Source organism: Paramisgurnus dabryanus, chromosome 5 (genome assembly GCF_030506205.2).
Source record: "Paramisgurnus dabryanus chromosome 5, PD_genome_1.1, whole genome shotgun sequence".
NCBI classification, from domain to species: Eukaryota; Metazoa; Chordata; class Actinopteri; order Cypriniformes; family Cobitidae; genus Paramisgurnus; species Paramisgurnus dabryanus.
Window position 1 is genome coordinate 15,003,001 of NC_133341.1, and position 60,238 is coordinate 15,063,238.

Here is a 60,238-nt window from a genome sequence, read left to right on the forward strand (position 1 = left end):
ATAAATCATTTCAAAGTTTTAAAATACTGCTTTCTACACTCAAACATACAATTAATGGCAGGAAGTCAGTGTCATCCTTAAATAACAACTGATTATTCACAATGACACTACTGACTATTGCTTTCTTGTAATGTTTTTATATTTGACAAGTTATCATACCACAGTACATGCCTGTTTTCAATGGTTGTGCTTTGTTACTATATTTTATTGTTGTTGTTTTTTATTCACAGTTCAGAAAGATTATAATTTTTTTGTTTGTGTCAGTGTGCGATTGTTTGTGTGTTTATGTGTTGGGATCTCAGCTGGTGTGCCTGCAGAAGGGGAAGTTTGGGTAGATGGTGGTGCCGTGGGGTTGGGGGTGGGTGGACCAGTTCGTCCATCTGGCATCAACCAGCTACGCAGGCACAAGAGCAATTATGGAAGTGGACTAAACTCTAATCCGCAGGCATACACACACACACACACACACACACACACACACACACACACACACACACACACACACACACACACACACACACACACACACACACTCCAGAACACATTTGTACAGAAATACACATCCAACATCGCAAAAAACATTCAATCTGAGTGGAGAGTTTGATGAAATAAACGATAATGTTGTCATGCAAAATGGAAACACGGGTGGAGGAATGAATGTTTAGATTGGGTTAAAGAAGGGGGAGTGAGGTAAAAGATAGATAGATAGAGAGAGAGAGAGAGAGAGAGAGAGAGAGAGAGAGAGAGAGAGTCTTGGGACGGAGGGAGGTAGAGGGGCAGTGGGCCGCATCATTGCAGGCACACTCCATCAGTTAATCCAGATTAGGCAGTCTAAAAAGGAGCGGCTTAATCTGCAGGCCAGCCAGTAATACACAGAACGCTGTCAGCACCAATCAGTCACACAATTCTAATCCCCAAAGAAACACACGCTGGACACACACACACACACACAATAAACAATGTGAGCTAAGCAAATATATTAATTTACAGTCTGACAATCAAACAACAAATTATTCACAAATTTTTCATTCCCCTTCCCCTTTTTGGAACAACACACTTTGTGTTGTTTTAACAAATCTTGTGTTGTCCCTTCTATTTATTTGAACTCAAAATCAACACGAAATGACACATAATGTGTTAAAATGACACATAATGTGTTAAAATAACACATTGTTTTGTGTTATCCTATTTAACACATTATGTGTTAAAATAAACACATCTTTTCTTAGAGTGTACTGACTACTGCAACTTCTTAAGAAACTGGCCTAGCGCAAAGAGCTGGAATATTCAAAAGAATAAGTAAAAGTGAGTATATTGTTTTTTTTTTTTTGATGATGTGTAAATGTATTCCCCCCCCTTTTTTTTGTTTCAACAAACCCTGGGGTATTTTGTTGTAAAAAAAACAAAACAAACATAATGATACAGTATAAATGTTATTCAGTAAAATGATAAAGACAACCGGTGATGTGATAATAAAGACAACTGGTGGAGACAGAGACAGACTTTGGGTCACAAATTTAAAAAGGTTTTAATGTCAGTGGGGTTAAAAAAGGCCCCAATAACCGATCGACAGCTTGTTTGGCCCCCTAGTGGAGCATATATATATATATATATATATATATATATATATATATATATATATATATATATATATATATATATATATATATATATATATATATATATTAAAGCGTGTAGGTTTTCTGAGCAAAACTTCAGGGGACATAAAAAATGGCCAGTGCAGGAAATGGTCACTGATGTTTGCATCAATTTATTAACTTTTCTATTCCTAGGCATCTCTTGTTAACAAATGGTCCAAAGTACCATGGTTTACTTGTATTGATTGTGATGAAGTTTAACTTAACTTAACTTTTGCAGAGAAATATGGCTTCTTTCTTGTAAATTTAAGGGAATAGCTCACATGTTTCTTTCTACAAATGCAAAAGCCTGCGCTCAGTATTGGTGTAGCCTACGTATGCTGCAGTGCACATCATCACCCACAATAAGCTGAAGCTAGCACACTATTATCATAATATAGAACCTTACTTGTGCATTGTTCAGTCTTACTTGTATGCCATAAGTAGTTAGGGCAATAAGTAGTTTTTATACCTTACAAAAAAATGCATGTGCAACCCGAGACAAAACAATGCCACTGATATATTAATATTTCAATGCAACCTGTTTTCAGTTAAGCTCAACCAATCATTTTAGTCTTTTATAGGGATAGCCTAGTTCACCCAAAAAAGAAAATTCTGTCATCGTTTACCCTATTCACTTCCATAGGAAGAAATAAGAATACTATGGAAGTAAATGGGGTCCATGAATGGTTTGATTACAAACATTTCTAAAAATATCTTACTTTGTGTTTATCAGAACAAAGACATTTATACAGGTTTGTAACAACATGAGGCTGAGTAAATGATGACAGAATTTTCAATTTTGGGTGAACTATCCCTTTAAGTCCTGTCAGCCCCGAAATAAACATGAACACAAAATTATAAAACTATAATAATGTTTGATAGACTTGTTTTGCTTTCTGAAAATGTCTGTGTACCTCTTAGATTAGAATCTTCTAGGATCTTTCTGAGATACTCGGGCCCGCATCCCAATCTGACAATCCCTGACTCCTGAGCCTGAGACCACACTTCGGGCTTTCAGAGCCGCCGAGCGCCCCCTGTAGGAGGCCTTATTGCACTTCATTGGAAATCAATTATGAGTAGAAACAGCCTTCGACTGTTTAGCGAGTTACTTCACCCAAACCGGAAAAATAAGAGAATAGGAAAAAAAAGAAAAACAGCATTTCCCAACTTCTGGCGGAAAACTGCACGTGATAATTCACTGAAGAAGTTTATTGATTTCGATTGATTTTCGTCGACATGTGATGACGACACCATAAATTGAAGGCTCTGATTTGTCAAGAGTCACGTAAGCAAAAGATGATTGGTTGCGTTTACTCACAAGCCCTCCCACCACCGGATGTTTACGGATTTCATTCGTGTGTCCAGAGTGAAATCTATCTGAATATATTCTTTACTTCTCTTGGGTGTAATATGTTGCCGAATAAAACAGTATTGTGTCCATTTGTGGAAGACAGTTTCAGTCGTTTTCCTTCGCAGAGTAACATATATGGACTGTGCCAAGCAGGCGACCAGGAGTTGCTGGCAGCGACTTTGAAGGGTAAAGTGGTGTGCTTCAGATACCAGGATCTGCAGAAGAAGATCAGACCTGTGGCCAAAGAAATTCAATTCACATACATACCAGGTTAAACCCCGAATGTTTGCTTTTGAAACGTATTTGTGTTTTTGCATGCTTGCATCTGCAAAATTGTCTTTATCTGTTAATGCAGTTGATGCCGAAATTGTCTCCATTGATGCGTTCAACAAATCAGCACCTAAAAGAGGACTAGTCGTAGGCATAACCTTCATCAAGGTGTGTATATCTACAACTTCTTAACAAATAAAATCACACCCACATGTCACTGGGTATTTAAATACATCATATTGTTTATTGTCTCTCTCTTAATATCTAAAATCTAAAAATAAATTCTCTCTCCTTACAGGACTCGGGCGATAAAGCAACTCCATTTCTTAACATTTACTGTGATTATGAACCTGGCTCAGAGTTTAACCTGGAGTCTATAGCACGTGTGTTTGTCAAGTGAAAATCCTTACTTCTTAAGAGTTTATAGGCTGAACATGAATTATGCTGCTTAAATTACTGCTTAAAGGAAAACACCACCATTTTTCAATATTGTACTATGTTCTTACCTCAACTTGGACGAATTAATACATACCTATCTTTTTTCAATGCGTGCACTAAATCTTTGTAAAGCGCATCATGAATTTGTTAGCATTTATCTTAGCCCCATTTATTCCTTAGGATCCAAGCAGGGATGAATTTAGAAGCCAAACACTTCTATGTTTTCCCTATTTAAAGACTGTTACATGAGTAGTTACACGAGTAAGTATGGTGGCACAAAATAAAATGTAACAATGTGATATAAAATCCAGCACTTTGACTTTCTCTCCAAACATTTCCTCCTTCATAATCTTTATTTCTTCTTCTTTCTGCTGCAAATGAGCGCACATGCAATTTGTATGGTAAGCTTCTTGCGGGCTACCATTTTTAATAATAATCCCAGTCTCACGTGAGAACTCCGGTTATGCACGCGTGACCTCGCATTGTTTCCTTTGCGTCACTTCTCGCGTGCATTTGGTTGTGAGAAGTAGTTTGCGGACCTGGACAAATTTGTCGGTGATTCTTCCTACGGTAAAGTCATGCAGTGTGAAAACCCCTGTCGCCAATCCATCATGCAGTCTGAAACAGCAGCAACTGAACGCTACCCCAGATAGTCACACAGTGTGAAAATCTAATAAATCTAATAAATATCTGTGACTCGACTAGTTTGAAAATCATGCAGTCTGAACTCGGCATAAGTGCTCTTCCGCCATACAATATAGTTCTCATTTTTATCCTCTTAAAAAATTGCCACGTTTTATTTTTTGCCACCATACTTACTCTTGTAGCTACTCATGTAAGAGTCTTTAAATAGGGAAAACATGAAAGTGTTTGGTGGCTTCTAAATTCATCCCTGTTTGGATCCTAAGGAATGAATGGGGCTAGGCTAAATGCTGATTCACGATACGCTGTACGCATGATTAAGTGCACGCATTAAAAAAAGATATGTATGTATCAATTTGTCTAAGTTTAGGTAAGATCATAGTAAAATATTGAAAAATTGTGGTGTTTTCCTCTAAAAAGAAAAAAATTGAACTGCATTTGGTATAAATGTCTGGGTTGAATATGGTTTTATTCTTTTATTTTTATAGAAAGCTGTTTAAATCTAGAACTAAAATTCACACCGTTCCAGCTTTATCACACAGAGTGAGTGTATATTTGTGTTTAACATTTTGTTAAAATTAAGATATTAGTAAGGATTATGTGCACACACAAAATATATATATATATATATATAATTTCATATAGAACAGTGGACATAATTCACGAAATCATGCAGTTAAATATGTTATTTGTCGTGGTAGTTGTTTTTTATTGATGTTCACACTGATTTGCAGGGTGCATTGTGGAGATGGACCCAGTGAGACTGTTTTTCTTCTCAGTGGACACGATCAGTGTATACATCTTTATAAAGAGGTCAGTCAAAATTTTATTCTTACAGTTGCCTTTGGTTCTTAGGATTTTTGTCGTCTTATTATGTCTTTCATTTTCTATCTCTGATTAGTAGAATGCCTCTTTGCACCAATTTGAGGAACAACCAGTAGAAAAACTCTTTCCTGAACTGCAAGAGCTACCAAGCAAGTAAGTATGTTAGTTTTTTATGCAATAGGTCGGACGGACGTGTGTTAAATATTGTACTTTATGTGCGTTGCAGTGTGTTATGGTTGGATGTGTTGAGTATTGATGAAAATCGTCGCCTCACTGCGTTTGGATGTCAGAATGGTTCTGTGGGACTTTCTCTTGTCAACCAAAAGGGACCTGGTGAGGAACACACTTATACTATTTTGCTCTTCTTGTTCACAAACCCAATATTCCCCATTGATTGTTGTAATGCATTTTTGTGTGAATCAGAGATTCTCCAGAACTGGCGTATACAGCATGACAGTCCCATATCCACGGTGTTACTGTTCCCTTTACCGCAACAGCACCCGAACACTGATACAAACGGTATTTACACCTCAGTGAATATTGCCCTTGTATCTTTAGTATATTGAATATTAGAGCACATGTCTAGAGTCAACAGTTTAAAAGCTTATATAACACAGTGAAGTTTATGTTCACAATTGCACACTGTCTTTCTTCTTTTCAGCAGGTAGCCAAAAGGTAACATTTAATCTCCTGGTAACCAGTGCAATAGAGATGGCTGTTGTTTACAGGTTAGAGTGCATCTCTTGTTCTGCACCACGTCTATAATTTTCAGTGCTTACTTGTGTCAATCTAAATTTTGTGTATATGTGTGTGTGTATGATCAGGGATGTGGAGCAGTATGGACTGAGCAGACAGCGGTGTTTAGCAGAAAGTGATCAGTGTGATGCAGTTGTCTGTGCCCTCGTTGTTGATCTAGACTTTGATGGGGAAAATGAATTGTTGCTGGGAACATACGGACAGGTAGAGTTTTGTATCAAAATACTAAAACATTTAAACAAAAGTTTGTCAGAATGAAATAACTTATTACATACATTTGGATACAAGTATGTACAAATAAGTGTTTGATTTGTGACCTGTAGGACCTGCTCTGCTATAAATTTTACCCATCAATGGGAGCTCCTGAAGATAAGTTACAGTTGCTGTGGAGGCGAAGTTTTAAAAGTCCCCTCCTGTCATTGATTTATCTGGACCTGACAGGTGATGGACTGAAAGAACTCGCTGTTCTTACCTTGAAAGGACTGCATATACTACAGGTGACTATTGATTAAGCAGATTTTTTCCGCAAGTCCTAGAATTTATTAAAATGATTGTTTGTAGATAATTTAACTGTTTGTGTTATTTTGTTATCATTTTTACCTACAGCACAGTCTGAGCTCAACAGCTGATCTTGTTCTTCATCGATTGGCAAGTTTAGTATCAAGACTGCCTGTTACAGACCAACCAGTCAAAAACCAAGAGACTGAACAGGAAACAGTTTCGATTAGTAATGAACAGAGTGCTTCAGGCACCTAATACAAATTTTTACATGATACATATTTATTTTTGTCTGGAAGATGTTTATGGAGATTAAGAGCTGACGTATTGAAGAGCGTGTCCTTCTTTTAAATAACCAGCAGCCTTCAGGTTTTGTAATAGACTGGCAAAATCATGATTTTGTTTGTTAGGGTTAGTTGGAAATGTTTGTTACCTGCAAACAAGAGAAAGATTGTAAGTGCACACTAAACTAGTTTCATTTTAAGCTTGTTATGGTGTGTACATATCTGATTCCCAGTAGAGGGCGCCCTCTCTCAACAACCATATTACAGTAAACTACCATTTACAGTTTTACTTTCAGTGCCTTTAAAAAATGTGGTTTGTAGTGTCAGATTTGAAATTATCACAAGCAACACATCATCAATATTTTATCAAGGGGACATTTCACAAGACTTGTAAGATGTCAAATAAATATTTGGCATCCCCAGAGAGTACGTATATGAAGTTCTAGCTCAAAATACCTTCTATATAATTTATTATAGCATGTTAAAATTGCCACTTTGTAGGTGTGAGCAAAAATATGCTGTTTTGGTTGTGTCCTTTTTAAATGCAAATGAGCTGATCTCTGCACTAAATGGCAGTGTCGTGGTTGGATAGTGCAGATTAAGGGGTGGTATTATCCCCTTCTGACATCACAAGGGGAGCCATATTTCAATGCCCTATTTTCACATGCTGGCAGCGAAGGGTTTACCAAAACTAAGTTACTGGGTTGATCTTTTTCTAAAACAGAACAGCTCCCTTTGCAAAAATTACTGATGAAGTAATTAACACATAAAAACTGCATCATATCACACTGCAAAATAAAATAAATGTATATTTGGAGTGGATCACAAATGATGTTACGTTTTGCAAGTAAGGGTTAAAGTTTATTTCTTGCCATTTTAAGACAAGCATATATTTACTGTGTTTGTATGTGTCACTTTAGAAGTGGTGACATGGGTGCTAGAGGTTTTTGGAAGACTGCATACTTAAAGGTGGCATGCTCCAATAGAATCTGGACCTTCTTTTAATAGACCCACCCACACATACACAACCCAGGCAACGATGTCGGTTAGTAGATATTGCCCTTACTGCTGATTGGCTACAAGTGGTTTTGGTAGTCAGCCCGACTCTCTTTTCCAAAGTGTTTTAAAAAAATCATGCACCCCACCTTTAAGAAAGGCTTCATTATAAATGAACCAAAACAATGGAATCAGGTAGCATCTGTATTTTAAACCCAGGTATTATTTAAGAAATCATGTATTTCATACTTAAACTGTACACCTATGTAACTTTGTCTGTGGTGATGTCAAAGTCTAACAGTTCAGTGTCATGTACATCTAAAAAAAATTTGTTAACACTTTCTAAGGTTGCAATTCATAACTTATCTTTTAAGCATTTTTGATTCCCCAAACAACTTTTCAGTCAAAGGTTCTAAAAAGAGCCATACTATCTTTTTGCAGTCTAAAACATTTTACAAAACAAAAGATTATGTTGAATGTTAACGGTTGTTTATGGTACCATACAGCCAAAAACAGGTCTTCTTATAAGCGGCAGTGTGTAGCACCTGTATTTTACGGAGAGTTTTGAAATGTAATTTTTTTTATTTAAAGGGGTCATGTTATGAGATTATTTAAAGATGTAAAATAAGTATTTGGTGTCCCCAGAGTGCGTATGCGAAGTATTAGCTCAAAATACCACACAGATAATTAATTACAGCATGTTAAAATTGCCACTTTGTAGGTCTGAGCAAAAATGTGCAGTTTTTGGGCGTGTCCTTTTAAATGCAAATGAGCTGATGAAATGCAAACACTGATCGCAATGACGGTGGTTTGTCGTAATAGAAACGCAATTGTGCTGTCAATTATTTTCTCTCTCTGCACTAAATGGCAGTGCGGTGGTTGGATGATGCAGATTAAGGGTCAGTATTATTGTAATTGGCCTTGTTACCTACCCTCACAAAACAGGTGAAATCTGAACTACCTATTTTTTTTTTACACATGCTTGCAAAGCATGGCTTACATAAACAAAAAGTTACTAGGTTGTTTTTTTCACATTCTCTAGGTTGATAGAAGCACTGGGGACCCAATTCTAGCACTTAAACATGGAAAAAGTCAGATTTTTACAATACGACCCTACAGATGGCAGCTTTAAATAATCTGGTTAGTTTTCTGGCACACACCAAAATATGACTTGCACATCCTTGCTCCCGTTTATGCATGAACTGTATACACAGAACAGCCAAAAACTGCATTGATGATATTGCAAATCGCAGTAGCACAGTAACAAATGTACTGTATTTCACACAAATCTACCAAGCTCAGTTTGATCTTTGTACTCGAAAACTGATTTTCCAAATATCATTGAAAACACACATACTAAGCTACTTAGCACTCGTAAATGGTTGTGTTAAAACACATTTTGTGTCTCGTTAACAACAACACATTTATTACTGGAACAACACTTTGTGTGGTTTTGACACTTCTTGAACCATTTTAACACAAAATCAACACCGTGTGTTAAAATAACACATAATGTGTTAAATAGCATAACACAAAACGCTGAAATGAACACATCCGTTCTTAAGAGTATCTGACATGTTACTGTTGCACCAAAGGGCAGGCTGTTTCTGCGAAGCAGTGAACAAACGAGTGCACAGAAGATGTTCACAATGATGTCTTTAATACGTTTTCCACAAATGTACAGTTACGCAAGACCGGACAACCGACAATAAAATAAAAAAACGTATTAATAGCAATAAAAAAATACTAAATTAAAAATTAAACAATGGTACAAAATGTTGAGTACGTTGTTATTCTAGAAACAGAAATATTAACATTTTCTCCATCCAGGGTCTGGAATTAAGACATGCTTGGGGTGCTGGGCATCAAAAAGGTCACAGAACATCAAAAGTTAATGATCATTGTGGGTTCAATTCGCATGTTGTGCGGTTGAGAAACACAGTTTGAGTGTGTACGGGTAAGGCCCAGCTAAAAAAGAAACAAAAATAAAGGTTAAACATGAATTACAGACATATCAGGACTTAGCAAAAACCTAATCTTTGTGTACTAAACTAAACAGATTTTGAGCCAGAATGGGTTCAAGTAGTGTTAAACAATGCTATCAGGCCCTAGGCATTAGCTTTATAGACAAATCTCATAAAGTCTGTTGTTTGGGAGAGTAGAATACTTACTAGGGTTTTTCATCTGGTAGTGATTTATCATGGCAAGAGCCTCCATAGCATCATTTACGGTTTCCCACTCCAACAGACCAGATGAACTTCTCTCGCCTCCATTTTCACCAACACAGGAGAAACACACATACACGTGTATTTATACAGAGTCAAACATGTATCACCTCTACACTATACAACATACGTGTAACACAGAGACACATGAAACTTATTAGTCACTTACTCTTGCCTGTGAACAGCTTGACACTGCTTGGACTCTTGATTCCCAACTCATCACAAATCTGTATATGAATCAGAAGAAACCATTAAAATCTGGAGTCCACATACATCCAGCCCAAAGACATTCAAGACACCTCGGTCTAAATTTGTACTTAGATGTAGATGCCTACATGCAATGTTCCGGTTTGTCTCAAAGCAAACAGCAATAGCGGGTTATCATCTCTTACCTGGCCAAATGATTCAACAGAGCTGTCTGGTTGACTGTTGAAGAAGTGTAGTACATTGCTGGGTTGCTGGATGCGGTTCTTGGCTGCCTGCTCAGCTGTGGTGAAGCGGTTGTTTCGGTTTCCATGGAAATCCTTAAAACTACAACTGCCGTCATCCAGCTGGTACGACTGGCCAGGCATTATGGCCTGTTGCTTGGATACACTGCAGACCGATAGACAAAAAACAACAATGTTTAATCCCTAAGGCTGTATGATCACATATTTGGGACCAAGAAACTTAAAGTTTAAAGTCCAAATGAAGTCCTTAGCAATATACAGGGTTCCCACACCTTAGTTAACTTCAAATTCAAGGAACTTTCCAGGTCCAATACCCTTAAATTCAAGGACTAAATGTGGGGATACATTTTAAGTGAGAGCAAGGTTACATCGTGTTACCTTTTAAGATACATTGTTACAGTTCCCTTTCGAGGGAACTCACACTGCATCACTGCGGTGATACTTTGGGGACGCCTCGAGTGGTAAGTGCGTCTGAATGTGTATTTTAAATTCAACCAATGGTGAGGCTTAAAAACAAAGACAGGGTGACGCGGGAGCCAGGAGGTATATCGCTATCTGAAATATTGCCAAAGACGGCGTTACAGGGACGCAGGAAGTATGGCAAGGGAGACGCAGCGTCTCATTCCCTTCTCAGGGAACAACAGTTACATCTGTAACCAGAGACGTTTTCATGTGTCAAACACAACTATGCAAAAATGCATTTTGGTATGAATCAACATTCGCATACAGAAGTTATAAGCATTTAAACAGAACAGGTTAGCACGTGTGCTCAAAAAGTTTAGAATTTTTATGATATTATCCTACACTACACAGGGAATAATATGGATTTTTTCCAGAAAACTTCCCCCAGATTCACAAACCTTCAAGGACCCGTAAGAACCCTGAATATACATTGTGGACTGAATAGGGAAATTGTAAGCTTTTACATAAAAGCCAAACTTGAATGGAAAATCCCCAAAGAGCAGTTGCAATAGAGAAGTTTGTAGGCAACTCGATCAATTTTGTTTGTGATTTTTGCTGCTTCCACTCAGGAAAAGAATTATTTTATATATTTATGGTAGGAAATTTACAAAATGATCTTTACATAAAATACTAATGGTTTTTCAATAAAAGGAAAAGATGACAATTTTGACCCATGCAATGTATTTTTGGCTTTTTTTATGAATATACCTGCGCGACTTATAACTAGCGAGAACAAGCGTGACGTCACCAGCTTTTGTGTAGAGATGCGCTATAAGAGGTGTTTCTCACACATATTCAAACGCTCTATTTAGGCAACATTGCGTGTTTATTCATATCACAGACGCCTTAAACAAGTCCTACCAGTATAGTTTTCACAACTAATGAAATCACATAGTTCAAATATTGGTGTTGACTGTTACACTCTTCTTTTTGTTTTATCTGTATAAATGATATTGTATTATTTTAATCCTCCTAAACAGAGGTGCACACTAAAAAGTGCACTTGCACTATGACAACTTGTTTTACAAATGTATTGTGATTGACATTTATAGTGTTAAGTGCTCTGTTTTCAGCCATCTGCAGCAGGCTCTCTCGCTTCCAAAAAATTTTTTTGCATAAAAAAATTATGTCAGGAAGCTAGTTGTGAAATTCAAAACTCACAGATGTACATAAAGGTTTAACATGAAGCAGGCATATTCACATACAGGAAACAACCATGTAGGTTAATTGTTTGTGAATTTTAAATTCATGAAGTTTTAGTTCATATTTTTGTACACACCAGACATTGAGTTTCTGTCCAAACAGGGTAGTGTTGTTGAGGTGAGAAATGGCTCTATCCACGGCAAAACAGTCTCCCATCTCCACCATCGCAGCACCCGGCTTACTCTTCATGAACTTAACCTGAACCCAAAGAAGTGTCAAACTAAATCCATATAATAAGCATCACATGAAAAACTGGCATTAAAGGAGGGGTGCACAATTTTTGAAAAACCATTTGGAAAAGGGAGTCGGGCAGAGCACCAAAACACACTTGTAGCCAAATAGCAGTAAGGGGCGTGTCTACTAACCAACATCGTTGCTTGGGTTGCATATGTGTGGGGAGGGTCTATTAAAAGAATGTCCAAATTCTATTGGGGTAGGGGCTTGTTCGTTTAGGTGATTTCAAATGTCAACATTGTCTTTCAGAGATCATGCACCCCGCCTTTAACCCAGAACAGACTACATTTACGGAGAGCGTGTTCTTTACTTTTTTAATTATTTAACAATTTACATTTTGTTCACAATGTCAAAACATCAGCAGCTCACCCTTTCCACATTGCCATAGAGACAGAATATGTTAAACACTCTGTCTGCATTTATCTTGGTGGGCTCAAGACCGTAAACCATGACCACGGGGGAGTCGGCATGAGCGTTGTAGTCTGGAGGTGGTGGTCCATGTCCATACTGCGCCCCACCATAGCGGGGTCCACCACGACCACGCCCCATTGGGGGTCCCATGCGTCTGCCCTCATAGTGGGGAGGTGGAGGTGGTGGTCCGTAGGTGTCATCATAATGACCGTAGCCAGCCTGAGGACCACCTAAACAAAAACGATTAAGGTTTAAAAATGTATTATCATTTAAAACATCTAATCACAGAAATGGAAATCCATCTAATGGTGTGCTAATCCAGCTGTAAACACAGCTGTAAAATCATGTGTGAACATATGGACATAAATGTGTGTTGGCAGTGTGAGAACACATCCACCCCTACAAAAAAAAAACCTCTGCTTTTTTAAATCCCCAATAAACCAAAACGGTTTCATTAGACGTGCTGTTTTGATTCTCTTGTTAATGTGACGTCACAATGATAAAGCTCTGCCTTCATCCACTGACTGACTGGTTAAATTTACCCATAAGCTTTTCTAAACTTGTTTGTTAGCACATTGTAGCGCTTATGCAGCTAAAGAAATTATTGTCTCCGACTACATTCAATGGAATTAGATCCATTTTCAGCCAAAGTGCTTCCTGTCTGTTGGTAAGGGAGTAAGCGCAGTAGCTCATTTGCATTTAAAGGTACACACATGAAAACAGCTCTTTTATTTGCTTCCACCCAAATAGGGGCATTTTGGACATGCTAAAAAACAAAATGATCTGTGGGGTATTTTGAGCTAGGCACACCTGAGACTTAAGGCCCAATCCCATTTCTCTGTCTTTACCCTTCCCCTTACCCCTAGCCCTTAGTTTTGCACTATCACGTGAGAGTAAGAACCAATTGGGATAGCCCTTTCGCTCTCATGAACGTGCAAAACTAAGGGCTAGGGGAAGGGGTAAGACAGAGAAATGGGATTGGGCCTTATATTACATCTTGTAAAAATGGGCCCTTTATTAAAAGACTCACCATATTCTGGTGGATGATCTCCCAGCAGTGCTGGCTGCCTCTGCCGCTTGTTTGGGTTTGCATTGGGGTCTAAAATAAGAAAAAAATTGATACAGCAACACATCTACAGTGAACATCAAATGCAAACACAAAAGACGGTGGGCTGTGCAGTTCTGTGAATAACATGCAGTGACCATTAGGGATTAAAACCACCAGATCCTTCACAAAGCCATAATGGAGATTCTGAACATACATTAGAGAAAAAGTCTGATAAACAGAAACACCGCTTAAATCTACGTTATCTGGAAAAGTCAGTCAGACTTTATCTCCACAAAACCAAACACACACACCTTGTGAATTGTTCCAATTGCCATCTGCGTCGGCATCTGCACAAATAGGTATACACACAAAAATAAGATACGCAGATGCAATGAAATATTAACATGCATATGTATTTTGATATTCTAGTTCATTTAGGCAGGACAGCAAAATCTAAGACAGTACAATGATGTTCTTGTTTTAAAAACATGGGTTTGACAAATAACTAAATACAAAATTAAGCACATTAAACTTTGTACAGCTTTAAATAATCTGAAAAACAAATGAGAAGTTCAGATGCAAAACCATCAATTTTTATTAGATTATTATGTTTAGATTTAATAATTTCACATTAATAGCAATGAAAAGGTTATTTAAATGTTTAATTTTCACAAATGTCACTTTAGTCAAATCATTGTTTTTTATCATATTTGCTGCAAAACCCTCTTAGTGCATAACAACATTTTTGGCAAAAGCCTCCACTTCTAAATAAAACCCCACTTCTTTGGCCAATACACAGTATTGAAAAACTATGAACAAATTATGGGCTGCTGTGATCCATATCACTGCCACATTCAAATTGTATTCTGGTACGAAGTAATCACAAGGGTGCTTCCATTTATCCAATTCCTCTTAAAGGACTTGCTAAAAAAAAATCAACGTGGCGTATAGCTTGAGGCCGTGATTAAGCGGATTTGAAGCGATGGCATTATATAATACATGCAGAGAGTGACTTTGCATCAGAGCTCCTTAGTTGTTTTCCTTTAATATTAAGTATATTTCCTTTAATACAAATAATTTCTGGTTAAAGATTTGTTTAATCCTTGTTTGTAACACCACATCAAAACATTTCCAAAATGACAAAAAAATAACATCAAAGCATCACCAGAACAAATACAAGTTTGGGTTTCTTTCAATGTATGAAAAAAATGTATGTCACTCAATAACATTGTTTCAAAAGCCTAAAACATTAAAAAGTCTCAACTCTCTAGCCGACACAAATCAGGGCACTAAATCGAAATGTCTCCCAGTCATAGTTCTTGTTGAAATGAATTGATAATGAAAAGCAAGAGAAACAGTAAAAATACCTAGCTTAATTACATCTTTAAGGGAAAGGAGGATAGAAAACATGACATTATTTATTGGAAATGGAATGAACTGTTAAAGGGATACTTCACCCAAAAATGAAACATTCTGTAATCATTTACTCACTCTCATGTTATTACAAAACATGTTCTGATGAACAAAAAATATTTTTTTAAAGAAATGTTTGTACCAAACCAATCTAAAACCTCACTGACTTCCATATAATTATTTTTCCTATTATAAATGTCAATGGGGCATTTGATTACAAACATTCCTCAAAATATTGTCTACTGTGCTCACCAGAACAAAACATTTATACAGGTTTTTACACAAATGTTGCTTAAAAATAACACGAAAGTAAGTAAATTGCTGAATTTTCAATTTTGGGTAAGCCAAGCATGTAGTTTTTAACTTGTAAGAATTAAGCCAGTGAGTCCACCAAAGACTTTTAAAAACAAACAGCAGCAATTACGGAATAAACATTCAACATTCTGCTTTAGTTGCAAGAGTAAAAAAAGGGCTCTCAATGTCACTTTTTTAACTTGGCCAATGGCCATCAAAAACAATGCAGGAGGGATGCCAGCCTGCAAATACGGATTACTCATGCAACTGTATGTCTGTGTACAATGGCAGAACAGATACTAGTACCACATACTAGTCTAGGACAATGCAAATCATGGCTGAAAACACAACTGAATTAAGTGCCCACAGTTAGCGTTTTCACTCGAATAAAAACGTTTTGGTGGACACACAGCCTTAAGGAATACAGAAGAAAGGCATGATGCATGTAACGGACAGTCTCCCTTCACTGTTGCTATACTGAATAAATGCTAAAATAATGAATGAAGCCATCAACCCTTAACATTCTGCCTTTAGTGTTCTTTGGTAAAAAAAAATTCATACAGGTTCGGCCAACACAAGTGAGTATATGACAGATTTTACACCTTTTGAGTGAACTATCACTTTAAACATAGATAATGCATACCAACTTTAATGTGCACAGAAACAACAAAGCCCAGAAGTGCATATTAAATAAACAGAATCAACTTTTAAATTCATGTTCGCGTTTTAAAGTAGAAAATACGATTCTTTATTTATGTTCCAAAATTCACAGCAGTGTTATTGAACATGTCGGGCTAAACGGATTAAAAAACCTTACAGACAACGTACTAGTCAGAACTAAAACTTTACACAGTTTGTATGAGCTGTGTGTTATATGCCCATAATTCTGGTGGTTTCAGGGTGGAAGTGAGTTATTCTTTACCAGTCTCCGTTTCCCAGCAGATTCAATTTTCATTCAGTTTTAGGATATTCGTCCCAGTCCACTGCATCTGGTTTTGCCATGTTCCAGGAACAATGGTGCTTACCATAGCAGAGGGTGGATAGCAGACAGCAGGTGCCGTGACGAGTTTAGAAGAGAGAGATGCCACACCAGCAGTCAAGACTAATCCACACCTGCGTTACACAGGAGGCGTTACACAGGGATCAGCCGTGCTCAATGAATAAAACAGATTCAATACAGAGAAGAAGAGGAGGAGGGATGGAGAAATGATAGAGAGAAAGCACTTCAGTCCACAAAGAGATAAGGCTTGGGGAGGGAGAGCGAAGGATCTGTCTGTGTGATCGGTGCATGTGTCCTCATGGTTACAGTCGCCGTCCTTTCCATGTGTTAAGGTGATGCATTGTTGATAATGTCGCCCAAAGTGTCTTGTTTGGTGTGTTTTGCTATTCGCTAGCAAGGTGATATGTTTGCTACAATCTCGGAGCAATGTGGCCTGTGATCATGTGAGTTTGGATGTGCGCATTCATAAAGATGGACTCGCGGTGTAAAGTCGACGTCATCTCAGTTCGTTATGTTCGGTTGTTGCCATGGCAATCTTGGCTGGGTAAGTAGTGACGATCTCAACTTTTGGTGGTGCGACATTAATATCGATCTGATATGAAATCAATCTCGATGCGTGCAATGAGACCACGGTGTTGGAGCACGCTTGCCTTGTGTTGCGATGGTAATATCAACTTGCCATTTCTGCTTAAAATGCACGAATTGTTTGGTGTGTTGCAAAAATCTTGGCATGGTGTTTTGTTGTGGCAATGTCAGCTTGGCATGTTGTCATGGCGATCTCGGCTCACGGCCCTCATGTTGTAGCAATCTCGGTTTTGGTGTTTTGTCATTGTTATGTCAGCTTGGCATGTTCTCATGATGTTCTCAGGAAAGAGGACAGAGGCGTAAGCAAAAGTAGCCCAAACACCCAAGAAACATGATGACATTTGGCAGGTAATGAGAATGTCTGTATGATTCTTCTCTCTCTTTTTGTGTATTTGTACCACTCCCTTCTTTGTGGATTTACATGTTGTGTCTGTTGCTTGACTGGCTGGTTTGTGGTGATGTGAAGGTCTTCAGTGATTGGCTGTAATGTATTGTCCAAAAAGATTAGACCCATCCCCCCAAAATGTCTAATTATTTCAGAAAGATGGCCGCCACCTTTGTAGAAATGTGGAATGTTAGATGAGTGGAAGAATATCTGGAGTACCGAGATGTTTTCTATCCATGTAACTTCATTATGAGTGAAATTGTCATCTTTGAAGGATTTAAGTTGTTGCGAGTTTCCATGTGACCTGTTGGAGTGCTGTGATTGGACGATAACTGGAATGTGTCTTGGAGGCGAATGAGAAACTTAAGTGCATGTTGTTAGATGCGTTTAGATGCTAGTTTAAACACAATAGTTTATAAGTATGTATTACAACTAAGAGTATGAATGTCTATCTGCCTTCTACGTTGTAAAGACTTTCTGTAAACACCAGAATGTTCAACCTTAAGAAACCTTTAGCTCAAACCCTAATAAAAAATAAAATAAACTGACTGAAATTAGGTTCAAGGTAAGCGTAACTGTCTATGGTTTGACAGAACACTGCAGACATTTACTTGGCCTTTAGAAATGTCATTGAAAATTAGATAAACCATGAATTTAACCTCTTCAACTCTGCAGACCCACCAGGGGTCCGAAACAGCATCGCAATTATTTATAAAATAGAAGTTGTGGAGCACAAATTTATTCCAAACTATGTGGCAGGGGACTCTTAAGTTCAGGAATGGCCAATTTAGCAAAAATGCTAATTATGCTGCAGAGCTTAACAAGGTAAAACTCAAATAAGAAAGCACCAATAATAAAAAAGACTGGCTAAACTCAAAACAAGTCCAAAGATTAAGTTCAATCCAAGTAAAACCTGCCTCAGAGACTCGAGCTAATTTCGACTGGACCACAATACATTTCTTTAAAGAAAATCCTTTTCATAAATAATACTGTCTAAATGGCAGCAAGCGCCAAGCTGTAGGTTAAAATATAAGATATCTCCATCAGGTGATACGCTAGTCGCTGTGTCATGCTAAGTGAGGGTACAGGTGAAATGAGTGCCTGCTTCTCAGGTTTTCATGTATGGGAGAAATTACTGTGCTTTGAAGGAATAGTTCAACCAAATATGAAAATTCTTATAAATTTACTCTCATGTCATCTCAGATGTATGAGACTTCCTTGTTTCAGTTGAACACAAACCAATAATTTTATATTAAAATGCCATCATGTTATCTTCCAGTATGGCCAACATGGTGAGGCTCCAAAAATGCACAAAAAAAGTAATTCTCGTTTGAAGTAAACAATATTTTCATGTTTGTGTGAACTATCCGTTTATGAGACATGCGCCACAGTAAATGTCACTATTAGCTAGAAAGCATGTGCGCTTTTACAATCAGTTGGATTATCATGCCCTTTCAAGTGTATGTCTCCCTTTAAATGACCGGACGCATATTTTTGTGTGCGTTCCTGTTAGAAAGTGTCAAAGGGCAATTTTAACTTTGTGAATGTTTCGATTACAATCCAAAAAGGAAAAGCAAGAATAAAGCAGCATCTCTTAAGTGACATCCCAGGGAAGTAAACTGCTTCTGTGGTTACTTCAACATTCCCAAAGGAGTCACTCAAGGAGGCCTGTTTACGCACCCATCCCCATAAAACAAAGAGTAGCAAAGAGATAAAGCATTTGCACGGTTAGTACAGTACCTTGGCCGCTCAGACTAGGGTTGGCGTAGTCCCATGTATCCTGATCATTTTTGAAGACGTTGAGTCGAGTTGGCTATATGGTAGAGTGCAAGATTGCATTACAAATTAAGTTGTACAGGTGTGATTACATTCAAAAACAGACAATTATTATTCATTTATTATTCACAATCTAAAATCAAATCTAATCCTTAAATTTAACATCAACAACTTAAATAAGCATAGAGCACCTACAAAATAAAAAACACGTCAAGAAAAAACATTTCTTCTAAACAAATGTCTTGGGTTTGTAACAACATAAATGCTTTTTTATTTTGTAGATATCCCTTTCATTTTCTGTATTGAATCCAGCCCTGCAGAGAGCACTCTACACTTAAGTTCATTCATTGTAATACGTAATGCTGTGGGGTACTAACCTTGGCATACTCAATTTTAAGGGTGCAACAGCCCGAGTAGATATCGGCTCCATTGAGAGAAGCTTTGGCTCTCTGTGCGTTCTGGACCGAGTCAAATGTAAACACAAGTCAAGGAGAACACACTGTGACAGAAATGTTTCTCTCTCTATTTGGGCTGTCAAAATAAACATGCAATTTCAAAATAAGAGAAGTAAAAATTAAACAACCAGGTTTTATCTTCATGTTTAAGATAAACCCCATGCATGGTGCATAATACATAAAACTAAATTATAAAATAATTTTGCGTAAGGATATTCGACCATGGCTTGAACTCCATTTTTCCTAAAGATCACAATCCTTTGCACAGGGCCGCAGTTGTTGCAAATGGTGTACAGAACATCCTACAGACAAAAGACAACAATCAAAAACAGGGCAACAATCTTTAACACACACACACACACACACGTTAAAAAGCACCCCAAACTTACCGTGGTAATGGGGTAGATGGGGTTCATGATGGTTAAAAGCAGTACGTTGTTGACACTCCGAGTGTCATCAGAGTCACTGGGCCGAGAGATTTTTTGACTGGTAGAGTAATTGATGTAAGATGGCCGACCACCAATGTAGATTTGACTACTGTTAGCATATGTGACTGCGTTACAGGAGCCGCTCATGTCCTCAAACTCCACCAGTGCCTGACGCTTTTTTGGCATCAACACAACATAACTGGAAGAGACACATAAACCAAAACACATTCAGTTATATTATTTAAATAATATACTGGATTTTCCAAGTTTTGCTTGAAAATTTGATGGTCCAACATACACATAGATTCATCATTAAAGTATATATGTTCTAAAATATATGTCCTCTGAAAACGCGTGAGAAAAAACGATTAACATTTTGAGATTTTTTAGCTATTGATACATTGTGTACTACTGTACATATACCAAGTATGGTCTGTTAAAAAAATGCATACTGTAAATAACAGTGAATCTCATTGGTTCACATGGGTTTTGTGAATAGTTGTCATATGCGCGTTTTATCATTATTTAATAACTCCGACTCTGTTATGCTGAAGAATTAAAAATTACACCTGGGATGGCATGAAATTATTGGATACATTTTATTACCATTTCTTTAACCATTTCATTCCTAACAACCATTTTTTGGACCCATTTCATAGATTTGTAAATTAGGCATAGGTCCACTTGGGCCAGGGCCAATGATTTTCATTCAAAGGGTGCTTATTACCTTATAGTGCCAAACTCCTGTAGCGCCTCCACCAGGTCAGCTTCGGTAATGCCGTCAATAAGCCCCCTTACATGCACCACAAGCGAGGGCAAGGTCTTGTGTGGGTCATCGTAACCCTCCTGCACAAAGAGCAAAGAAAAAGAAAGCATCAACAAACACTGCAAGTTAAGTTACGCCTGGTGCTAATTTAATTTCCCTATTTACACATTTGTTTGACTATTTAGCCGAAATATAAAATGGAGTAACAATCGCGACTAGTGAAATGTTTTTTTCTCAAAAGTACAGGTAAGTTAACGTTAATAAGATGAAACCCCCTCCAACCGATGTTAGGCTTTTACGCAAAAGTCGAATTAATAATCTATTTTTTTCCGGATACAGCTGCTATTATGCTCAACAAATAACTGTTAAATAAACTCAGTCTGTATGATCAACAACAGAACGATTTAACTCAACGTTACCTGGCTGCCTAGAACAATGAATGAGCATTGATTAAAGAACTTCCACCCCGCGCACCGGTATCAAAAGCCACTTTTTAGTATATATCGGATCCTGAAGAATTTATTTATGTATATTAACAGTCATTAATATACAATGTATGTGTAATAATAGCACGCAATTGAGTAATATTTATCTAGAATAGATAACACCCTCCAGACTTAACATCTGTACGTTAGCTCTCGCAAGGAAAAATCTGACCAGATTTGGTCGTGTTTAATGGAAAAACGCGTTTTCTTCGAAGAAAATCTTTCTTTCATAGTTTAAACATGTAAAATACAATATGATAAATTGTAATTATATTACCGTAGCCATTCCGTCGCTATCTGTTTTTTGCCTTTTTGTTGCTCTGCCTCCGTCACCGTAATAATGGCCTGCCGCAGCAGCCATGTTGTCTCGACTGAAACGTTCTAAAATGGAAAACGCTACTGCCGAAGCTACGGCAACTCGGAGGGGGATAAAAAGCGAGAGAATCACGTGAGCTACAGAGCTGAAATGCATTTTGGGGCATTGTAGTCGCGATACCATGCGTTAATACCGCTTAAAACCTCTTGTTTTTCATTTGTGCGACTTTAATTACAGAAAATATTTCATATCCGTGCTAAATTACTGTTAGGATTTCCAGAACTTTTATCGTTTTCGTATTTATCTGAATCAAAGCATTTTACCATTAAACACCATTATTAGTTAAGCCACTGTCAAGTTTAACTACACAAATAAGTTTTGTGGGGAAACCGCGATTTTTGAATGAAAGGCTAATAAATGTGTACGTTTTACCCGTTGGCAGTTAAAATGTTGTTCGTCAATTTATATTAAACTTATGTGCGTCTCCCCTGGGCAGTGGTAATAATGGACCATTAAAAAAAAATTATAATCTCAACCACTGCCACTTTACCTATTTCTGCTCTAATCCAAACTCAAACTAAATGGAACAGCTGTTTAGTTTTTCTTTATAAAGTGTTGTTTAGCAACCCTTAAAATTTACATACACAAAAATAGGAATGGTAGAATAAATAGCGTTGCCATGACTTCGTGAGAGATGCAAATGCAGGCAAAGTATATAAAGAAACTCAAAATGGAATTAAAATACACCAAGTACACAAACATGCACTGAAAGTTGGTTTTGTAAAGCTTTATTAAAAAGATCATTGCCATTCTCAATGCAAAAAAAAAAAAAAAAAAATTCTACACCAAACAAATCACAGCATTCTCTTCAGCTCATATAATACACCGACTAAATCACAATATAGCTCATTCACCACCTTGCCCACAATTCACTGACCACAGGACATTTGCTCAACACTGAAATAAAAACAATGGAGCTTAAAATGTTTTTAAGAGTCTGAGAAAAAGAAGTTATAAAGAGGATACGTTAAGGAAACAAATTATACACAAGCTGCTTGAGATGATAGTGATCTTTATACAAGGTGGTGGTGAGGGGCAGAGGGCTTCATCATTCAATGAAACAAACAAGAGCTTGGTAGCTACAGTAGAATCAGGATTGAAATCATAGGGGAGATAAAATGCCTTTCAGCCTTGAGGCAAAGGTGGAAAATGGGGGTGAAAGCAGATCAGATCAGTCAGCGTCTGGTGTTGGACTTCTCCTTGGGCTGGCAGACCTGGAATGACTAACACACAAGACAGAATCAGCACCTACACATTCTCTCTAAAGAGCATCTCTCTTTTTACAGGAACACAGTGGCACACTGCATAAATATACCTGTCTTTTTTGTGGCTGACTGACCGCGAGCGAGATCTGGACACACTACGTTCCCTCTGTCTGGAAGCAGAACGTGACCGGGAGCGACTTGAAAAGAACACGTAAGTGTTAAATTATGAATGCAACTAAATAAACATGTGAAGCTCAGCTTAAAAAATATGCAAGGGCAAAATATGTACCTATCTCTACGGACAGGTGTTCTGGATCTTCGAACAGGGCTTTTGGACCTGCGCACAGGTGAGCGAGAGCGTCGCACAGGAGTTCTGGATCTGGAGCGAGCAGGAGAGCCTGACCTAAAACAGACAGTTACAAGTTATATACACATCTAGCTAGAAATCAACAAGGTTTAATGACAAAACTGAATGCAAGAGATGCAGGTTGTATATTATTACGGCTTACCTGCTTCTGCGTTTTGAGTATGAAGGTGAACGATACTTCCTGTTTAAAATAAAAAACATGAAATTAGAATAATGCATTTATGCAATAATCCTTAATGAAACTGCAGTGGCTGGTCTTACCTCTCGTTACTACGGCTGCGAGAGCGGTAGCGCCGACCACGAGATCTGGACCTAGAGCGAGATCCAGACCTGAGAAAAAAAAAAAAGTTTTAGCAAAAAGCAAATGGTTCGAATTAGTAACTAGCATTAAAGCATTGCCCCATTGTCACATACCTACTGCGACGTCCACGCCTCTTGCTAAAGCGATAGCAATCATAGGCATAATGGCCAGTTTCACCACATTGGTAGCAACGGTCATTGGGGTCAAATTGCCTTCGGTTGGGACGGCCGTAACGAGACTTTCTGGACATGCCGTTTGACAGTTCGACTCGAACACGAGCTCCACAAAGCACCCTGGAATATTGCAAATCAAAGGGATTAATGGCTTCTCTACCAACCTATGAATTAAAAATGCACGTACACATTTTGACCCTGCCGTTTATGCAACCCAGACCACTCATATAACCCGTTTTACAGAGCCAGTAGCCTAGATACAGGCAGTTTTGTGATTACACTAGGTAAACAACTAGACTCCAAAAAGATGACTACATTTTATTCTGCACCCAGAACAATGCCATAATGTTGGGGCTTTTGTGAGCGGGGGAAAAAACAGTGATAAACCGCCGACACTCACCCCCGTGGGTCTGAGCTCCCTGAAGAGGTCAGGGGGTTAAATGTGCTGCAGTAGCATCATGGGAAATGTAGGCAGAACTCAAGTTGACTCACTTTCCATCCATCCCCTTTACGGCATCCTCTGCATCTCTTGGATCCTCATACTCTACGAAGGCGAAACCAGGTGGGTTCCGAGCGACCCAAACACTCCGCAATGGTCCGTAGTAACTGAAGGCTCGTTCAAGTTCACCTTTGGCCGCGCCGTTGCCAAGATCACCAACATAGACCTTACAGTCCGCGTTACGCGAGGAACTTCGGGATGAGTACGACATCTTGCTCCTGGAACGTGAACACAGAAATCTTGCATTTTAACTGTACTCAAAAGAAATTATAACCTTGCTAAGGTCTAATGCACAATACAATACCATCTAAACTAATTTTGTGATATAGAAGTACAGCCTGCAAAGCTTGTAGAAAGAAACCGCTTACAATCATTAAGATTAAGTACACATCATTAATCCATCAGTGCTTATTTAACTTAAGTGAATGGATGTTAAACTTGTGTTGTGCAGCACTGCATGAACCAACAAACCTCGCAACTATCGAACAGGTGATCACGCGGATATTTCCAAAATGGGTTATGGTAAAGATGGAGTTAGTTTAATACGTGTAAGTTTATTTACTCGTGTATATGTACTACTATGCGATGATTTCCCTTATAATCTCAGCTGCTACATCTCCCGATCCACGGCCACCGTGTACTGTGTGTAACTATGACACATTTCTGAAATAAACAGGACTAAAATAGCTAACTAGCATCGATAGGTCAAACGCAACACGCGCATAGTGTATTCAGGGAAAACGAAGCAACATGTTTCAGCAGCATGCAAACAAGATTAACGCCATTAATAAGTGCGCCAGAAAAGCAGGCCTCTCTTTGTTTGGCACGTTTTTGGGACCAAACGATACACCTACCGAAACCGAAAAGACCCTCGAGCCGACACAACCGTTAAATCCTAAACACCAGTGCAAGATTTGGGGACGCAGGCACAGAGCAAACACGTTGAAACAATATAAACAACGTCTCTAGCACGCGGACTTACTGTGAGACTCGACGTCCTCGGTTCCGTGAGAGGGCGCGTGGATGTCTTCTTCTTCCGGTTGATTAAATGCGCTTTAACCAAACCTTAACTGAGGAGAAAACTGTTCATGAACACAATCAAAATAGTATCGCTTAACCTATATTAATACTCAAATCCTTTCTGATGTGAAGACGGTTTATTTCAAAAAGACCTCTTACCGATTTATATCATACGCTTCACGCTCTTCTCCCGGAAGCGTCACCCCGTCACCGGCTGAGCGTGCGCGGCCTCGTTTACTTCTCTTTCAAGAAGGGGCGGGGGTTCTTAGTACCTAAATATGATTGGCTAATAACGATGTCACTCCAGCAAAAGGCGCGTTTTCCACCAGTATTCCAAACCTTAATAAGGGCTTTTTCAAAATCAAACTTGGGATTATTTGGAGTATAATTGTAGGCTCGAAGTTTTTAACAATTTTTTTTACTGTAATTGTATTTAAAATAAAATCACTTAGCATACAAAGGCCACTGTAAGAACTACAAAAACGTCAAATAGTTTTTTTACACTTATTTTTTTTTACTTGCAGTTAAAGGCTATTTTTCAATTATACATTTGAGTGCATTTTATAAAGTGACACATGACAGACTCGTTATTTAAATTAATATATTAAGATTATTAAATATAGATCATACATTATTACTTTGATAAACTTGATAAACAAGATTCCAAGTTCTCATAACAGCTTATCATCAGTGCTTGACATACTTCAGTAAAACAAGTTTCACTTGTCACCTTTTGTTCACTCAATGCACAGCCAAGTGCGCTTTCTCTCTCAGAGAGAGGCCTAGCATTTCCCAAACAGATGACACTGTATGTACTATAATTACTTGTCGGTGACCAATAACAACATAACATGACATCACAGTCCTAAAAAAGTGTTACAAGATGTAGTGTGTACAGTACGTCTCCAAAGTCAGGGTCTGTTGATGTCAAAATTCAATGTTCATAATACTAATGTGCTTTGATTTAATGTCCTTAAAAACCAAAGCCATTGCTGGGCACCAACGCAGCCATCTGTACAATTAATACTTGCTGCAAACATACAATCTTTGTATATACAGACAGTGCATAATGTGTACATATTACCAATGGAAAATACAGTTTATACCACCATGATTTATCTCACAGCTCAACCTAATACCGTCTTTATGCCACTTGTGTTTCCATTGAGTCTTTGTTAGTTTTCTTCATTTCTCTGTCTTTAGAAGCCGGTGATGTGACAGTAGGCCTCAAGGCTGGAGAATGTGATGTAGAGAAGCCACAACCCGACGAACAACATTGAAGTCAGAACCTTCATCCCTTTGGGTCCACCCAGCTCTCCGCCCACCGATGGTCGTCGCCGTAGCATCAGCACGCCAATGTCGATAAAGGCAAAGATGGTGAAGAGTGTGACAGAGAAAGCGAGTGATCCAGGGTCTACGTAAAACACCTGACCTTTAATCTCCCAGTAAATGGCTGCAATGGACCAGGCCACGCCAATCCCAAGGAAGACATTAACGGCGTTGCTACCGGTTACGTTTCCAATAGAAGCATCTGCATACTGATCTTGTTGGGCAGCAACCTTGCTTGCAAATGTATCTAAAATGAGGAAGAGAAATGAAGAGATGCCTAGTTGGTAAAAGTTTTTTTTTTTAGTAGATAATCCCACACAAACAACAACTCAGACATACCTGGTATGGAAGTTCCTAAGGCAACAAACACCACAGCGGTGACTGTGTCGCGAAGACCCACTGTGCAGCCAAAATGAGATGCCAAGTCTCCGATAACGGCGGTTAGCATACCGATAACCATAATGGAAACGATGAAGCAGGCCCAGCCGTTCCAGTACTCTGTGGGCGGAACGAAGGCAAACAGAACCTTCCAGAACACCGAAACCATGTGCATAAAATAATCACAGCGAGATGGCTGCTGAGGATCCCCTCCTTCCTCATCACCTTCTCCTGAGAGAAGGGAAAGAAGTAACAAATAAGTAACTTCTTTCTTGAAGGTGGTTTATTACAATACACAGCTACACATAAACAATCTACCTGCACTGACTGTTACTGCTTCGATGAACTGCTCTCTCCAGGAGTGTGTGCCAATTAATTCAGCAAGATTAGTATTCTTCAACAGACGATCTACTGTTTTCTAAACACATATACACACACCAGTGTCACTATAGTTTCATAGAGTTCAAACGGTCATGGAAATGCTGGAAAATCAAGGAATTTCAAAAGTGTACTCATGCATATTGAAGTGTTTAAAAAATTATTATTCAGTAAGAATGTGTTTTAAAGATGAAGTAATGAACCCCTCCAATACACACTACACACAGACGGGAGAAGCCACTATACCGCATGCAAGACTCCATTAGGGGCCATTTCCTGTCGGACCTACACAAAAGGAAAGGAATCAGAGTTAAACGTAATTCATGCCTGTTTGTTATGTGCTAAAATGAACACTGCTTCATGTGACCGTTCAGTACATATGACATGTGTGTGTACCTTGAAGGTCATGTTCTCCTCTATTATGACTTCAAGCTTGCTATGTTCTCCAAGAATTGGCTTTCCCTTCTCTGCTATACGTCTGGCTTCCTCCACCTCTGGACCGGCCATGGCTGGGATAAAAGGGGGTGTGAATACATATTAAAAGTGGAAGGTATGTCAATTTTGTAATAATTTGAAGAGGTCTGCACCACATAATAAATGCTGATTTGCAAAATCTTACCCTGATTTAATAGCAGATCTGCAGCATGCAAGTAAAAAAATTAATTTAGCAGGGTTTTAATAAATCAAGCAGTCAATAATAGTTTATTATTGTCTGTAGGTGCAAGCACTGGCTATATTATTTAGTTCCTGGTTAATTGATAGATAAAACACAAGTAGCTGATTAGTTTACTAATGAACCTAGTGTTAATTCTCTCTTTTAACATTCACTTTTATTCACACACATTGGCTCATATTACACAGTCACACAAACGTGAGGCCGTGTGTGTGTGTGTGTGTGTGTGTAGGTGAGCTGGGTCTTGTTACTGTGAGTGACGCATGTCTAGTTTGTCCTCTGTTGTGCTGTTATTGATCTGAAACTGGACACTGGTCATAGAAATGTGTGTGTGTCTGAGAGGTGAGTATGGGGCTATTGGCAATATCTCAATTGCCATAACAAAAATATACACAAACATTCAATAAATCTCTGAATCACTGAAAAATTATGACAGTACAACTGTGATCTAGAATAATTGATCTCTCTGGTTAACAAATACACACACACACACACACACACACCTGAGATGCCTCTCTTCAGCCATTTGGGTTCTTCAAGGACAATGTAGAAATTTTCTCGCTTTTCATATTCCTGCACGTTAATGATGCGCACCTGTAGCGTCTTACTACACACATAGACAAACACAAAGAGCAAAGGACAAATAATCATTTCCTCTCGGTTTTACCTCTAAAATATTAAAGGAGACCTCAGCATTTAAATCACATCAGAGTTGGGCCTACATGAATACTTTACACACAGTGCATGAATAATTAACTTACACACATAGACACAGTTGAACTGAGAGGAGCTTTGTGTACTTTCTCTCCTCTACTAAAACCCCTGCTGCACTGGCTATTGCAGATTTATTACATTTGTTATTATGTGGTATAGTATTGTATAGTCTGTACTACTTACACAGCCTATCTGTATAGTAGACAGCACAGATTTGAATCCCGTCGGTTTTCACATAAACACACAAAATGTAATGCTATATAAAAACCTGTTAAATGTACAGTATATTTGATGTAAAAATACATGTTATATATAATAGATATTAATATGAATTTGTGCCAATTATTTGTAGAAAAACTCAATGTGTATCAATGATATGGCGACCATCTCCATCTAATGACACCCATACATAATATACTATAGCTAGACCTATAAGTACATTTAAAAACTAAAATGATGCTTAAATGAGTTAAGTCAATATTTGAAACAATCTGGTAAGCAATAAAAAAAATAATTGTCTTTGAGTTACTTTCCTCTTTAAGTTTACATATAAAATAGACATAAATAGTGATATTTTAATGCAAGTCTAAAATTTTTGACAAAGGCTTCTTGATGGACCTCTCTCATATAATTGGCTCTACTAGAGCACTTTGTTCAACAATTGTGTTAAAATGTTTTGAGGTCATCACATGTTATAAAGGTATATTTACAGCATAACCAAAGAACCAAAATATTTTTTTTCTTTTGCAGAATCTTTGCAGTATCAGTGTACAAAAGACTGGTGAAATAAAGCTTCTGTCTCTGTCAACCTTTTGTGAAAATTTTTGCTTATGACCTGACCCAAAATCATACTGTGACTAACAGTAACTTTACATAGTTATTAAGCAGAATTCATTAAAGCAACAGGTTATAGTTTAACCCCAAGAAGTCCAAACCATTATGTACAAACTGTGAAGAGACACGAGTAAAACAGAACACACACATGCACATTTATAAATGAACTTTCAGCTTTACATAGTCAATTTACTGCATAATTTGATTTCCAGTTATCAGTTCTCTGAAAACAGTTTGTATGAATGTGCCAATAATCAGTGGCGTGTTTACCCACCACGCAAACCACGCAATTGCTTGGGGCCCCACGGGCTTGGGGGGCCCCCTACTGTCCACAAGCGGTTAACTTATTTAATGATTTTTTATTTAATGATTGCAGAGTTATAAAAAGTCTGCGTGGTAAGCATTCCGCTTTTTTCTTATTTTTTTTTTAAGATCACACACTGAAGTTGCAGTACTGTATTAATTACATCATTTTAAATACATCCTATAAGGAATTTGCCAGCAAAGGATATATCTGAGATAGGCTTAAAAATATGTTTCTGTACAAAAGGGAGGCCTTTTGGAAAAAGTTTGGAAACCACTGTGGTAAAACCAAGACCTTTATGTTTTTGACAGATAATGATTCTTTATTCTTTTGAATAAGACAATGGGCACTATTTGTATTTTTAAACCAAGAATTTTTTTCTTAATGTTGGGGCATGGGGGGCCCCAGGTCCTTGGACTTTGCTTAGGGCCCCCAAAATGGTAAACACGCCACTGCCAATAATTTGTGTAAACTTAAAGGCAGTTTATGTAAAAAGAAAGTAAACTCAAGCAGAGGTTCAAAGCAGGGAGTCGGGACCACTAGGGGGCATCACAAACTTCCAATTAAGTTGCTTAAAACCACTAAGACCAAAGGCATATTTGGTTTTAATATTGGGGGGCGGACGTGTCTACTGTTTGTATGCTTTTATTAATTATTGTATAAATATTGGGTTTGGATGTAATTGCTAGTTTTGATTAATGGGGAGGGGTACCTTCCCCATCCTCCCAGGAACTCCGCTTCAGATTAAAGGGATAGTTTGTAAAAAATGATTTTTTTTATCATCTACTTACCCTCAAGTTGTTCCAAACTTCTATAAATGTCTTTGTTCTGCTGAACACAAATAAAGATGTTTTGAAAAATGTTATTTTTTAATAACAGATCTGGGGCACCATTCACTTCCATAGTATTATTTTTTCCTCCTATGGAAGTCAAGGGTGCCCCAGATCTGCTTGGCTACAAACATTCTTCAAAATATCGTCTAAGAAATTAATAAAATAATAAGTTAGGAACAACTTGAGGTTAAGTACATGATGAAAAATATTTCATTTTCAGTGAACTATCCCTTTAGGAATGTACATTGTGTAAACTAGCAACATTTTTGATAATATTTGTCAAAAATTTAAATATTTTAATTTGCACTGGTTTTTGGAGGAAAACACAGTTCTTGAAAGATGATGGTAAATTATTTTTATTGGCTGATTTGATACTTAGTTTTGGCTAATCAGCTCTCTTAGTTATGTTATTTTGTACTGGACAGTGGATGTATGTTTTGCATCAAAAATATTCAAACCATTGAACTACAATACACACTAGTCAACATTTAAACTGGATAAAAAAACTTCATCAAAATTGTCCTAAGACAAGAACGGGTATTGTTTTAAATTCTTAACAAGCAAGTCTGCTATTAATCAATGTTATCATCAATGGAATTTAATGCCTCATCACTCTTAATAGTGCCCAGACATGATTGTTTATCACAAGGTGTGAAGTGGCTTGCCACACATTCGTGAAGACAAGAGTGTACCAAAAATCTGCGATTCATAAGTCACAATGGACAAAAAAAAATCCCTCTTAAACATTATTTCCTGCAGTGGAGTGCCTTAAGAAGCCAGCACAATAGTCAGAATGGTGATGCTCTGGATACTGAACTGTACTGTAGTCAGAGCTTAAAGCAGGACTCAAAACAGAAAAGAATGCTTTTTCAGTTCAACAAAACAAGATGTTATTACACACGATACAGCATATCAAAAATCGAGTTCGGACTGTAAAACAGACATAAATTGCATGGTTTAACAAATGCGACAAACAAGGTATCAACAAGAAACAACAAATGTTATGCATCTCTGATATTGATCACAGCATCACATCGCCTGTGCATGCTTGAGATGAGGTTTTGGATATTCTATTGATGGATGGCTTGCCATTCCTCCAGCAACGCTGTTCGCAACTCCACACAGGTTCCTGGAAGGACCTGGCGTGCTTGCACTCTTGACTGTAACTGCTCCCAAATGTGTTCAATAGGGTTCATCTCGGGTGATCGGGCTGGCCACTCTATTCTTGGGATGCCCTCCTCCTGCAAGAACTCCGTCACCAGCCTTGCTCGATGTGGGCGAACGTTGTGATCCATAAGCACGAAATCCAGCCACATTGCACCAGCATATGGTCGCACAACTGGTCTCAGGCCAGTCAGGCTGCCATTTTGATAATGACAAGTTCGTTCCTTCCACCCCAAACCATGACTGATGACCCACCAACACTGTCATGCTGTACAACATTTTATGCCAAATTCCTGTTCCCAGGGCGATGCCAGGTCATTTCGCAGGCAGGCATGAAACGATTTCTGCGAGCATGCAGGGTCAAGTATTGGTCTTGATTTGGTGTTGTGACCCGTTGTCTGCCTCCACCATGCCTTCTACTCACACTACCAGACCTTCTAAACCTGTTCCAGGCTCTGGAAATAACACTTTTTTGAGACGTCCCCACTTTGTATGGCCCTTCATGCTGAGTCATGCCTCCTTGCAGCATCCCAATGTTCAGGTCAGAATCCTGCAATCTCACTAAACGTGGCATTTTCAATGCTTTCTGACCTCAAATGAAGCTTACAGAGGCTTAAATAATCAGCAGTTCCCAATTACAGACACCTGTGACATGGCAATTGGTACCCAATTACAAACAATCATGTCTGGAGACTATCAAAAGCTGTGAAGGATGACATTTAATTTATGAACACATTGACTAATAACAGACTAATGCATGAATTGTGAAAAAAAACACATTTTGGTTTAAAAAAAATGTTTTGTTCCACTTCAAATGTTGACTAGTGTATGTTAATAGAAACTATTAATATAAAATGTTCCCGTAGCTCAGTATGTAGAGCATTGCATTAACGGCACAAAAGGTTGTGCGTCGTTTGATCCCAGGAAATGTATTGCTTGAATGCACAGTAGGTGCTTTGGATAAAAGCATCTGCCAAATGCGTTAATGTAAAAATATATTTAAAATATAAAAGCATTATGTGGGTCAAGTTAAAACAACAGTAAAGTTTGAATAACAGCCTAAGAGGTGTAGCTTTTACCTAGTCTGTTCATTGGTAAACTCCAGCTCTCCTTGTGTGTGTTCATAGTCAACACCCTGCCGTGCTGTACCGTCCTCTGTGTGATACGGTATCACCACAGTCCCTCGTACACCTGTAGTCCGGTTCACGGGCACCTCGACCACACCTGAGCATTCACCCACACAGAGTTGCTGTTGATCGAATGAGAAGCTCCCTGCGTGGTCATCGTCCAGAATGGTTACTGTGGTTACAAAGGGTTCAACTAGTCGGGCACCATCAGTGGTTCCGCCGCCCTCTGCTTCTCGCAGGTTTGAGAGACGCACAAAGAAGTGTTCGTCTTCCTCAAACACTTCATCATCAATAATACCTACCTGTTAAATACACACAAAATCTTTTTAGTGAGAATTGTAAATTCAACTTCTATACTTCCCAGAATGCTTTCACCTGCTCATCTCATTTGGTTTCGGAGAACTTCTTTCATGTTTCACGTTTTATTTATTTACAGGATAAGACAAATATAGGTTAAAGTTAGGTAGATACCACTTTATACTACTACTCGTAACAGCAAGCTAAACAGTAACCAAGACCTTAACTATATCTTCTGAAATCTGTGACTCAGAAAAACAGCACATCTCTGTCCATCTATCAGCAAACAATTTTAAGATAATTTACCAGTTATACATTAAAAACATTATTGCCTTGAGGATCGGTAATAAATTACTGACTTATTTTTAGCCTGAATGACACTAAAACTACTTAACTTATTATGGTATGAATGGTCACCCAGTGATTTCAGTCTAAGAAAGATTTTGACAGATTCATTAAATAAAATTTAAAATTTAATTTTGTAAATGATTCAGACATTTCCTCATTCTCTCACCTTTATTTCTTTGCATGTATCTCCAGGTTGAAACACGATGGTTCCCTCACAATAATCATAATCTGTCCCAGCACTGGCTGACCCGTTTTCTGTCCTGTAATCGATATAAAAGTTTCTGGTCCCTGTTCCTCCCTGCAGGCAGACCGACAGACTGACGCTCCCACAGTTTTCACTGCACTTGTATTGCGCCTGCTCAAATGCTATGTGAGCGCAGGTAGCCAGATCATCCTCAGCTGAACCCGCAGCTGCTCTCCTTGCCTGTTCGGCTGCAGCGTGTTTCTTTAGTACGTTTCCTGCACCGATCAACATGCGTGTCGCCTGCACCCTGTAGAAGGCACGGCTCTTGTGCTGCTTCTTCATGGTGCTGTAGTTTGCCATCTCAATTAGCTGGTCGAGATCTTTGTCCGGATGCTTCTGTCTCAAATCCTTCAGCATGTGGATCACCTGCAACCACAGATAATCATAGTAATTTCCAACAACCTCATTTTAATAGGCTTTATATAAGGCTATATATAAACCCTATCACATGAGCAACAGTGTTAGATTTTATAGTATGTTTACTAGAGGGAGAAATGTCTGTAATAAAATGTATATTTATAATTAGTAATATGTGTGACCATACATCAATGGAAAGCTTATTTGGGTGATCCTCACGAAATAAGACTTATGAGGTGTCATGAAACATTTTGATAAAAAAGTAAATGCAAAATAAATGCTATCATTTATTTTGCTAACAAATTTAGTTGTTTTTTCCACATTTAAGGGAAAAATTTTCGGTAACACTTTAGTATAGGGATCAATTCTCACTTTTAACTAGTGTCTTATTAGCTTACATATTAGCGGTTTATTAGTGCTTATAAAGGACATACTAATGTCTTGTTCTGCATGACCATATTTTACATCCCTTAACCCAATCCAATACCTAAACCTAACGTCTACAACAACTACCTTATTAGCTATTAATTAGCAGTAAATTGGTAGTTTACTAAGGCAAAAGTCATAATTAATAATCAATAAGTGTTCCCCATACTAAAGTGTTACCAAATTTTCATTACCGCAACGTGTCCATGACTGGATTTGGGTTCTTTGACATGGAAATATTTATAATTAAAAAAAATAAAAAATAAAAAGCTTCAGTGCATGTTATACTATAAACATTTACAGTAAAGAAACGTGATATTTGGTGATCACTGGTAAATGTAGAGACAATATTAAGGAATACAAATGTGTCCAAGACCAATTTTCTCATTCTCCGCAACAATTTTCGATCATTGTTTAAGCCCTCAAGGAACTAACATTTCAAAAAAAAAAAGTTGGAAGGGACATAAATGACTGTGACAACAGGTAAGCAGTTCTTATTTTTTCTCTCCAGATAAAAGTTGAAATTTAGTTTGGCATAGTACCTAGACAACTTTTTAGTTCTCATTACCAAAACATGAGCTTTTAAATGTATATATTTAATGTAATATCATGTTGCGGTAATGATAATTTTTGATAATGATAATCTAAAAAAATGTAAATAATTCTATAGGAAATATTTTTTTAAATACTTTAATGGTTATAGTAAGTTCAGACTTTAATCTTATATGTGCAAAAAATTGGCTTCTTGGGCTTTTTTAAAATTCTCATGCTGGACACCTTCTAAATCTGGATTTCATGAGAATCATCCATTTATTTACTTTTTAAATTATGCATAAATCTCAATCTCATAAAACTGAGCCTTGTGACTGGTTTTTTGGTCCACAGTTTTGTGCAAATGGTATTAGGGTTTCATTTAATTTAGGTTCAAGAGATCCTGCAGGGTCCCTTCTTCTGCTCAAGTGTAAGGGAGGTTACACTAAATACTTGGCCCTTTAGCTTATAATTTAATCTTTTTTTAATACTGCATACAACCACTTTTGTATTTTCTGGTTTTATTCTAATAAATAGACAGAGAAATGATTACACCATTGCAAAAACATTAAATGTAAATGGTGGCATAAGACTTTTGCACAGTACTATACTTCTTGTTATTTTAGGTTTTATTTAAATGTTTATAAATATTTGCTTTATGGCTACATACGAACAGGTTTTTAGTCACCAATGTAAAGGTGCTTGAAATTTTTTTAAGTAAAAAGCCATGCTGTTGTCATGCTTGCACTTATCCCTATTATTACACCGTTTACTATCTTTTAATGACAGCCGTTAGATATGCTGGAAATTATTTAACACTGAGGTTAATAATTATATCATTTACCAAGGTTGTAAGGTATATCATGTTTATGTTCTGTGGCAATACTTTCAAATACTAATGTGTATTTTAATGCCTAGAGTGTATTTATTGCCCATATACTTCTTTAAAGAAAACTGTAGCATAAATCAAGATTAAGGTTAAACCAGGACAATCTTTACTGTTATTTACAGAAATATTCAAAATGTGTCTTTCCCCCTCACCTCCTCTCGGTCCTGTTCAGGTTCTTTATTTGTATCCACATTAATACTGGTGCTGCTGTTTTGATATTTTGCCCCCATAATGGCATCAATGGCTCTGGGTGCGAGTTCACCCTCCATCTCCACAATGATACCATGACGTTTGTCAACACGGTACCGTTTGTTTAAATACTTGTAAAAGAGCAAGCGCCGGTCAGCGATCCAAGCCATAAGTACGCACAAAGGGAAGAAGAACAGAGTGACCAGAGCCTCCCACACCTTACACACACAAACAAAAAAAGGTTCATTTAATGTAAAATAAAATGGACACTTATGTACACATGAAACAATCTACATACCTACATATGTTACAACCAAATAAAAATGTTACCCCCCCACACACACACCTGTACAATTCCTGGACTTATGACTGCCAGGATGAGGTAAAGCCAGATGTATGCGAAGATGCTCCAGAAGGCAGTAATGAAGAAGACTCTTAAATGTTTAATCTTCCTCACCTCTCCATCAGGTATCACCCAAACACACACTCCGATTATCACAAACATGTTAAATGCAGCGCTGCCCACTATAGTGCCAGGACCCAGTTCTCCTGCCTGAAAACCATGTCCACACACCTAATACAGACACAGGTCAAAATAAAGTACAGCACTTCAATTACTTGTTAATAATACATATTTTGAATGAACATGGACAATATACTATACATGCACTAGTACAAACATACAGTATGTTCATATCAGATGTTTTCAAACAATAAAGGAAAGAATGAAATCACCTCCTTTAAAGGGGACATTTCACAATACTTTTTTAAGATGTAAAATAAATCATTGTTGTCTTTGGAGTATGTATGTGAAGTTTTAGCTCAAAACACCCCACAGATAATTTACTATAACATGTTAAAATTGCCACTGTGAGCAATTTTAACTGTGAGCACTGTGTTTAGATGTGAGTAAAATGTGCCATTTTGGGTGTGTCCTTTAAAATGCAAATTAGCTGATCTCTGCACTAAATTGCAGTGCTGTGGTTGGATAGTGCAGATTAAGGGGCGGTATTATCCTATTCTGACATCACACGGGGAGCCAAATTTCAATGACCTATTTTCCACATGCTTGCAGAGATTGGTTTACCAAAACTAAGTTACTGGGTTGATCTTTTTCACATTTTCTAGGTTGATAGAAGCACTAGGGACCCAATTTTAGCACTTAACCCTGGAGAACCCAACAACCCTTTTGGGTATTAGCAATTAACAGGGGCCCGTGGGTTCTCCAGGGTTAAACATGAAACATTTCCCTGCAACTGACCAGTTATTTCGTCAATTAAGAAAAACGCTTCCCTGCCAAAGACGCAATTTTATTTTTGCTACTATGCAGTGCACTAGGTTGCACTCTTATCGACCTTATAAAACACTATAGCATTTACGGATCCAAAAGCAGTAAATACTGCTTTTGTATGTTTTGATCATCATTCTGAATGTGATATTTAACTAAAGTTCTTTACAAAAGTGCAATTATCTTAGTTTTTTGTTTAAAAATTTTGAAGGAACCTTCGCATATTTGAGAGGTGATAAAAAGAGAACAAATGAAGATAGAAAGAAACAGGATTTTTTTTGTTTCAAAGCAGTGGGTCTGTTTTTTCATTTGATATATTGTATGTTTATATATTTTAAATGAAATATGAACATTTTCTGAAAAGGAATTAAACTTTTGTAAAAATCATAAAAAAATTGCCGCTGGCTGGCAACTTTTAAAAAAATGCTGGCAGATAAAGAGTTAAGATTTTTGCAGGATTGGGCATGCATGAATTTAAAAGAGTCATCTATCCAGATACTTTAGAGTAAATTGATAAAAACTGTCTTATTTTACAGAAAACTTTGTTCTCAACAACATATTTTTTATTTTAATGATGCAGTTTTGGACCCGCCGGCGGGTCAGCAGAGTTTAGGGATTACATTGCATCATACAAATTACCTAAAGGGCACTTTAAACAATGAAAGATGTTACACATTTAACAAAGTGAACCATAAGTGTTCAACACACATGGAAAATTAACACATTAAGTAAGGAATAATTGCTGACGAACCGTTGAATTATTTGAAAATAATGCACACCCAAGTGTAAGTAATGCACAAAATGTGCATTATTTTACGCTTATACCACCGTGCTGCTGAATGCTTTATTCTGATTGGTTGAGAAATCTTCCATAGGTGTTGATTATTTTTCTGTAAAAAGCTTACCTAACCTGTCAAATGCCTCCACTTCGCGTCGTGCCACATTACCACCTTGGGTGTGCATTATTTTAAAATAATTCAACAGCCCCTCATCAATTATTCCTTACTTATACCACGGTTAACACCACAGACATTGTTCTGGTGGTTATTTTAAGGCATTTGACAGCTTAGGTGTGCGTTTTACAGAAAAATAATCAACACCCGTGAACATTTCTCAACCAATCAGAATAAAGCAGTCAACAGCCCTGTGGTATAATAATGCATAATGTACTGTATGTAAACTGAACCCTTGGTGACCACAGCAGAGCACACACACGGGGGTAGTCCACATTATGAAAAACATAACTAGAAGATTTTTCTCATGCATGTCTAAATATAGTATGTGGAAAAAAATGGAGTACATGTAAAAATGAATTACTTCTATGTTTTAGGAGGACAGAATAACAAGTTTGATTTCTGAAAAAGTAATGTGAGCCCAGTCAAACAGCTAAAACATTTGACTTTCCCAAGTGTCAAACTACATCGAGTTAAATGATGTCTTTACATGGATAAACCAGGGCTGAAGTCAACACTGTAAAATGATTAGAGGTGTGTGTGTGTGAGCAACAGAGAATTGCATAAATGATGGCAATGATAAAGATTAGATGTGAGAAGTTGCGTGTGTACCTCTATCACCGACAGCAGGATCTCAGGGGCCGATGAACCCAGAGCCATGAGTGTGAGGTTTGAAACGGTTTCATTCCAGACTCGAATTGTCATTACAGTTTTTTCTCCGTTTGCACCCGTCATAGTCACCTCTTTCTCCTATAGGAAGCATACACATCAGAGATCACATTTATTATCTTAATTACAATGTTAACAACACTTTATGAATAAACCAACATAAACTACTGTCATATCACTTTTTTTAAACTGGTGTTCAATATTCACTTCAAAACAAAAGTTCATTATTTAAGCAGAGGTGATCTCGTTGGCATCGCACCTGTGAGGTGATGACCTCTATGGCGGCCATGAAGCGGTCAGCAATGATGGACACACCCAGGAACATGTAGAGAAGAGTTGAGAAGTAAATCACTGCTCTTATTGCCTGCATAGCCAATGAGGGGTCACGGGGCAGCCAAACAGGAAGTAAAATCCCTGGTTGACATATGACTTTTTCAGCACAGGATCTCTTGGGACTATCTACACTTCTGTTGCTGTTCTCGCGAATGTTGCCGCCTGCACACACCTGTGTAGAAAGGAGGAGAAGGAGGAAACGGTGGAGGAGTGGAAGAGAAGCCATGACCAGGAAGGGTAATGCCAAAAAGGACAGCTCTCCTCCTGAGGGTGGGAAATTGACAGAAAGAGAAAAACAGAAGGGGGTTACTTTATACAAAGCATGATCAATCATAACTGAATTAAATGTTTGTAAAAAAAAAAAGGCTAATAAAAGGATTCACATGTTATTTATCTCTATGCAATTGTTACACAATTAACCATTTTATTTAATGTAAGAATTGTTTAACAAATTATATACACATAATTCGCTGTACTTGTGTTTCATGAAAAGTGTCTGTATGCAAGTATGTGCATATAAAGAACAATGTGTGTGCAAGGTCATATCAACATTCCTATAAGCGGTTTATTAGTAATGTTTGGTCTTACAAATGCACAGAAGCACACTTATGGATCTATCAGGCTAATACTGCATACTGGATACGGTGTCCATGGAAACAACAGAAAAGCTGCCTAAATACAGAAAGTAAAAAGGGAGAGAATGACCATCTAAAAATATAAAGAAAGAAAAATCTAAGCAATATGACATTTAATTATATTACTATATTATTCTCTTTATTGTTTTTCTCTGATGATCTCATCTTGTCACCCATCACCTTTGTGTGTGCGTGTGTGTGTGTGTGTGTGTGTGTGTGTGTGTGTGTGTGTGTGTGTGTGTGTGTGTGTGTGTGTGTGTGTGTGTGTGTGTGTGTGTGTAGAGATTGAGTGTAATGTGCGGGACTGAACAGTGTGATCATATTTCACTTTCTATGGTTACCTGGACTTCAGCTTTACTGTGCTACGCTACACCACTCTCCAAAAATAACCTGCCCATCAACATACGCATGTAAATAAAAAGTGTTTTATAAGTGACTGTGTATCTTGGTGAGTGTGCACATTTGTGTTTGTGTGTATATCTGTATATTTGCAAATAATCCCATACAGTTGTGTGTACATATTTGTGTGCTGATGCATGAGTGTGTATGTGTGTGTGTGTGTGTGTGTGTCTCTGGTTACTGTGATGACACTGTTTCAGTCTGTCAGTGCCGCTGATAAGTGATTGGGCGGATTGGTTTACACACTAAGCTCTGACAGCTTAATAGAAGTTAGCACCTTTTAGTGGTTAAGATTACCACCACCAGAGAGAGAAAGTGACAGACAGAGACAGAGAAAAAAAAGAGAGCCAACGTTCTAGGAAACATGAGAGTGATGCTAAAATAAATATATTAGTAGGACGGTTAGGTGAGGTTAAAGATCAAAAGTGAAGTAACATCACTGTTTTCAGTAAATGCAAGGCAAGGCAAGCATTTTGATTTTAAATAGCAATCAAAAAATTTAATAATCTGTATTAAGGGTATTCACTTTTATCAATTTTACATCAACATCCTTGTTTTCAAGCAATGAAGTTACCACACTTTCTCTTATTTGGAGTTTGAAAACTATAACTTAATATAGAATTAACTTTGTCACCACTTAAAGTATGGTTAAATAAAATATTGATGCGAGTACCGTGATAACAGTAATATTGTTCGGCAATACAGTATCAATTCGCAATTTTTTTTCTTTTTATAAAAATCATGCAAGAAAAATGCCAGTTGTTTTCCTGGAGTTCACAATCCCACCACTAGATAGCATTCTTCTTATCTCTGAATTTAAACAGTGACATGAAATACTAACAAAGGGGCTTGCCACAATTTTTTGTTAAGGTTTGCATTTGGTGTTGTGTTCTCAATGACAGCTTTTCTAAAATGATATCCTATTATATTCGCAACAGAGGAAATAATCCAATATACCGCCCTCTCAACAGTATCGCAATATAGGGCAACATATCGCATCTCAACACCAGTGACAGCCGGTGAGTTCTCTTCGAGGTGCGCAAATTCAAGATATGTGTTTGTCATGTGGCACGTCATGTCTAAACTCTGATTACACATGAGATTAACTGCGTATCTGGCAAATGTGAGCGTCTCCGTCTCTTTTATCATAAACTCCTTTGAAGCATCTGCAGCAGGCACATATTTTGACATGACGCGTGAAGCGCATAGGTTCACATGATATGCCGAACACATATTTTGACATGACGAACCAAATACATGATGGGCTTCGCATTGTGCGACCTTAAAGAGTAACTAAACCCTACACCAACTTTTTTTTGTTAATGATCTGTAAAAATGGGGCTTTATTAGTGCTGTTCATTGTTTTGAGTAACTTTTTTGACATATGGGTATAAAGTGTTTCAATGCTACAACATATGGTGTAAAAACGTTTGAGTGCTGCCCTCTTCAGTTTGAATGGTGGCTATTTTCCTGTTGGATGTTGCGGTACAGCATGATGTAAGCGGTACGATCCTACGAAAGCAGTTTCAAGCGCACCACGCCCTTGTTATGATCTCACCATACACTTGGTACAAGCTCAGTTCGTCCCCAATATCTCTGTTGGGGTCTGCCCACTTTTCTTGCATTTTTCAAATATTGCTACTGGGTGGAGTCAGACTCTGAGCAGGGGTTTAGTTACTCTTTAAAAAAAGAAGTCACCAGCAGCATTTGCTTAACACCTGTATTGTGACATATCGTATCCCAGATTCTTGCACTCTAAAAAAATTATTCATTGGATTAACTCAATAAAATTGTGAGCAGGATTTCCATTCAATATGAATGTGTACGCCTAACTCATAAAAAACTGCTTTACACAATAAAATATATATTGAGTCCAACTCAATTTAAAGTAAATGGCAATACTCAATTAGGGCGCACTCACACTATCCAAACCAAACCGCGCTCGGGCGTGTTTGACCCCCAAAGCCTGGTTTGTTTGACTAGTGTGATCGCTCTGATCCGTGCCCGGGCGCGGATTGTTTATTCGCGCCGTGGCCGGGTTGCAGAGGTGGGCCGGAGCGCGGTTCACTTGGGCTCAGGCGCGGAAGGCTGTGGTGTGAGCGCAATCGCGCCTGAGTGCGATTCAAAAGGTGAAGACGTCAGTTGCGCGACCACTCACGTTCATCTACCTCCGTAAAAACCTTTTGCTGCGAGCAGCGGGGGTAACGTGAATGTCCGAGCTATACACGTGACAGATCAACTAAGCAATATGATGACATGTGAGGGGGCTGTCTGTAATCGCGCACCAAATGACTCAGAATAAAAAACACAGACTTATCATTACGGTGGGTTCCAGTGTTAAGAGAGCGCTTTACTTCCTGCTTTTTTCAAAACAATCGCATCTTAATGACGAAAGCGCGCCCGGACTCGGATCGATAAGAAGTACAGTGTGAGTGCGTGCATCTGGGGGAGTTGGGAGGGGTGACAATCGCGCTGGGGCTTGGTTTGGTTTGGTTTGGATAATGTGAGTGAGCCCTTAGTTGCCTCAACTCAATTTAGTGTTGTCTGAATAACTCAATTTTGCGTAGTTTGAATAACTCAATGTAGCGTACACTGTAAAAAATACTTTGCTGCCTTAAAATTTTTTGTTGAATCAACTCGGATTTACAAGTCATTTCAACTTACTATTATTTATCTTGACTAGAGATGAGTTGTTATAACTCCAGGTGAGTTGTTATAACTTATAAATGTAAGTTGACTTTTCTCAACTATATTTTATAAGTTGTGACAACTAATTTCTGTTGACATGACTTGTAAATCTGAGTTGATTCAACAAAAAATTTTAAGGCAGCAAAGTTTTTTTACAGTGTAGTTTGAATAACTCAATTCTGTTATTTTATATAAAAAGTTTTTATATCATACTAATTAGCATAAGCACATGTTAGCATGCTAATAATAATAACATATGATACTTTGGATGAGCAAGTGAGACGAGACTGATCTCCAAACAGGCATTAACACAGTGCTCATTGAGAGATCCACAACCTAACCACAAGCGCCACTCTTCTGCATGATGTTAACCAAACAATTTGAAAAAATATAACACAAACGCTTCTAAATCAATGAGATAAACGGACATTAAACACTATTAAGTCTTTCTCTTTACCTAAAAATGCATAAAATAACACTTAATTAAAAAAATACTCTCCAAAAGCAGTTGCATGCAAAGCATGCTGGGGAATTCTTTTTCCAGAACCCAAACTCAAACTAATTGTGTTAACGCAATTAAAAAGAAATCAATAAATGATAGTACATATTCATTTTGTGTTAGACTAATTAAATATATATACTTATTGCTCTTAATGAGGTATTTTAAATTAATTGAACACAATTTTAATGTGTTATTTCTAAGAAGGGCTTGAATAATTTTTTTGAGTGTGCCGATGCACAGCCCTAACTTCAAGGCAGCAACTGAAATTTACAAATTTTTACAAGTATGCTTATTTTGAATAAAAACTAAATTTATATTCTATTAGCCATAATCTAGCCTATCCAGAACACTATATAGTTAAAACCCATTCTACTAACAGATTTACTGTAAAAAGTAAAAGTTGGACCAACTTAAAAAATTACTTCAATTGCTAACGCCTAAAAATTTTGAAATTTAAGTTGAAAGTGTTTAAATATTTTAGGTGTTTCCAATTAAATTAAGTTTTTTTTTTTAAGTAGAGCAGCTTTCATTTTTTACAGTGTACCCTGCTAAATAAGAGACATTTCATGAAAGTGAAAAAAAATGAGGCATGAGCACCAGGTTGCCTGCACAGAGTCTGTGAGTTGCCAGTCAAAGCAAATTCTATTAATAGCCTCAATTTTAATATTTATAAACTACATATTTTTATATTAGCTTGGCTTCTTTTATGCATGTTAACATTTTAAACAATGATAAAACATATTAACAAGTACAAAAAAAAATAAACAAGTAAAACAAAAAGGTTTGAGTAGACTATATCAAAAAAGTAACCCTCTAGATTTTTTAACTATTTTGGTACCCCTTGCTCCCAAAAAGGTTGGAGACCCCTGGTTTAAAGTAAACTGATTTAACGCCTTCTCTTTCTTACTCTCTCTCTCTCTGTGTTAGACCACAGGACGCTCTATCGTACTTTCCACCCACTGCTGACTACTCATACACTTGTGTACTGTACATAACTGGTAGGAGTACAAAGTGGAACAATTGACCTATTTTAGTTATTGTGTAATACATCCACACACAAACAATAATAGATTGTTATAGAAAAATATTATAGCTTTTAGTATTAACTTACATTTACAGTGGTGATGTAACATATTATGAAATAATGTCAACAATGCACTCAGATAAGCAACACAAACACAACTGATCTTAGCTTATCAATCTTATCTTATGAACAGGTAGACTATTTCTTTACCTGAGATCAATTTAGAGAGGTTCACAGCTTCTGTTTTCTATGTTCCTCACAAAGCAGAATTCTTATTGAGCTTTAACATAAAAATATTAATGACACAACTATGTCCAATGTTCCTGCTGTGTCCAAGGAGCACCTGCCAATAAGGTACATATACACTCACTTGAGATCAGAGATCTGCTTTCGATCAATACAACATAACATCAGTAACCCCTCTCTGTCAAATAATTATGTGTACATAAATACACACACAGGCAATAATATATATATATATATATATATATATATATATATATATATATATATATATATATATATATATATATATATATATATATATTTATTATACATGCATGTGTGACTATTTATATATACATAGTTATTATGCATAGTACACCCACGTATATTATGTAAGTAAAAAAATTTATTCTGCAAACAATTAGTCACGAGTCTAATCATTAGGCTGCCCTACTGTCCACTATCACACACACACGCACACACACACACACAACCCTGCGGCCCCCCTTGTGTACGGTGCATCACTTCGTGCCCCCGCAAAGAAAATTTATGTGTAGTTCATCACACACTATTAGAAAAACGGGATTACATTTTATGTTAAAATTATAAATCATTTTGGGTCACGGCATAAAATGTGGAACTTATGCAAACGTGGATTGATAAGGGGTATTAAGCCACAAATATCTACTACTGTCCTAGTCAACGAGTGCAGGTTTCGGTATTATAGATTTTTCATTTGTTTTTAATGCTTTTGTCAAAACAAAGTATGGTCATCAAAGACTAGTCTGAGTTCAGTTTGCTATACAGAATAAAGAAGCTCACATAAATTATACCAGCTTTACGTTGGTTACATTTAATGTGTTTATTAAACACAAACACACAGTCACGTGTATCCACATACTCTCAGCCAGATACACACAGACAGGGCAAGTGACTGGCAGACCAACATTAGCATATGGATTGAGAAACTCTACTCTTGCTTTCATGGTCTCCATCCATGCATTGAATAATTCACTTGTTGCGGATCGATCTACGACGAGGTGGTTAACTAGTGACAGGTTAAGATTAAGTGCTCTGATCACGGACTCATTTGACCTGGAATGAAGTTATGTTTACATAACTGGAAGGTACTGAAGCAAGACCACTGGGTCACCTCACAGACTTATACAATACAAAACAAAATAAAGCACATCATAAGAGTTCCCTCAACACATAATGTAGGCCGACACGGTTATGTGAAAAAACTAAATAAACCAGACTGCATGTGAACGCAGAGAAGCACGCATCAGACTGCAGTGGTAAGGGCGAGCGCTTAGGTCTTGTGGTGTGTGTTACGGTGGCCCCTCATCCTGGCCAGCGTTACTCTAGAAGGATCCGCAGTCTCAACTTCACTCGCCACTCATCACGACACAACCGTTATGCAATATTTAACAAGGCACTCACACACCAGACACACAGTTGTGCACAGACAAACGTTCAGGCAAATCACATTTAGTCCGATGCAAGAGAGTATTTAGTTCTAGTGTGGAGATCAAAGGCATCCAAATATTTATGGTGAAGAACACTGTGCAACCCCAATCTGAGGCAAAGGTGTGTTTTTGAGTTTAAGATGACTTAATTTTTACCCCAAATTATGTGAAATATGTAAATGAGGTTAAAGCAGCATTAATACAAAACACTCTCAAATGACTTACTAGTGACTCATGGGGTAGTGTTTTAAGTTGGATGGACTCAGGTAACCTCAAGAGGGCAGATTCAGGTAGAGCTCTGTGTGAAAGCCAATGTGATGGCAAGACTTCAATAGCAGCTGTAGGGCTCAAACTCACAACCTGCAGTGTTTCATTATCATTTAAACCTCTGGAAAAAAAGAGAGTAACTGTTCCTTGAGTGTAAGTGCGTGTTTCCGGACAAGGATGCTGCAGTAACCTTCACTACACTCTTAAGAATAAAAGGTTTTCTGAAAATGTGATGTAAACAAATTATTATAGCAATAATAAAACAAGATGATAAAATTGTGCAGTTGGTAAAATTATAAATAAAGCAACTCTGTGGTAACATCTAAATTAACTGTTATTCAAGTTTAAAAATATCGTTTTACATGACCAAATTCCTTAGGTCACTTAACCTGAAATGCTTGCTGACTAAACACATTTGACATCACATGACATGCATTGTCAAATCTAAAGTGTAAGCTGAGCTGCATTAAAATGGCAGAGGCTATGCTCAAACACACTCAGGCACTCTCACATATATATTTAATCATGAAACAACACTTACTAGTTGTCATAACTACAAAGTGTATACAATTCTAACAGTTCAATCGAGGATGAAGTAAATACACAGACTTATAACAGGAGACATACACATTTCATCACTTAATAGTATATCTGTCATTTGTATTTTTTAAAGCCACTATCCTTTCAATGCATTTTAGTGTGCTTGTCAATTATGCGATTGAGGGTCTCTCTACAGAAACGTCCACTTTTGGTATGGCAAGATGTCTTAAAATGTATTTCCTTTTCTAACATTTAAACTTAGAACACATTATTAGATTACTCTTTGACTTTGTAGGTACACATAAATGACAGCTTAATGATTTTTTATGTGCACGTACTTAAAGACTGCATAGACCTTTTTTTGTCACTGGTGCTACCTTACTTCTTTAGCAATATTAAAGGTGTTTATGATTTTTTTTTTTCAGCTTTAAAGCTTAATTCTTAAGTGTAGCAGAATTCAATGAATTAACATTTATCATCATGTCAAATGTGAAAGATTTAATTTAATGTGAAAGAAAAAAAAACATAGTAATACCAGCAGTGACACAACAAATCACCAGTCACTGGCGTTTCTGATCTTCACTGCTGTTACCTATACGGAAGGTAACACCATTGACAGTAACACCAGTGACAATTTTCATGAAAACTGCATTTTACAAAATTTCTGCTGCACAGTATCAAACCACATATTGTCAATACTCACTAAATTAAGTAGTTCAATCCATTTGTCCCAAACAATAAAAGAGGTCATACTAAAAGCTTAAAATGAGAAGATTTCTGATAGAGATAGTGGACATATATGGGCTTTTCCAGGGGACCACTACTTTCATTATATATTTTATAATATTTATTTAGCATTTTGTCTTTTAATGTAATTTACATCATATATATTTGATAGTTATGGACACATAATTGTATTTTAAATGGAAGAAAACACTGTTTTTGATCTCAAAATAAAGCATTTTCCCTCTGTACATGACTGTGGGGATGAGCACTTCTGTGGTGCTTGGAATTCTAATTAATTAATTAATTAAAATCAAATATTGCTACATTGATGGCTCAAGAATGTGTAATTGTTCAAATAACATATTGTTTCATTTTAAAATGTAAAAACAACCCTAAAGGGTTTTTCAAGTGTAATATTTCTGTAAAATTGACATTTCTGTAGAATGACCCTTATGCACTTAATGCTTCAGTCTATACAACATTTAGCTCAGTCCTTTTCTTTATATTTATTCCAGTGCAAATGAACCTTAAAGAGCTCCATTTCAGTCTTACATCACTCCAAGAGTATCACTTTCCCCAACCAATCCAAACACTGCATTACCTGTCCAAAGAGTAGAACACAGATCAGTCTGGCTGTGGGTTCAGGGCTTCTTACCAAAATGCATCCTACTTAAGCCTGATCAGAGAGATACAGAAAGAGAGAGAGAGATGAGAGAGGGAGGGAGGATGATAATGCATTGGAATGATGTTGTTCTGATTAGGGATGGGAGGAAGTCACTCAGCAGTTTTGAGATACTTTATTTCTTATCATCAATGACACTTTTGTAGTATGTAATAGTCTTACATATAAGCACATCCTTTATTGTTTATGTGTACATCTGTGTGACGCTGTAAGGACGGTTTATAATGCTGATCACACTCACGTTGCTATCGCTTACAGTACTAGATCCTTTACCATTTAAAGCTGCCCCATTATCCCATTAAGGATATGGCATTTAACCACTAACCTGTGTGTATGTGTATGTGTGTGTGTGTGTGTGTGTGTGTGTGTGTGTGTGTGTGTGTGTGTGTGTGTGTGTGTGTGTGTGTGTGTGTGTGTGTGTGTGTGTGTGTGTGTGAGTCAGGCTTTCTCTACATTTTGGGCACCACGCAGGCTGGTTACTTTTTTTTCGAGGGTGTGTGATGCGAAGTTCGTCACAACATGTATGTAGCCCATCATGTGTGTAGTTCGTATTTTCAAAATATTTGTTCGGGGCGTTGAGTGAACCTATGTGCATCACGTGTCTTTTCAAAATAAATGCCTGCTGCAGACACATCTAAAGGGTTTATGATAAAAGAGACACTCACGTTTGCCAGATACTCGCATAATCTCATGCGTAATCAGAGTTTACTGCGTGTATTTTGTGAACGTGAGCATCTCTTTTATATAAACGATTTTGACACGTGTGCAGCAGGCATTTATTTTAACAAAACACGTGATGCACATGGTTCATATGACGCAACAAACACATATTTTGAAAACATTAGCAACACATGACACTCCGAACACATATTTTGCACCTCGGAAGAGCAGTCACGAACCGCCACTGGCACCAGGTGTCATGATAAAATTGGCCTAACATAATATAAAATCTAAAAAGCCAAAAAGATTTACATATTGGTTAGTTTTAGAACATAGAAAATAACATTATTTAAATATCTGGTAGACATAAGTCACTTTTAAGGGTTTTAAGGGCATTTATTTGTTACTACAATGTTTGTGTTCAACTTCCACTTTGAATCAAACCCACAACCTTTGCATTGCTAACGCAATGCTCTAAACTATCCAAAATGGTGGGTTATTTTCAACCCAGCATTTGGTCAAAAAGGGACAGACAAACCCTGCCATTGTCTTAACACTGAACATGTTTATATTTGAGACAACAATGGATTAAAAAACAAGCATTCTGGGTTGAAACAAACCAGCATAGGTTAAATTATAACCCAACGGGTTGGGTTCAACCCTTTCTGACCCATCACTGGGTTGAAAATAACCCAACATTTTTTAGAATGTACCACCTGAGCTACACTTAGTGGTTCTCAAACTGGGGGCCGCGAAATGGTGCCAGGGGGGCCCCAGTTTTATGACATTTTATAAAATACATTCATTTATCATGAATTCTGTGTAATTAAACCTAAAAAATAATAAGCCAATTAACCAACAGCACTACTAGGTATATTTAATATGTTTTTGTTTAATTAAAATAATTCATTTTAGAACTGTTTTTGTCATAAATTTTCTTTCAGGGGGCCGCAAAAAAATGCACTGTACACAAGGGGGGGCGCACGCTGAAAAAGTTTGAGAACCACTGCTTTATGATACACTTTAGGGCTTTTCACACCTGAAATTGTTAACCCTGGGTTATTCTTAACCCAGGGTTAACGGAATCCTGGGTTATTTTTTTCATGTTTCACACTGTTCAAACTTAACCAGGGGTTAAGAGATAACCCTGGGTATTCATAATTAGACGTTTCACACTGTGCATTCCTAAACCCTGGGTCAGAAGTCTCCAACCCAGTTTCAACACACCTGTCTGTAATTATCAAGCCTTGATTAGCTACTTCAGCTGTGTTTAATTAGGGTCATAACATTCTAACCCTGCTTCTTTCACACTGCATGCGTTTGGCACCACAATGCGGGGTTAACACCACAAATGCGGTGCTAACCCTGCTCCAGAGCAGGGTTTCATAACCCTGGGTAAAAAGTGGTGCTAACACCGCTTTCAAATTACAGGTGTGAAACGCTCCTTAACCCAGGGTTAAAAGCGGGGTTTAGAATGAAGATAACCCAGGGTTAAGCACAGTGTGAAAACCCCTTTTGTTTCAAACCGTGGCTGAGTAAAATAAGGGCATTTTCAAGGTTAATTTAAACAGTTGCGTTCAGTTGAGTCCATAATTTACTCAACCGTGGGATGAAACACCCCATCATAGGTTTTTATGTTGAACTAATGTTTCTGTACTCTCTAAAAAAAACACATTCTCTGTTCGATTAGATAACAACTTGTGGTTGTCACCTGCAACACCTGATTTGTTTACGTATACAACTCAATCGCATAATATCGTAACACATATGACAATCGCCTATTCAGATAGATTTACCCACGTAACGTTAAGTGACTGACCAGAGATGATTGTAACTAAATATTGAACCGTTTCTTTTTTCCATTTCGAAAGACAATACCTTTTCAGAGCAAGACGGGTTACTGTTTAATCAGTTCCGCTGTGACCGCACACAGACATCCACACAATCGTGACTTTCGAGTAATATAAGACTTTTAAGTAGAAAATGGTCACTTAATAAGCGCGAGACAACCGAACCTACTGCCCCAAACCCCGAGGAAAACGAAGTGCCATACAAACAATACTAATTTCAAAATTTATACTCCAGCGTTTACTTTTAAAACTCAAAGGTCATCTTTTGATACAGAATCAGCTGCAAAATGAAATAAAAAATACTTCAGTTTTCTTTCACACAAGCAGTGAGTGCAGAGGATGCGCACTGCGCGTGCTTAAACAGAGCAGATGCTTGGGTATGGGGAATCTCAGGACATCCTCTAGTTTTACGATAATATGCGTAATGTAGTAACACACAAATTAACGTTTATTTCGATAGTAATACAATACAACCCTGATTACGCAAACTTATGCAGTGAGGACTCTTGATTTGAGCTTTTATTTACTAACTTACCGGTAGTACAAAAGGCACTAAACAAGCCCAAGTTTGAGAGACACACAACCTGCCCATTGGTAATAAATAAACACCGTTATTGCGACTGCTAACATGCGATTCGGCATACATTTGGTTAAATTATAGAAACACTGTTCAGATGCCCAACAAATGATACATATTTAGCTACCTGCGTGAAGCTTATTCAGTCTTTAAAATGCGTTGGCAATTAGCGAATCACTGGTCAAGACGTTTTAAAGAACCGATAACATTTTTTGTTTTCATGCAACCAAACTTACCTGAAAGTGTATCGCAGAACTCAAACTGGAAGAGACATGGCTGGCAGGCGATAGGGAAGATTTTCCAGTGCTTATGAGAGTCGCACCACTGGTATTTGTGGTCTATCTCAATTTTTGTAATGAACTGTGTAAGCATCCTCAACAACCGCGCATCTTCTTCTAGCACAACACGCGGCAGACTACGCAACAGTTTAATCCGACACTCTGATTGGTGCGTCGGAACGCTTCGCCCCTAAACTACCTGAGCGCTGGCCTTTATACCTCTACACACCATATAACGGGACAAAGGCCAATACGGTTGAACCACCTTGATAAACTAAATAAAAACTTTGTTAAAGAGATAGTTCACCCAAAAAATTTAATTCTGTCATTATTTATTCACCCTCATGTTGTTCTAAACGTGTAGGAGTTTTTAATTTTGATGAACACAAAATATATATTGATAATGGTAAGCACACAATATTATGGAAGTATTGTAATAAATAATAAAGATGATATTTTGATAAATGATGGTAAACGCACAGTTGACGGTACCCATTGAATTCCATCGTATTGTTTTTCCTATCAATGGTTACAATCAGTTGTGTGCTTACCATCATTTATCAAAATATCTTCTTTTGTGTTCATCTGAAAAAAATAATTCATACAGGTTAAGAACATGAGGATGAGAAAATAATGACGCAATTTTCAATTTTGGGTGAACTACCTCTTAAAGCTATGTAGGCATTTTTAAAATGCAAGGTATCTTTTAAAGCTATAATATAAAGCCTAAAAGGTTTTAAATATTTAACGTTTACTTACAGTTGCACAATTATATTTAATGTTACGTTAATATGATCCTTGGCCCAGGTTTCACTGCTCTCTTTAAAAACATTCATCGTCATTTAATATAGGCCTAGTTATTATGATCAGACATCAGCCACCACTGTCATCAAAAAGAAATAAATGATACTTTAAATTAGACAGCTGTTTCTATTTGATTTATTTCGGGTTTTACAATGATAATTATAACTGTAGTAAGTATGGCATTTGTTTGGACACAATGATTATCATAAAAATGTTTGTACATGTGACATTCAAGGCACACTTTTCGTTCACGAGCTATGTCGCCATCTGCTGCCCAAAAATACAATAACAAAATGATGACCACTTCTGTTTTATTGCACTGATAAGGTGCTGGATACATGTGCTGTCAATGTATGAAAACATTACAACAACATACCAAACAACAGCGTTTTTTATTTTCAAAAGTGTTATCTGTGAAGTGCATCACGTCTCATTATTTTCCTCACCGTGATGGCCCATTTTACACTGATTTGGTGACCTTGATCACAAGTGAGCTGTCTGTAACCTTGGTATTAAAAAATTCAACCATGAACTGGTTCTTCAGTTTGTGGAGGAAGTGAATGTACCTCACCCCAGGCCCGTAGTTTGAGAATACATGGGAGACCTATGCAAATACACAAATACATTTACAAATTATTTCATGTTGGCATGCAGCTATTAAATATATGGATCTATATGGATCTATACTCTGCTACCTTTTTCCAAGTGTGTGAATAACACTCCAGATCTTCTTCAGGGCTACAGGTGTGCTCTTTGATGACTGTCTTACCATCAGCGCCCAAGAGCTTTACTTCAAGCACGTAAATATTTTTATGAAGCTGGCTTTCCTCATACCTTGAACAAAAGAAGGGCCACACTGAATTGTTTGAACACAATAAAGACATGAAGAATGGACATTAAAGTTTTATTTTAAAAACGTCAAGTACATAAATATGATGAGTAACTTTTTAACTTGTCTTCAAGAACATTGTTAGCAAATAGCTAAAACTTTAATATATCATGAAACAAACCAAACTTACCAGTCTTCAATGACTATCTCTGGTTGAAACTCATCCAGCACCTGGTCCCACAGACCTTCTGCCTTCAGGTCCACACGTTGCTCTAAAGAGAACCACCTGAGATAAGAATACAAATAGGTTATTTCAGACAAATTATATTGGAATAATATACTATTCTATGCTACCACACGTCAAGGTTTAAAATAACAAACCTGTCGTGTAATTGAGATGTTGTAGCAAATAAAGTATGTGTAAAAGCTGCTTTTATATGTTTAAGTTCTGACCAGGGTTCATCCAGATTTTGGCAACTTACTGGGTCTTAACAATACAGCTTTGAGCAAGACATTTAAAGGGACACTCCACTTTTTTTGAACATAGGCTCATTTTCCAGCTCCCAGAGAGTTAAACATTTGATTGTTACCATTTTGAAATCCATTCAGCTGATCTCCGGGTCTGGCGGCACCACTTTTAGCATAGCTTAGCATAATCTATTGAATCTGACTAGACCATTAGCATCGCGCTCATTATTGCAAATTATACTCTCATTCCGGCGAAATAATCAAGGACTTTGATGCCGTACCATGGCTGCAGCAAGCGCAAAAATATTATGTAGTGCCCAAAAAAGTCCCCTGCTATTGAAAGTAGCCAAAGGGGACTATTTTCAGGGGCTGCGTAATATCATTGTGCCTGCTGCATGGTATGGCAGCAAGGTCCTTGATTATTAGCCAGAATGAGAGTATAGTTCCTAGCTATATCGGCCTAGAAAATTGCAACTTTTAATTTTCCGTCCATCTTAGTACACAAAGTAACTACAGAAGAGTCAAATATTGAAACTCTTTGGTCATTTTTGAACGTGATGCTAATGGTCTAATCAGATTCAATGGATTATGCTAACTAAGCTATGCAAAAAGTGGTACCGTCAGACCCAAAGATCAGCTGAATGGATTCCAAAACGATAACATGTAATGCCTTTCTTCACATAAGAGTCATTTTAGTATATTGTAAGCAACACTTAATTAAATATTTCTTGATGTTGAGACAATGTCAAATATTTCTGAGGCAACTTGGACTCACCTGTGCTGAGGCAAATGGCAGATTACAACTCCAGGGGGAATCCCACTAGTGTCATAAGGCAAGACCTCTGTACTGGTGCTCCAGCCAGAAAAATTACCTATGATTATAATCCAACTATATGATTTTGTAAAGGCAATATAGTGGTTCTAAATAATTCACGAATAACAATATTTATGCGAAATAGTTAAGAAAGGCACAGCAAAGGATATGAAAATATGAAATTCATCACAGAATAGTTTCGTAGATAGCAAGTGTTTTTTTGACTCACCATCTGGCTCAAACCTGGGTGGTTGGTCAATCGGAGGTGGCACTCCTGTAACAGGATGTTCAGGTGGTGGGGTCTTGTGGCTCACACCTGGTTGTAAAACAAAAAAAAACACAGTACTTTAAAAATCCTTAAATTCCACATGAAATCAAAACTGACAATTATAATTTTTTAATGGAATATTGTTCATTATAAACCATTTTTAAAAAATGTCATCCCTGCAGGACTCTACAATAGCTGGATATTTTAAAATAAACATTTAAAAACCTTTATTAAAAGAAACGTTTGTATTTCGCAGAAAAATCTCTTGCACAGCATGCACAGGACACTGCAGGCCGAATTGGTGACCATAAGGTTTCTATTAAGTAAGGCAAGGTATAAGGGCCTAATCTAAGGGGGCCTTACATCAAGTAAGGTAATCACATTGGGTTGTGGATGCGATTGCTTTAGCATACACTAGCCAGAGAATGGACTGCTCTATTGATGCTGATGCCTCCTCGTGGGTTTGGATTAAGGGCGTTTCTTTTAAGACAATGGATGGCATATTCTCTCTGTGAGTTTGACCCCTGCTTCGGCCTTTCAGCTGATAGCTATTATGACATGGCTGCATTCCACCAGGGTTTTAAAGTTCTACTCTAGTGCTTTTCACTGTTGTGTTTTTGCTGATATGCGGACTACGGGAGATTGAAGGCAGCTTTATCTCACTCCACCTGTATTTTTTCCCATATAAATATACGTCATGTCTGTTGAGTGTTATTTTTACTGCTTGTTTGGTAAATGATTTTACATTTCGCCCAGCCTTGCCATTCTATTTCAGTATTTGCTGTTGCATTGTGCTTATCTGCCCTGTGTCAGTGCTTCTGATTGGAATCCCTCCAGACTCAAGCATCCAATCAAAGTTTAGCTTATGCCGGTTTGCTTCGATTAAGCAAGGATTTTGCTATGTGCTACTGCTAGTGTTGTGGTGCAAGTCCAATTTATAGTCGTGTAAGGTCTACGCCGTAGGTTATCCGTAGCCTCTGCGTAGCCTGACGTGCACCTCGCCAAATTTTGAACAGTGCGTCAGTTTTACGCGGACCGCAAGCGCTGTGATTGTTCCACTACAACCCCTCCAGAGGAATGTCGGACACATTTTCTAACCAAAATGCATTGCTGTTGGTTTTTGCGGAGCCGCATCAAGTTGAACAAGCCTATTCTGTTTCACTTGGAAATACGTCACAATACGGAAGTAAAGTCGAACGCGACTTTCTTTTCACGGGGACTTTAACTGTGTTTTTTTAAAGGCGAGGACGCATCCTAGGAAGGCTGTATATCTTGGCTGCTACATCATCATGCATCATCTAAGGACATCTCAATTCGAATGATGCTTCGAGGCAGCCTTTGTTTCCCATTCTATTTCAACCTCTTTTGAAGGATGCAGGAAGTGTATACTTTGTGGCCTTAAATCATCCACAACTCTTTGCACACATTTCAAAAACATCACGTGAATTGGCACTTACTCTGCTAAATTATATTCTGAAAAAAAATTGCAAACAAGTCGGCACAGAACTCACCCAATTGTCGTTTCGACATAGCCTAAGGCAAAAACTTGTTTTAGAGACAAAGGCATTTATGTTATTCTCTGTTTTGTTGTAAATCGCTTACGAAAGTTAACCATTGTGTTATTAGAGTAAAAACAAAAATGACTCTAGTAAAAGTTTGGTTACCACAAAATAATCTTTGTTTTGAAAACCATGATTTTCAAAAAACATGTTTAACCATATTAACTGTGGTAAAATTGTGGTTTTGCTTAAAGTAATCAATACAACAAAAAAACATGGTTTCTAAACTTTTACAACAAAAAACAGTGTTAATTTTATATGGATTAACTTATTCGCATAAAGTTAAAAAGCCCATGTTGTGAAGAAATGGGAGACCACCCCTTACAAAAATTAACCATGATTTTACTACAGTAAAACAATCATATTTACTGTAGTAAAACCATGGTTTTGACAAAAAACTAGTGCTGGGCAGAGATTAATCGCGATTAATCGCATACAAAATAAAAGTGATTTCCATGTCATGATGACCACAGGGCTGGGAACTATTATTATGACGTTATAGCATGGACATTAAACCGTTTCATTCTAGCTTTTAATGTTAAGGAGGAGGACTACATCGTAGCCTAAGGACTGGTCTAGAAAGGACGCAGCCTTTATAGGATGCAACTTTGCGTTTGAGAAACACCCTAAAATCACAATAAAAACGAAATATCCGCTTTACACCTGACATTTATTGCACAATTAATGTTAGCGAGAGGGACTACTCTATTGAATACAGGCTGGATTATTTTTTATAAACTTATATCTTAACCTTTGAAGCACCACTAGCAGTGCCCAAAAATCAAAATGAACAAACTCACCAGAAATCCAAGAACTCCAAGCACACGTTATATTACCAAAACTACCCTTTAGCAAGCACATAAACGCGATTGAATTAACGTTAGCTGTTTACTGCAACGCTTGTATGTTTATGCACGTGACGTCATTACCGTACGGCGATGGGTTCTGGAGCAGATTCCGCTCAAAGGGCTTCTTCTCACAAACATATTTCCAGTCCACACCATCAGGCATGGGGACACCGTTTGCCCCCAAAGCCCATTCTGAATCACACTTCTGTTTCCATTCAGCCGCCATTTCAGTCTGGATGCCTCGCAGTCTGTGTACTGCAGACACATAGGAAGTGTTTTAATACTGCTGCCCCGCCCAAGAGATTTCAACATTTACACACATGAATAACAGAACAACTGCTTCTAGATCATAGTGTCAGGACTTCAGTGGAATAAAAAATATCCCCTGTATAACATTGTTTCAAATTACTTTATTCCTTATTCATTGAACCGTTTTTCATTGTACACAAAACAACAAAAGTTGCATTAGATAAGTTTCTGATAGACATGATTCATGACCAGCACACAGGCGGACGGGTTAGACCACACCCATATAGAAAACATAACCATGACTACAGCTTATCATGTCAGCAAAGGTTTAAAGTTCACATAGTTTTGTGTTTAAGATGCATTATGTTGGGGACACACCTAACAACTTGCTAAAACATTGGAATCAACACATAAAGAATGTTTCTTGCATTAAATTATTTTTATCTGCATTATCCGTTTTTATCACAATCTGTGCAAAAATCATTTTGTGTATCCCTAGCTTTAGTTAATGTTGCATAGCTAAGACAATTTTAGGCCTACAGCTAATGTACATGCAAAAGTCATTGCTAGGTCACGCATATGATATGATTTACAAATAAAATTTACAAAATTAACTGTAGCATATTTTTGGGGTTTCTGTTTTAATTTTGTAGTTTTGTAATTTCTACTGAAAACAAGCAATGCGTGTAAAAAGGCATTGTTTACTACAAATGTATTTTTTTCATTACCACCTTAATAAAAAAAGAACAAATCTAACATTTTTGTCTACTTTAGGGTCCTGTTGACTTTACTTATCAACTTATAATCTCCATTGTTATCACATGCACTGAACTCGTCACCCCAGCCAGGTTTTTTGACAGATTCTGCAACTACTGGCTGGCTAAAATATCATAAAAAAACTAACAAACAACCGGCCCATCACTTTATAAATAGACTGAAGATAAACATCAAGCAAGTTTCCACAAGATTCCAAACAATACCTTCTATTTACATAATTAGGGAGAAGACAGTTTAAATGACATAGGCCTATAATAGTAAGACATCACATGAAAATGTAAAAATTTAGCAGATGCTTTTATTCAAGTAAAAGGTTGATTGATACAATATACATGCTTCATGTTATAATTCATTTGCAGTGAACAGTCTGGCCATAAAAGGAAAATACTATTGAAGAAGTCAGAAAAGCATTGAGAAATCAACTAGATTATTCAATAAACCACACGAGATAAAGGGAAGAACAGCAGGAAATAGACTAAAGTGAGATTACACCACTTCGTCTCTGGCCTGCTGTTCTTCCCTTTATCTCTATCTACCTTGTTTGCTTTCAGATTGCTGTGTCAGCATATGACCTCTAGGGGAGTTTGTGGTCGTTCTATCTCCTCATGGGCACAGGGCAGAAAATGAAATTCTACATTACCTGAAACATAAAAATAAATGGCAATAAAATAATTACATTTACTTCATTTTAACAGTGGGTTACATAAGTCAGATGTAATTTAAATTCAACTCACCATACATACAATGCCATTTTTAAGTAAGCATTTTTTTTTATTATTTTATAAGTAATATAGCTTTAAAAGCATACCAACAATAAAAATAATACTTGTTTTACAACAGCCCTAGTCCTAAATAATAATTAAGAAGGAGAAATGGGTATGTAAAATAATTAGTGTAATGTATACATCTGCCAGGCACACACAGTACTGGCACACTTAGAGAACATTAGTATAGTCAGTCGAATCACATTTCATAAAACACATGCCAACTGTACACATGATACATGCCTTATGCAATTGACTAGACTACAGTCACACACATAGATACAGTGAAACAGTATAAACCAGTGGTCTCCAACATGATGCCTGGGGGCACCAGGTTGCCTGCACAGTCTGCGAGTTTCTGCCAAAGTACACTCTAAAAATTAAATTGGTGCTAAATAGAACTAAAAACTCGTAATCATAGGGGAACCATTTTTAGTGCTATATAGCACCTATGAAGCACCTATGAAGCACCATCCAGGGGTGATATAGCACCACTATAGCACCAGATATGGTTCTATATAGCACAATATGGTTCTACACAGGTGCTATATGGCACTTAAAATTTAGCACCAATTTAATTTTAGTGTACTTTGGCAGAAACTCGCAGACTGTGCAGGCAACCTGGTGCCCCCAGGGATCATGTTGGAGACCACTGGTTTTCACTGTATCAAAGAAAACCAAGTGCATCCCTTATATTTGTGGTATAATAGGAACACATTACAATAGTGTCATAACAAATATTGTAATGCTGCACTGCAGTGCAGATGATAACAGGAGGTTACAATTGTTTGACTTAAGTCCAGTATGCCTGTGTGTCG

At 37.5% G+C, this 60,238-nt stretch overlaps 5 protein-coding genes across 10 annotated transcripts; 1 reads left to right on the top strand and 4 right to left on the bottom strand.

The window, feature by feature from the left end:
• The first annotated feature begins 2,968 nt into the window (after positions 1-2,968).
• Positions 2,969-6,678, top strand: kptn (kaptin (actin binding protein)). The gene is made up of 12 exons (XM_065267168.2): positions 2,969-3,261; positions 3,347-3,429; positions 3,560-3,644; positions 4,830-4,884; positions 5,076-5,154; positions 5,246-5,319; positions 5,393-5,499; positions 5,590-5,685; positions 5,828-5,894; positions 5,991-6,126; positions 6,246-6,419; positions 6,529-6,678. The coding sequence occupies exons 1-12, from the start codon at positions 3,051-3,053 to the stop codon at positions 6,676-6,678; spliced, it is 1,317 nt and encodes a 438-aa protein (XP_065123240.1). The 5' UTR covers positions 2,969-3,050.
• A 2,663-nt stretch (positions 6,679-9,341) lies between these two features.
• hnrnpl (heterogeneous nuclear ribonucleoprotein L) lies at positions 9,342-21,743 on the bottom strand. Of its 2 annotated transcripts, none has more exons than XM_073814649.1 (14): positions 21,597-21,743; positions 20,796-20,914; positions 20,030-20,267; positions 19,855-19,942; positions 19,563-19,657; positions 19,150-19,222; positions 14,044-14,079; positions 13,715-13,783; positions 12,643-12,914; positions 12,116-12,237; positions 10,318-10,519; positions 10,095-10,152; positions 9,872-9,967; positions 9,342-9,668 (listed from the first exon to the last, which is right to left on the bottom strand). In XM_073814649.1, the coding sequence occupies exons 1-14, from the start codon at positions 21,678-21,680 to the stop codon at positions 9,610-9,612; spliced, it is 1,611 nt and encodes a 536-aa protein (XP_073670750.1). In that variant the 5' UTR covers positions 21,681-21,743; the 3' UTR covers positions 9,342-9,609. The 2 variants fall into 2 exon arrangements, with proteins under 2 accessions (XP_073670750.1, XP_073670749.1); XM_073814648.1 differs by having other exon boundaries at positions 9,872-9,977; positions 10,093-10,152.
• A 664-nt stretch (positions 21,744-22,407) lies between these two features.
• Positions 22,408-25,507, bottom strand: srsf7a (serine and arginine rich splicing factor 7a). Of its 3 annotated transcripts, none has more exons than XM_065293536.2 (9): positions 25,420-25,507; positions 25,223-25,310; positions 24,234-24,458; positions 23,682-23,861; positions 23,529-23,597; positions 23,410-23,448; positions 23,190-23,303; positions 23,011-23,097; positions 22,408-22,918 (listed from the first exon to the last, which is right to left on the bottom strand). In XM_065293536.2, the coding sequence occupies exons 3-9, from the start codon at positions 24,449-24,451 to the stop codon at positions 22,867-22,869; spliced, it is 759 nt and encodes a 252-aa protein (XP_065149608.1). In that variant the 5' UTR covers positions 24,452-24,458; positions 25,223-25,310; positions 25,420-25,507; the 3' UTR covers positions 22,408-22,866. The 3 variants fall into 3 exon arrangements, with proteins under 3 accessions (XP_065149608.1, XP_065149609.1, XP_065149610.1); XM_065293537.2 differs by having other exon boundaries at positions 25,223-25,322; positions 25,420-25,483; XM_065293538.2 differs by lacking the exon at positions 25,420-25,507 and having other exon boundaries at positions 25,095-25,233.
• Positions 25,508-25,783: 276 nt separating this feature from the next.
• Positions 25,784-52,182, bottom strand: slc8a2a (solute carrier family 8 member 2a). Of its 3 annotated transcripts, XM_065267057.2 has the most exons (16): positions 51,999-52,182; positions 48,595-48,669; positions 46,686-46,848; positions 39,445-39,782; positions 39,129-39,266; positions 36,622-36,849; positions 36,239-36,493; positions 33,806-34,249; positions 32,947-33,296; positions 28,522-28,625; positions 27,965-27,982; positions 27,742-27,854; positions 27,592-27,630; positions 27,286-27,385; positions 26,929-27,198; positions 25,784-26,836 (listed from the first exon to the last, which is right to left on the bottom strand). In XM_065267057.2, exons 4-16 carry the CDS (start codon positions 39,742-39,744, stop codon positions 26,460-26,462), a joined length of 2,736 nt encoding a protein of 911 aa, XP_065123129.1. In that variant the 5' UTR covers positions 39,745-39,782; positions 46,686-46,848; positions 48,595-48,669; positions 51,999-52,182; the 3' UTR covers positions 25,784-26,459. The 3 variants fall into 3 exon arrangements, with proteins under 3 accessions (XP_065123129.1, XP_065123130.1, XP_065123131.1); XM_065267058.2 differs by lacking the exon at positions 46,686-46,848; XM_065267059.2 differs by lacking the exon at positions 27,965-27,982.
• A 956-nt stretch (positions 52,183-53,138) lies between these two features.
• nccrp1 (P1, F-box associated domain containing) lies at positions 53,139-57,885 on the bottom strand. The gene is made up of 6 exons (XM_065267008.1): positions 57,712-57,885; positions 55,185-55,271; positions 54,917-55,013; positions 53,864-53,959; positions 53,540-53,678; positions 53,139-53,448 (listed from the first exon to the last, which is right to left on the bottom strand). Exons 1-6 carry the CDS (start codon positions 57,854-57,856, stop codon positions 53,305-53,307), a joined length of 708 nt encoding a protein of 235 aa, XP_065123080.1. The 5' UTR covers positions 57,857-57,885; the 3' UTR covers positions 53,139-53,304.
• Positions 57,886-60,238: the final 2,353 nt, after the last annotated feature.

Bases quoted from the DNA above. Each gene is read 5' to 3' on its own strand.
- srsf7a (XM_065293536.2), bottom strand. From the start codon at position 24,451: ATGTCGTACTCATCCCGAAGTTCCTCGCGTAACGCGGACTGTAAGGTC. The intron at 23,862-24,233 runs GTGAGTCAACTT...GCAATATTCCAG, and splicing joins GTAAAGGGGATGGATGGAAA to GGTGCTTTGTGGAGCTCGTG. The intron at 23,098-23,189 runs GTACATATTTTG...GTTCTTTTCAAG, and splicing joins ACACCTGTCCGTAGAGATAG to TCGCTCCCGGTCACGTTCTG.
- slc8a2a (XM_065267058.2), bottom strand. From the start codon at position 39,744: ATGGCTTCTCTTCCACTCCTCCACCGTTTCCTCCTTCTCCTCCTTTCT. The intron at 39,267-39,444 runs GTGCGATGCCAA...TGCTTCCTATAG, and splicing joins TAGAGGTCATCACCTCACAG to GAGAAAGAGGTGACTATGAC. The intron at 28,626-32,946 runs GTAAAAGCTACA...CTATGTGTGTAG, and splicing joins TTTACCAATGAACAGACTAG to TAAGACGCTACAGGTGCGCA.
- nccrp1 (XM_065267008.1), bottom strand. From the start codon at position 57,856: ATGGCGGCTGAATGGAAACAGAAGTGTGATTCAGAATGGGCTTTGGGG. The intron at 53,679-53,863 runs GTAAGTTTGGTT...CTTTTGTTCAAG, and splicing joins GAGATAGTCATTGAAGACTG to GTATGAGGAAAGCCAGCTTC. The intron at 53,449-53,539 runs GTAGCAGAGTAT...GTATTTGCATAG, and splicing joins ATTCACACACTTGGAAAAAG to GTCTCCCATGTATTCTCAAA.
- kptn (XM_065267168.2), top strand. From the start codon at position 3,051: ATGTTGCCGAATAAAACAGTATTGTGTCCATTTGTGGAAGACAGTTTC. The intron at 3,262-3,346 runs GTTAAACCCCGA...CTGTTAATGCAG, and splicing joins TCAATTCACATACATACCAG to TTGATGCCGAAATTGTCTCC. The intron at 5,320-5,392 runs GTAAGTATGTTA...TGTGCGTTGCAG, and splicing joins CTGCAAGAGCTACCAAGCAA to TGTGTTATGGTTGGATGTGT.
- hnrnpl (XM_073814648.1), bottom strand. From the start codon at position 21,680: ATGGCTGCTGCGGCAGGCCATTATTACGGTGACGGAGGCAGAGCAACA. The intron at 19,658-19,854 runs ATCCTTACGCAA...TTGTGTTTACAT, and splicing joins AGTTCAAGCCATGGTCGAAT to TTGACTCGGTCCAGAACGCA. The intron at 9,978-10,092 runs AAGTGACTAATA...TCCTGTGTTGGT, and splicing joins AGCTGTTCACAGGCAAGAGT to GAAAATGGAGGCGAGAGAAG.